The 55,368-nt window shown below is 37.8% G+C and overlaps 2 protein-coding genes across 2 annotated transcripts; both read right to left on the bottom strand.

Annotated features, from left to right (window-relative positions):
- Window positions 1–2,170: 2,170 nt before the first annotated feature.
- Window positions 2,171–26,051, bottom strand: LOC127441688 (protein wntless homolog). Its single transcript, XM_051699350.1, has 12 exons — window positions 25,762–26,051; window positions 22,817–23,092; window positions 16,469–16,593; window positions 16,047–16,208; window positions 15,634–15,770; window positions 12,360–12,528; window positions 12,070–12,167; window positions 11,849–11,912; window positions 9,687–9,830; window positions 9,185–9,268; window positions 7,777–7,930; window positions 2,171–5,356 (listed from the first exon to the last, which is right to left on the bottom strand). The coding sequence occupies exons 1-12, from the start codon at window positions 25,865–25,867 to the stop codon at window positions 5,247–5,249; spliced, it is 1,629 nt and encodes a 542-aa protein (XP_051555310.1). The 5' UTR covers window positions 25,868–26,051; the 3' UTR covers window positions 2,171–5,246.
- A 5,451-nt stretch (window positions 26,052–31,502) lies between these two features.
- LOC127441682 (scinderin-like) lies at window positions 31,503–48,422 on the bottom strand. Its single transcript, XM_051699338.1, has 17 exons — window positions 48,284–48,422; window positions 46,515–46,709; window positions 42,789–42,943; window positions 41,903–42,064; window positions 41,350–41,499; window positions 40,861–40,950; window positions 40,382–40,514; window positions 39,790–39,878; window positions 38,392–38,607; window positions 37,967–38,100; window positions 37,668–37,758; window positions 34,519–34,689; window positions 34,252–34,426; window positions 34,047–34,162; window positions 33,782–33,859; window positions 33,615–33,675; window positions 31,503–32,156 (listed from the first exon to the last, which is right to left on the bottom strand). Exons 2-17 carry the CDS (start codon window positions 46,693–46,695, stop codon window positions 31,996–31,998), a joined length of 2,163 nt encoding a protein of 720 aa, XP_051555298.1. The 5' UTR covers window positions 46,696–46,709; window positions 48,284–48,422; the 3' UTR covers window positions 31,503–31,995.
- Between the last annotated feature and the right edge of the window lie 6,946 nt (window positions 48,423–55,368).

Genomic DNA, 55,368 nt, shown 5'->3' with positions numbered 1-55,368 from the left:
CAATAATGTATTCTTATGAATTAGAGTCAAATCAAGATATAAATACATACCACAGGATAATGTTTTCAATTAAAGTTCAATTATATTTTTCAACTGCATACATTAAAGGAATTGTTCATTCAAAAATGAAAATTATCTCACAATCTACTCACCCTCAATGTGATTTATTTTTATTTATTTTTTTTTTACATATTTTTAGAAAAATATCTCAATATTTTTCACATTTTGTTATGTTGCAGCCTTATGCTAAAATGCTTTAAATATTATTTCTTTCACATCAATTTACACTCTATACCCCAAAATGACAAAGCAAAAACAGATTTTTTATAACTTTGCAAATTTCTTAAAAATAAATCACTGAAATATCACATTGACATAAGTATTCAGACCCTTTGCTAAGACACTTGAAATTTAGTTCAGGTGCATCACATTTCTCATGATCATCTTTGAGATGTATCTACACTTTGATTGGAGTACACCTGTGGCAAATTCAATTGATTGGACATGATTTGGAAAGGCACACACCTGTCTATATAAAGTCTCACAGCTGAAAATGCATATCAGAGCAAAAACCAAGCCATGAGGTCAATGGAACTGCCTGCAGAGCTCAGAGACTGGATTGTTTTGAGGCACAGATCTGGGGAAGGCTACAAAAAAAAAAATTTGGCTGCACTGAAGGTTCCCAAGAGCACAGTGGCCTACATAATTCTTAAATGGAAGAAGTTTGGAACAACCAGGACTCCAACTTCCACCGATCTGGGCTTTATGGCACAGTTGCCAGACAGAAGCCTCTCCTCAGTGCAAGACACATAAAAGCACCTAAAGGACTCTCAGACTGTGAGAAACAAGATTCTCTGGTCTGACAAAATGAAGATTGAACTGTTTGGCCTCAATTCCAAGCATCATGTCTGGAGAAAACCAGGCACTGCTCATCACTTGTGCAATACCATCCCAACGGTGAAGCATGGTGGTGGTAGCAACATGCTGTGGGGGTGTTTTTCAGCAGCAGGGACTGGTCAGGGTTGAAGGAAAGCTGAACGCAGCAAAATACAGAGATATCCTTAATGAAAACCTAGTCCAGAGCACTCAGGACCTCAGACTGGGCCAAAGGTTCACCTTCCAACTGGACAATGACCCTAAACACACAGCCAAGACAATGCAAGAGTGGTTAGGGACAACTCTGTGAATGTCCTTAAGTGGCCCAGCCAGAGCCCGGACTTGAACCCAATCAAACATCTCTGGAGAGACCTGAAAATGGCTGTCCACCAATGGTCCCTATCAAACCTGACAGAGTTTGAGAGGATCTGTAGAGAAGAATGGCAGAAAATCCCCAAATCCATGTGTGCAAAGCTTGTCGCATCATACCCAAAAATACTTGAGGCTGTAATCGCTGCCAAAGGTGCTTTAACTAAGTAATGAGTTTAGGGTCTGAATACATATGTCAATGTGATATTTCAGTTTTTTCTTTTTTAAAATTTGCAAAGTTATAAAAAATCTGGTTTTTGCTTTCTAATTATGGAGTATGGAGTGTAAGTTGATGTGAAAATTTTTTATTTAAAGCATTTTAGCATAAGTCTGCAACATAACGTGAAAAAAAAATTAAAGTGTCTGAATACTTGATGAATGCACTTTAAGTCCTTTTTACTATAAATGTCCAATTTCACCAGCCCTCATAAGCGCCTTCTCTCCTAAGAGCTGTTCTTCTTTTGTTTTTTGGCAATCCGTATTCTTCATGCATATCAGCAACTACTGGGAGGGGAGGTGAAGTCATAGTAAAAAAAAGGACTTCAATATTGGTGTTTCTCACCCACACCTATCATATCACTTCTGAAGACATGGATTAAACCACTGGAATTTTATGAATTAATTTTATGCTGCCTTTATGTGCTTTTTGGACCTTCTAAGTTTTGGTCACCATTCACTTGCATTGTAAAGACCTACAGAGCTGAGATATCCTTCTAAAAATCTTAATTTGTGTTCAGCAGAAGAAAGTCAAACATCTGGGATGGCATGAGGATGAGTGAACTATTCCTTTAAGCGAGACACAAATTATAGTGATCAAACAATTGTTTTATATGTATTTTCCTTCTCCATCTAAGGTTTTATTATTTCCCAATTTACCTCTACTGCACCAAAACCCCACAGTCCCATTCAAGTGTTTCACCAAACACACAGATCTAAAAGTTTTTTATTACTTTAAATTAGCATAAAAAGCATGAAAAAAACAAGACCCTAGATTTCCACATGTGATACAATTGTACAGATTTGAAAAACTAGAAAAGATACAGTGATACAGTACAGTTGCTAATGCTTTTGTACAGATGAAAATAAGCACTTTATAAAAAATATACCTCTACTTTGTAACAAAGAACATAGTGTTTGCCATTCAGACCATAAGGACCCTAATCTCAACTGTCATTTATGTCATCCCACACCTTGATCAGAGAATCCTTTAAACTCAAGTCATTTGATTTACAGGTTCCTTGGGGGTGTTTACATTTGGTAAGGAGAGTTTAAGGAAGTCAGTTGAGGAAGGATCAACCGACAGAAACATACATACCTAAACGCTGTTAACAAAAGACTTTGTTCTTCCAGTTTTGTAATTGCATTATAAAATACCCTCAAACAAGAAAGGGAAAAGCTACAAAATACACTAAACGGACACAGTTACTTATTGCTGTATCATTTTAAAAAAATGGACCTTGTTTCCCTTTCCTCACTGTTTTTAGAAGTATTTCGTATTGGTCCTTTGAAACACTAGTGTCTTTGCCAAACCACAGTGGAAGGTAAACTTCATAATTTCTCCCAGCACCCACAAGATGGTGTGCAACTCTAGCTTTCTACAGCTCTGCACAACCAGTTGCTCTTACAACCCCAATTCTGAAAAAGTTGGGACAATATGAAAAATGCTAATAAAAACAAAAAGGACTACAACTAAACATTATAAGATGTTTTACCATGTATTTTTCATTTTTTAAATTTTTTTATGTAATTTCAAATCAGATGATTACAACACGCTCCAGAAAAGTTGGGACATTTGATTGTTTACCACTGTGAAACATCACCATTTCTCCTAATAAAACTTATTAAGCATTTAGGCACTGAAGATAAGATTAAGTTTCAAAAGTGGAATTTTCCCCCATTCATCCATTATGTTGGTCTTTAGCTGCACAGTTGTACAGGGTCTTTGTTGCCATTTTGTGCGCTTTATAATGCACCACACATTCTCAATTGGAGATGGTCAGGACTGCAGGCAGGCCAATCTAGCACATGCACTCTCTCATTATTCAGCCAGTATGTGGTTTGAAGCTGTCCTGTTGAAAATTCCGGGACGTCACTGGAAAAGACGGTGCTGGATGGCAGTATATATTGCTCAAAAATTTGTACATATCTGTCTGCATTAATGGTGCCCTCACAGATGTGCGAGTTACCCATGCCATGGGCACTGACACACCCCTGGTCCATACAGACACTGGCTTTTGGACTTGACGTTGATAACAGCTTGGATGGTCCTTTTCTTTGGCCTGGAGAACACGATGGCTGTGTTTTTCAAAAACTATTTGAGATGTGGACTTCTCGGACCAAAAAACACAGTTCCACTGTTCTACTTTTCATCTAAGATGAGACTTAGACCAGAGAAGTCGGCAGCACTTCTGAACAGTGTTGATGTAGGGTTTCTGCTTTGCATAGTAAAGTCTTAACTTGCATCTGTGGATGCAGCGGTGAATGGTGTTGACTAACAAAGGTTACTAAAGTAATCCCAAGCCCATGCTCATGATATCCATTACAGATGAATGATGTTTTTAAGACAGTGATGTCTGAGGGATCAGAGATCACACTCATTCAGAAATGGTTTTCGTCTTGCCCTTTGTGCACCGAGATTTGTCAAGATTCCTTGAATCTTTTAACTATACTTTTAACTTCAGTCAACTTTAACTACTGTTGGCAAATTGACAAGTCTTGAACGATCCTTGCTCTTGAAGGACTAGGCTGTTTTTGGAGGCTCCTTATACAGTATACAGTACTATGACACAATTGCATCACCTGTTTAACATCTCCTGTTTCACACTGCCTTGTTATTTCAATTTGTCAAATTGTTATTAGTCTTAAATTGCCTGTCTCAACTTTTCTGGAGCGTGTTGCAATCATCTGATTTAAAATGACTGTACATTAAAAAAAAATAAAAAATCATATTATGTGTTGTTGTGGTGCTTTCAATGTAGCAAAGGGTGAATATAATTTACATTATATTCATTTATACATTTATAACTTTTTGATTTATTAGCATTTTTCATACAGTCCCAACTTTTTCGGAATTGGGGTTGTACATTGAACCTCAGTCGAACAGAAAATGTAACAAGTTTACATCACTAATCAAACTGTGAAAAGGGGGCTTAAAGGGATCGTTCACCCAAAAATAAATATTCTCATTTACTCACCCTCATGCCATCCCAGATGTGTATGAATTTCTTTTGCTGAACACAAAGATTTTTAGAAGAATATTTCAGCTCTGTAGCTCCATACAATGCAAGTAAATGGTGACCAAAAATTTGAAGCTCAACAAAGGCAGCATTTAATGTATCTATTAGACTCCAGTGGTTTAATTACTGGTTAAATTATCAAATGTATTTATAAGCGATATGAGAGACAGATCAATATTTAAGTCCATTTTTACTATAAATTCTCCAACCTGCCCAGTAGATGGCAATATGCACAAAGAATGTGAATCACCTAAAATAAAAGAGGAACTCTTAGGAGGGAAGAGTGCTTAGCAGGGCTGTTTGAAAGTGGAGATTTAAAGTAAAAAAAAAAAAAGACTTTTTTTCAATCAGTATTGAACTGTTTCTCACCCACACCTTTCATATCACTTCAGAAGACATGGATTAAACCAATTGAGCCTTTTTGATTAATTTAATCCTGCCTTTATATACTTTTTGAACTTCAAAGTTTTGGTCACCATTCACTTGCATTGAATGGACAAACAGAGCTGAGATGTTCTTCTAAAAATCTTTTGTGTATGTGTTCAGCAGAAGAAAGAAAGTCTTACACATCTGGGATGGTATAAGGGTGAGAAAATTATGAGAGAATTTTCATTTTTGGGTGAACTATTCCTTTAACATTTGTGAGGTAATGTTTGAAATGAAGGAGACCACACAGGGCACCAAAAAGTGTATCGTTTGAACTTTTGAGACTCGGAGGCATTTAGGAAGTCTTGCTTTTTGTTGGGTTCTTGATTGAGGGGATAGTTACTCTTGAGCTTCTTTGCCAGTCATTTTGTAGATCTCTGTAGGTCCGTCCACATGTGTGATGGTGGTGGTCAGCTGGATGTCCTCACCACTGTTTCCACCTTGATCACCTAGATTAAGTAGAGGAGAGAAATTGATATCAGGAATTCAACAGCACTCAAACACTAACAGGTAATTTGGGTAGGAACAGAATGAAACAGACTTGAAGTTTCCTAGATGGTTGTACAGAGTAAAAAACAGCATCTAGTTAAACAAAGAATCTAGTTTAACAAACAAGAAAATTGCCAAAATTGTATAAAACTGAGAACTACATCCAGATTCACCATGAATTTGCAATCATGTCAAGAATAGAAAACTAGGTTCAGATTTATATCAAGTTCATTTTAACATTTCCTCCAGTCGGCTACATAAAACCAATGCATCCAATATGTTAAGATCAAAGAGAAATTCATATTAAATTGGAGACATAAGTAAGACAAAAGGAAGAAAGCACCTGGTTACCATTTCTAATCCACTCCCAATATTTGCTATCATGTTCCACGGTAATTTTGATCTTTTTATCTATCATTAAACAAATGTCTTGATTTAGTAAAATGAGTTTTACCTATTGTGTGTCTACAACTACTGGTGAGTCAAACAATACTCTTCAATATTCAATCAGCTTCATTCAATATTCTGGTTCTTCATTCTATATGTTAGCGTAAACTAAAAATTGTGAAAGAGTATATATCTGTTTTAATGCACAGAACATTTATCTATTCTGAACCAAACATCTAATTAATAAAACAAAACAAATACAGTATGTTCAGCTCAATAAATCTCAATAATACAATTTAGGATACAGTACATGGGTATCACCATTGTCAGTTATTAAACAGTATAAAACTTATACGTTTATTATGTTGTCTGGAAAACGTCACTCTTCTGGAGCCAATCCAATCACACAGAGAGCTAAAGGTAACACTGTTAACCACTTGGAGCCAAGCGCCTTCATGCATCAAAACTCTTTGTCTTCCATAAAACAAAATGGTCTAAGTACAAGAAGAACAGGAGTAATGTTTGAAGATCCAGCTCTGGAATGACCAGTCTAATAACACGGAGTGCCATTTGGGGACAGGAAAAAAGTAAATACAGTTTCATGGATGACGTCAAGAGATAGATGGTTTTCATTATACAAGCCCTAGTAGGAAACCTGGTCCACATTAGAGACACCCACTACTGCCAAACAGGCCCATTTCCTTAAAGAAAACAACCCCCACAAGCCCCACACTTTCCTGGCATCAAGACCTCCTGTCTGAACTGAAGTCAGCTTGTCTTTAAAACAAACGGAACACCACGACACTAAAATATGTTGCCAATTGAATGTCTTTTGTATATTTGCAGTACTGCAGGTACCAATTTTTTTCATGCTACAGACATAAATCAGTATTCAGGAAATTGGTTTGTAAAAGACAAACTTTTAAAAAAACACATTCCAAGAGTGTTTCAGACAAAAATGTATGATTTAATTTGTGCAAAGATGCTTGTTTGGATACAGCACAATAAAAACTGAGTGGATTTGGATGTGCCTCAAAATGTAGTCTTAGTTTGTCTAAACATAATGCCAACATAGGCAGTGCTGTATTGGGGCAACATTTACAGAAATGCATCAAATGCAGATGCCTGTGCACATTTGGCATCGTGGATGTATTGCAAAGTCTGTGTTCGATAGACTCCACTTTTGCCACTTTCACCATTCATTTTACCATTAATTTAGTTCTAAATTAAAAGACAATTTTACCCTTTATCTAAATTGTTTCTTATGCTTTAACTGTCAGCAAAAGGTAAATGTAAATGAATTCATAACTTGTACAGAGTAATTACACATAAACCAAAACAAACAAAAAAACTATTATTTGGCATGGGCAATATTGGAATACAAATCATTTTGGAACATTATTGGCAAACGCATCTTCATTTTATCAAGTAAAATAGACTATGGACACCCACAAAAATAAAAAAGACATTTTTTTTAAATGATTGTCTCATATTTTGTCTATTTTGATAAATAATTTCTCGAGACAATCTTTTGTTGATGCAATACTTTAAAGAATTTTATTAGCATTTGGTCTCCCATAGCAAAATAATGAATAATAAAAGAATTTATCATTAGAATTATATTATTTATTATGGAATAAAGTAAATTAATCATGAGTAAGCCATCAGAAATATATTATGCACAAGGTGAGTACTCTGGAGTTAGCATGCAAGTAGAAAAAAATGGGTGTTTGATCAGCTTGAATGTTATATGTCTACAGATATAACCATTTGTGTTTCATTATTATTTTTCAGCTACAACAACCATGATGAGTGCTTATACTGTAATCCTCTCTGTTAAGGTAACAGTAACAACATGTATTAAATGAACAATTAGGCAAACTGAAAGAGTATCCAAGATGTCAGTATTTTAGTGGCAGTGCATGTGAAGGTGTCGATTAGAATATATTTGATAATTTTTTGACTTTACATACAGTCTCTCCAGGAGTCTTACCGCTTGACTGCTCATCCCCATAGCGTTTGTGAGACGGCGCATAGAGAAACATGAGGGCAAACACATACAGGTTCCACATGCCGTAAATGCCAGTGAAGAAAGCACTGTTCACTTGAACTGTGTACCCGCCCCAGTGCCAGTGGCCCTCATTCACCTATCAACATTAAAACACACATGCACAACAAATTAGCAAACACCATCATCTGAACGCATACATTTAATCAGTTTATTACCTCTCATGGCAAAAACAATTCTTTCAATTCCCATAAAAATTACACATGCTTGTCAAAGAGGAAAGAGAAAGCTAGTAATTAATACTATAATATACATCTACACTCACCGGCCACTTTATTAGGCACACCTGTACATCTACATATTCTTGTGATTATCTAATCAGCCAATAGTGTGGCAGCAGTGTAATGTATAAAATCAAGCAGATATGGGGCAAGAGCTTCAGTTAATGTTCACAGAAACCATCAGAATGGGGAAAAATATGATCTCAGTGATTTGGACCATGGCATGATTGTTGGTGCCAGGTGGGCTGGTTTGAGTATTTCTGTAACTGCTGATCTCCTGGGATTTTCACGCACAACAGTCTCTAGAATTTACCCGAATGGTGCCTAAAACAAACAAAATCCAGCGAGCGGCAGTTCTGTGGGCGAAAACGGCTTGTTAATGACAGGTCAGAGGCGAATGGCCAGACTGGTTCAAGCTGACAGGAAGGTGACAGTAACCAAAATAACCACACGTTACAACAGTGCTACGCAGAAATGGCTGCAGATGGTAGGCCCACTGCAGCCTCAGTTTTCTGTTCTTAGCTGACAGAAGTGGAACCCGATGTGGTCTTCTATTGTTGTAGCCCATCCGCCTCAAGGTTTGACATGTTGTGCATTCTGAGATGCTATTCTGCTCACTACAATTGTACAGAGCGGTTATCTGAGTTACCGTAGCCTTTCTGTCAGCTTGAACCGGTCTGGCCATTCTCTGTTGACCTCTCTCATCAACAAGGCATTTCTGTCCACAAGACTGCCACTCACTGGATGTTTTTTTTTTGTTCCATTCAGAGTAAACTCTAGAGACTGTTGTGTGTGAAAATCCCAGGAGATCAGCAGTTACAGAAATACTCAAACCAGCCCATCTGGCACCAACAATCATGCTACAGTCTAAATCACTGAGATCACATTTTTTCCCCATTCTGATGATGTGAACATTAATTGAAGCTCCTGACCCATATCTGCATGATTTTATACATTACACTGCTGCCACATGATTGGCTGATTAGATAATTGCATGAATAAGTAGATGTACAGGTGTACCTAATAAAGTGGCTGGTGAGTGTATACCTATAATGAAATATTATCAGTGTAACAAAAAAAAAGAAACAGATTTAGAGGAAAGCAATCTATACCTGACTTATGATGAAGAAAATGACAGTCATGGCAGCACATGCCAGCGTGATCAACATCAGGAATTTAAAGCGGAAGATCAGGCCCTAAATGAGAGAGAATAAACATACAAGAAAAAAAAAATCATAGTATGCTTTTAAGACATTCACGAGAAATTCAAGAAACAGAAATTAAAAACAGTACAATAAAATGCAAAGAAACATGTTAATATTGAGAAAGAAAACTGTAAAGACAATATTAAAAGACCCAAGATGTGAAAAGGCTAAAGCTAAATTAATTGAGATTTTTTAAGAACATTATTTTCATCAGCAGTCAGTTTACAATCATTAGCTCTTTTTTTAATTGCTGTTAGAGAAATTTGGTCTGATTTGACAACAAACCTAATTCTAATTCTTTTTTTCGAACCGTTTGAATCTTGAACCAAAAAGCAGAGTAGTAAATATACATATGAACATGATAACGGTCTCTAGGTTGTTCTTTCTGGGTACATTTTTTACACATTACCTCATAATGCAGTCGACGAGCCTTCGTCATAGCAGGCAAAGACGACCTTTTCCCGCTTACATTTCTGAACACTTGGAAGACCATGAAGCAAAGAAACAGGAAGTAGAGACATGCACAGATTCCTGCTACAATGATGAAGGCCATCTGCATCAACCTCCGTCAAGGTGACAACTTTTAACACAATGCAAACTACTACACTACAGCATGAAGCAATGCAGAAGAGCAGAAGTTATTTTTTCAGAAATCAACATACAGTATGCAAGCATGGTTGAAACATCTCCATGCATATGAGCATTTGGTCAAGCAGCCTTTACAAGTACTGACCTGTGCAAACACTTTAAAGCAAAGTATACAAGGCACACAAGGCAGTAAGAAAAGCAAATAATACAAATAAAAATGTTATATCCATCACTGTAACAGAGGACTGAAACTAGATAGGTAAAGTTTGTTGAAACAAACTTTGTTGGCTTGACAAAGCCCTGCCTGAAAGTTTTAAAAAGGTTAATAACAAAATGCAAGAGCAAGAAAGAGAGATAGAGTAACTTAAAGGTGCTGCAAGTGATTTTAACCATTCTGGAACTTCCAACACACTAGCCATTAAATTAACCACGCCCCCTATATGGATTTGTTTACATTTGAATTTTTTAACAGTTGGAGTTTAAATATGTTTGGCATATTTGAACATTCCATCAATGTAAGTCTATAGGGTTTTTCTGAGTTCTGAACGTCCCTTGTGCAAAAAATATAAGTCCGATCAGTTAGAAAAGTCTACCGGAACTGGAGTCAGAACAGTCTGAAAGTCTGTGCTAAGTATGGTGGATGTAGCCTGAAAGCACTAAGAACAGTTACAATTGATAATTTTGGTCTTGGTTGAGGGATTTTGGAAAAACCCTATGAGGTGCAACCCAAACCACACACTTCTGCACTATTCTACATAATTTTGTAGAGGAAGTATTGCGAGTAGTATGTTAATACTGAAAGGGCAACAAAAAAAAAAAAAGTATACTATAAGCAGAGAATATTTAGCAGATACAGGCCACTTCTATTAAAGTGAATGGGAGAAATTGGAATGTCCAACCATGGAGCTCTAGTGCCAAACGGATGAAGAAAAGAAGTCCCGCCTTACAGGTAAAAGAGCCAATCACCTTTTAGGTTTTAGAACAAACATCGCCTTGTTGATACATAATTTATGGAGTGGTGGTGGCATAGTGGATTAAAGCACTGAACTGGTAAGCAGAAGGTTGTTGGTTCGATCCCTGCAGCCACCACCATTGTGTCCTTGAGCAAGGCACTTAGCTCCAGGGGGATTGTCCCTGTAATAAGGGCACTGTAAGTTGCTTTGTATAAAAGCATCTGCCAAATGCATAAATGTAAATAATTTAGGGTTCAGCCATATGCTTGAGGCAACATTTAAATAAATGTCCAAATTAAATACTCTGGACACTCTTGTCCAAGTCACGTGCAAATGTGAGATAATGGGGTGTGACTTAACTTCTCCGGTTAGCTTGATAGAAAGGCTTTGCAATGGTAAAATAGGGCCAAGGACTTCCTGTGTCAAAACAGAGTGTGGAATCTTGTATACTTAGTGCACTCAGTGCTCGTGGCTTGCCATACATAGCGGAAGGGACAGAGTTACCTGCCTGCATTGCTAGTCTGACAAAACAATAGTAAAATATGGAGAATGTAGAAACTAGGGAAACTTCAGTGTAGACAGTGCCTTATAAATGTAAGTTAAATGCTTTGCCATCCCCCCACGCTGTCTGAATATGTACATTGTTTGAGACAGAAGTGTTGAACTGAGGTGCTAAAGCTAGCGGCAACCTATTGCATGCTTCTTAAACATCACTTCCATCCGCTGTTAAACAGCGAATGCTTCCGTGTATTAAAAGAAAATGCTGAGTGTTTTATTTGGGACAATAATACACTTTCAAAATTCATACACTGCATGGCTGAGTGCATAGTATATTTGGTAAACGCATAGTGTATAGTGTGTCATTTGGGACACAGCTCATGTCTGTATAATAACAGTATGCTGGCTTTGTCAAGCCAACATAATAAGTAAAGATTTGACCACCAACTGCCATTCTGAAGATCTCTCCTTTATTTAAGAAACACCAACAAAACTCATTCTACACCAGCAGCCCACATTTTCAAAAGGATACAGCCAGCTCTGTCCCGACATCTGATGCCCAGATACTGTAGAAAGGATTCTTGAGCTGCACTCCTCTATAGCGGAAAGAAAAAGTTATGTTCATTAAAAAGAACCCAGCAGCACAGCTACTAATTAAATGAAAAAGGACTGGAGAGCAGGACTGATGGCAAAGATGGGAAATAAGGACTTTTACTTCACACCAACACTGTAGGTAGCTTGACATTGGCTCACCTCTCACACATATCAAAGATGAAGAGGCAGAATGAGCCAAAAACAATGGGTCCAACCTGTTTCCAGTACACAGAGAAACGGTTTCTCTCCGTCTGGTCCTTCAGAAGAAAAAACAACAAAATAAAGCAAATTAAAATTGTTCTAAAGCCATTGCTTAAATAATTTACATTACAACATTTCAAACCAAAATAAATTACCAATATTCATCTATTTTCACATTGTGGTAAGAAAGTCAAAATAGAAACAATGTAGGCCCTCAGAACATTTTCAAAAATGAAAGTGACTTGTACCATGAGATGTTCACCACAGAAGATGATCCAGAAGGAAAGCAGCATGGCATAGAAGATGCCCTGACGGATATCACCAAACAAAAGCATCCAAGTCCAGTCAAACCCTACTGAGAACCATTCCACTGGAATATTGATGAAGGTCATAGAGATTCCTAGAGCAAAGATAATCCTGAAAGAGCACAAAACCAGAGACATGATTTTCTCATCCTCAATATTATAATTCTTATTTCATAATTGCAAAATTCTAAGGCTTTTAGATCACTTTAACAATATACATCTGTGAAGAGATATAACCAAAACATTTAAAAAATGGTCAGTCAGATTTGGTTCTATGCTGTTCTTTGTTCACTTGAGTTCAAAAGCATGCTAGCACAAGCTAAAAGGCTAATTGGAGAGATTGAGCGGGGCGTGGAATCAGACTTCAAAGCATGAATCGCATTCCAGCTGACTGAGCGCCTCTGCATGTTCAACAACAGGCTAGATTGAGACCAAATTGTGTTGGAATGCAGGGAATGCCCCGTGAGTTCAACTGCAGCGGGGGTACGAAGGTGTGTGTGCATGCTCTACTGACATGAAACATTTTTCTGGCATCATTCCAACAATAAGAAAGCCAATGGGAAGCCCCTGTTACATGTTCTTGGGCTTCTTTCTGAGATATAAAAAAGTTTCCAATTTTCATCTTGATGCTCCAGTGGAAAAGTATGCAAGTCAGCTCAGCAAAGCATTTACATCATGAAAAAAATAATCATCCTGCCTGCAAATCACACAGCGTATGACTAGTTGAGAGCTTCCTGTCTTCTGGGACCGCTAGTTCCAAGCTGAAATGTGGGATGGATGGTGGAAGTGTTGTTTCATTTGTAAAGAAGTGAAGAATATAATAAAAATACAAAAAAAAAAAAAAAAAAAAAATTAAAAAGCAAAATGAAATGATTATAAAAAGATGTTTTTGGAAAATATAGATTTTTATGAATAGATTATTTGAGTCAAGGGCCTAAAAATGTGTCACATCAAACATTGTTTACAAGGCACTGCAGTTTGTGTAGTGTTGTAAAAGTAGTTGGCATTTTGTATTTTGTATTTTTTTAATTATTATTTAAAACTTTGCTGCTAACACGCCCTGCACGTTTGTAAATATTTAAAATAAATTATGACCAAGTTCTGTGAGACAAAGTATGAAGTATATATATTTCTGATTTTTTTTTTCAATGTATCATGTGCCATAATTGTATTGCGATTAATCACAGAAAACTGTGCAATTCATTAAAAAAAATGTAATCGATTCACAACCCTAATATATACAGTTGTGCTCAAAAGTTTTAATATCCTGGCAGAAATTGTGAAATTTTGGTATTGATTTTGAAAATATGACTGATCATGCAAAAAAAAAAAAGTCTTTTATTTAAGGATAGTGATCATATGAAGCCATTTATTATCACATAGTTGTTTGGCTCCTTTTTAAATCATAATGATAACAGAAATCACCCAAATGGCCCTGATCAAAAGTTTACATTCCCTTGAATGTTTGGCCTTGTTACAGACACACAAGGTGACACACACAGGTTTAAATGGCAATTAAAGGTTAATTTCCCACACGTGTGGGTTTTAAAATTGTAATTAGTGTCTGTGTATAAATAGTCAATGAGATTGTTAGCTCTCACGTGGATGCACTGAGCAGGCTAGATACTGAGCCATGAGGAGCAGAAAAGAATAAACCTGCGTAACAAGGTAATGGAACTTTATAAAGATGGAAAAGGATATAAAAAGATATCCAAAGCCTTGAAAATGCCAGTCAGTACTGTTCAATCACTTAAGAAGTGGAAAATTCAGGGATCTCTTGATACCAAGCCAAGGTCAGGTAAACAAAGAAAGATTTCAGCCACAACTGCCAGAAGAATTGTTCGGGATACAAAGAAAAACTCACAGGTAACCTCAGGAGAAATACAGGCTACTCTGGAAAAAGACAGTGTGGTTGTTTCAAGGAGCACAATATGATGATACTTGAACAAAAATGAGCTGCATGGTCGAGTTGCCAGAAAGAAGCCCAACAACACCTTGACACACCTCACAGCTTCTGGCACACTGTAATTTGGAGTGACGAGACCAAAATAGAGCTTTATGGTCACAACCATAAGCGCTATGTATGGAGAGGGGTCAACAAGGCCTATAGTGAAAAGAATACCATCCCCACTGTGAAGCATGGTGGTGGCTCACTGATGTTTTGGGGGTGTGTGAGCTCTAAAGGCATGGGGAATCTTGTGAAAATTGATGGCAAAATGAATGCAGCATGTTATCAGAAAATATTGGCAGACAATTTGCATTCTTCCGCACGAAAGCTGCACATGGGACGCTCTTGGACTTTCCAGCACGACAATGACCCTAAGCACAAGTTGACCCTCCAGTGGTTACAGCAGAAAAAGGTGAAGGTTCTGGAGTGGCCATGACCAGTCAGTCTCCTGACCTTTATATCATCGAGCAACTCTGGGGAGATCTCAAACGTGCGGTTCATGTAAGACGACCAAAGACTTTGCATGACCTGGAGGCATTTTGCCAAGATGAATGGGCAGCTATACCACCTGCAAGAATTTGGGGCCTCATAGACAACTATTACAAAAGTCTGCACGCTGTCATTGATGCTAAAGTGGGCAATACACAGTATTAAGAACTAAGGGTATGCAGACTTTTGAACAGGGGTCAAAAATGTGTTGCCATGTTTTGTTTTATGATTGTGCCATTCTGTTATAACCTACAGTTGAATATGAATCCCATAAGAAATAAAAGAAATGTGTTTTGCCTGCTCACTCATTTTTTCTTTAAAAATGGTTCATATATTTCCAATTCTCCAGGGGTATGCAAACTTTTGAGCACAACTGTATACTGTGTGTGCACACATATATATATATATATATATATATATATATAGTTTTAAGAATATGTAGATATTTTTACTAAAAAACATGACAAAAATGCTAATTAAGGCATTAGTTTTTTTGCAGTGTAACAACTCCTTAGCAACCACCCACAACATTCTTCCTACGTGGCAGCAAATTTTACACATGCAAGCACCGCCCACATTTTCTTCAGAGATGTAAAAATCTAGTTTAATGTTATTGTTTGCATGACACATCGTTATCCGTCATGCTAGAAACTTCGTTCCTATGTGGCTAACGTTTCCTCATTCCATTGACCAATAAACCAATAAAACCAGGCAAACATTCCAGTCATGCATTGTCTACTCATGTTTAATTTAACCAACAAATAAGGAAGTGGCACTTACTTTTCCAGCAGGACTGGTGGTCTGGTCATTTGGGTGATTCTCTTCCAGTACCAGATCATGATGATGAGGATGCTGGGAGTGAGGAATGTCTTCATGGCAAACCAAACCTTTGTGAAGCCACCATTTTGATGAATGCTCTGGAAAGTCACAAATGGAGAGGAACATTACAATGACAAACGTTTTAATAACACCTAATGGATAGCTATGATTATTTGCGGAACGTTAAATAAGAGGAGTAACCTAAACAACAGCGAAGACTAAGAAGTGATGCAGTCAAGATGCCTTCAGCCCAGTGACATTTGTATAACAATTGCCCTGTCTAGAAATGTGTGCCAATTGCCAAGACTGGGTCAGAGAAACCAATTACGAGAGGCTTTTATCAAAACCACATTCCTTACAGTTTGAAGACTCACCACAAGTCTGATGTCTTTGATTTCACCAATCCCGATGTTGACTTTTTTGCGTTCGTTGACAGGTAGTCTGATGTTGAGAAGATAGTACTTATGGGCCACACTGCCAACCTCCATAAACGGCAACAGGTCACAATCATAGTAGCGCCCCTCATTTTCAAATGTCTGGGAACCAAATAGTTTAAGTTATTAAGTAAATTAAATAAGTAAGCATTTAGTAAATGCCGTGTCATTTATTTTTCACCGTTTCAGCCAAAGATTGGGTTGACATTTTCTAAAAGGTTAAATTTAAAGAATTAGTCATTAAAAACACATATTTATTAACCACTAATCTTAGTATTGTCATGTGACACAGAGAATAATTCTTTAAGTAATGGGTGAGTATGGAGCTGGCATAGGTCTGAAATGTGTGACTCTGTGTTTACCTTTGTTGTGGTGAAATTGCAGCTCAGTTTGCGATGTTCTATGGAATGGGCCATCTCAATCCACTCACTCAAAGTGTCATTTCTGTAGGCCAGGCCAACGTCCATGGTGACCAAAGCTCCATCCTCTACACATAGACACACATACATATGCTGTACAATAACCAGTACCAGGTGCTGATTTATAGTGTAATCATATCCAAATAATCAATATAAACAGATCCTATTTAGAACACTGAAATAAAAGAAACCCTGATTCTATCTTAAGACCTTCCCATTGGGTAATAGAAATTAATACCAACTGACTGAAGAACAGCAGTGGACTTGAGAATGCCAAACACAAACATGTGCAATGACTGATTCATGACAGCCCATACCATTCTCATGAATAACCCTTGTCATCGCAGTGTGGCTAAAAGTAGCACTAGGTAAACTCTAAATCATTCAATCTATGGACACCCTTTTTAAATCAAGCATAACCTCACTCAAAGTAGCCAAAGGCATTCACACTATCAGGTTACATGATCAAAATGCATACTCGCACAAAAAACTTTCCAAGAAGTATTTTCAAAATGTCTAAGACCCCATGAAATGACAAGTGCAGCTTTATTTCCTGTGTTGACGTATTTCCTATTGATACATGACGTTTTGGCAGGACATATTGTCCTGCCTTTTTTTAATAATACTAAAAAATAAAATCAATAAAAGGAGAGCAACAATCTGGTTTATGGAAGTAAAAATCCCATTAGTTTTCTCCATGGACGAAATTATTTTTACAATAACTTATAATTACCATGACCTACCATGAGCTCTGAGGTTGTTAATCAATGGTATATGCTTCTATTGAAGCCATCAATCCACACTGATTCAACTTAAAGTGTGTTTAGTAGTGCCATTCCTGGTAAAGAACTACACTACTCATGATCCTGAAGTGAAAGATTTAAGAATCGTGGCAAACAAATCACGCCAAAGAGCTCTGTAGCAAGCGCCCACTGCCATGATGCATTGAGGACGACGTTATCAAGTTGGTTTCCCTACACGCAAAATCTACTTACAAATTCAAAACTACTACTGAATATTTTGAAATTAATTATCGTGACTGGCCAAGTCACAGCCATGAACCATGAAATGCTACTTGCCAGTCAGTTGCAGGTAGTATCATGCGGAGGGTCTAGATGGCATTTATTTGGACAAAAACCTATGTAGTGCAAGATGAGTCATCAATATTTTTGATCCTATTTCTCTGCAAGAGAAAATCTGTAAATCTTAAATGCATATATCTATAATATTATAATATACTAAACATATAGATGACCTCAAAGCCAGCAACTAAAAGCCACAAAACTCCAATTTTGATTATATTGGCTTTAAACGGCCATGTTTCAATTCGTTTTAGCTTTGGGAGAGCAGGAGGTAGCTGGGAAAGGGGCCCGTGGTTTAGATCGTTTTGCACCGCCTTGTGTGTTCCACTTCACCTCTCTAAAGAGATCTTTGTTGTGTTATGAAACAAGCTGGAGAGCACTAAAGAGAATTCCTGGACATGGAGGGCTGAACTTTATGGGGGGAGGGGCCACAGGATAAGAGGGAGAAAGAGCGGCAGACATTATTAGTGCTGTCCTCTCTCCTCCAGTGTGTCTGCCGTGGCCCCCACCTTCAACTGGCTGTGCCAAAGAGCTCTGAATGTCAGCTTAGCACACACAAACATTCCGCCCGGGCGCAGCGCACATCACCCTGGAGACTAAGCCATTTCAACAGCTGTGTTATTGCTGGAGACAGGCCAAACTGTGCTGCTCAGGCCAGAGAGACATTGAAAGAGAGAACCAACGGCACTCCATTGAATTTAGAGCAGAGGCACTGGTGAGCCTGGTAATAGTCATATGATCCATCAGAATAGCCTGAACTTTCACCATGTTACAGACTTATCCAGGTATTCTGTATGAACATGCTCCTTTTGTCTAAAACGCTGTGGCGGAAATCTCCGTTCACATGTCTTAATTTGGTTATTCCAGTTGAGTCCCATCTTCTGCAGATCATTTGCTGTAAAGGGGTTCAATACAAATAAGCTGAATCGACAGCATTTGTGGCTTAATGTTGATTACCTCAAATTTATTTTGACTCCTCCCCCCCTTCTTTAAAAAAGCAAAAATCTGGGTTACAGTGAGGCACTTACAATGGAAGTGAATGTGGCAAATTTTTGGAGGGATTAAAGGCAGAAAAGTGAAGCTTATATTTTAATAAAAGCGCTACATTAATTACATTAACTCTAAAACGTATGTATTTTTTGAGCTGTAAAGTTGTTTAAATTGTAATTTTTAGTCAATTTACATTATCGTGGCGAAAATTGGCTATAACTTTACACAGAAAAGGGTAGTAAGTGATTTTATCATACTAAAATTACGTTGACACGCATAGGGATTACATCGTGGCTAAATTTTTTTAAAAGTGAGTATTTTATTGTACAAAAATTGGCCCCCATTCAGTTCCATTGTAAATACCTCACCGTAACCCAGATTTTTGCTCTTTCTTTTTAAAGGAGGGACAAGTCCTGATTAATTTTTGTGGTCATCAATGTTATGCCACAAATGCTGTCCATTGAGCTTAACTTGTATTGAACCCGAAATTTTCCTTTAAACTGAAAATTCCGTCATCATCTTCTCACTCATGTCACTCAAAACTAGGTCTATCAACAGGACTGATAAACTAAATTCCAATTTTTCACATAAATATTACCAAAAAAATTAAAAGTCGAATTAAATTCCAATTTTAAAGACACCAGATTTTTCACCAGATGTTCTGTTAAGTCCACAACAAATACAGCACCATCACACAGTTTTCCATTTGTTTTTCTGTGTAAACATGCACTAGACAGAAGTCTTTGACCATTGCGCCGTGTGTTATTCAGAATCTTGTGCAGAAGCAGTGATTTTTAGATACTGTGTCAAGTTAAAAGAAGCTTGAACCTTTAAAAATGCGTCTCGAGACCCCTGCATTCTGTTCAACTGTATTTGCTGTGCTGCATTTAGCCTTTTATTAAGCACAAGAATGTGACTGATCCGAACACCCTGTCTACACCGAATGCGAGCAGCGTGTCGTGCCCATCGCAACGACAATAAACAGGTGTCACGTTCCATTTTGCACTGCGCGCGGTGGCGCTATTTCATAAATTAAACCAATTTAACGTTCTTGTCGATGCATGCAGTGTAGACAGCCTCAAGCGGTTGCATTTTTTCCTTAAATTCCACAAATATTCAAATTTCATATTTTAATTTGACAGCCTTACTCGAAACCTGGATTTTCATTCATAAATATTTACAGTAATCCTATATACACCGATCAGCCACAACATTAAAACCACCTGCCTAATATTGTGTAGCTTCCACTCCTGCCACCTCAAAAACAATTCAAATAAATAAAATAATTAATTTGAAAAAAAATACGTAGTAGCATCAGAAATGTTTTTTTTTTTACTTTAAGACTGACGAAGATCATTTTATTCAAAACAAGATTCTGGATTTCTATCATCTGCATTAGAATCAAGTCACAATGCAAAACTACAATAAGGCAGACAAATTTTATTTATATTATATGATATCCTTGGTATCGCATCAAAACATCTGCTGTCATAAACATCTTGTCAGTTATAATTAAAAGCACAAGTCAATTTAAATATCTTTTTAAGCAAAGTCAAAAACAATGACAACTCCAAAAAAGACAAGAAAAGCTATATAAGCTCTATAAAAGCTTTATAACAAACTATGTTTATGAAATGTATTTACTCTCAATCCTCATGTATTTATCTATGTAACAGCTATAATTTAGTAGTAGTAGTAGTAAAAGTGCCTCCAAGTAGGGTATCCGTTTTTTAAATGACTTGCTTTCCAAATGCTACAGAAATTGACTATGGGTAAGAACTGAGCTCGTGATGGGTAAATATTGAGTGCCAGATGAATCTCAGCCATGACCTTATTATAAGAGTCTGTTGACACTCTGTGAGGTTTTACTCAGAGAGCAAGATGCACAGAGAGAGAAACAACTGGCAGAAGATCACAGACTTCTGGTAATTATCTACCATCTGGCTGAGGACTATCCATTTCCAATGATCCACATTCAGTTACAAAACTTTCAGTACTTGAAAACTGTTGAATACACCATTAATAATGCAAATGTCTCTGGTAAATCAGTTTATAATGCATTTAATGTGACAAGGCTCAATCAAACACATGTTGTTTTAACTGGAAAGCGTGTTCCTCTTGCTTTTTGTTTCTGCACAAGCACGTGCTTTAGGGTGGGGAAGATTACAGCAGGACCCTGGTACCTTTCACACAAGCAGTTAATGTGTTAAGGAATCAAAAAGACTCCTCCTACGTTTCTCAAGACATGAATAGCCAGCTTAGGCGCTCCTGCTGCTAGGAGGAGCCAACGTTCCGATCACTTTCCCAGACTGCTCTATAGCGCAACAGTGGCTCTTCATTAGTGGCCAGTGTTATCCGCCTAATCCTTACTTTGAAAGAGAAGACTTGGACTAGTGCCAGAGCCCCACCCTCCCACAGCCAGATGATTTCAAATGGCAACAGTGATATGCAGGTCCACATGGCTGGAATTCTTCAGGTTTATATGAAGAAAGTAATTTAGCTGGACAAAGCAAAAGAAAATAAAGGGTAAACCTGATTTAAGAGTAGAATGCTACTGGAAAGTAACACAGTCCACTAAGCTTAAAACGCACAAGAGCTGTAGAGCATTACTAGTGCCCACCCACTTTTTCAGCCATCTTTGTTCCAGCAGTATTTTGCGCAAAAAACGTATAGGCATTTTATAAAGTTCTTCATAAATGAGTTTTAAGCCATGAACCAAACTAACCAGCTCCAAGAGTTTTTTTTATCAGTATTTTAAAACAGTATTTGAAAATTTGAAAAAAATACATTATTTATATATATAAATCTCGATTTAAAGCTGTTATTATAAGTATAAAAACAATATATTTTAAGTTTGTTGTAAAATATTCAAATAAACAATTAGTTGAGATTCTAGGGAGACTGACTAGTTTGGGTCATTCACAAGTGCATCATGGCAACATGACCATACGGGAAGTTTCCGAGCGTTCCGGTATCCTAGCATCAGCCACATTATGCTGACTCACCGACAAGCACCATCTTCTATTAGACATTATTGCGTCGGCTCCAGTGTGCTTACCTCCCCTTGTGGCGCGACTAGTATAGGACACCCAGGTTCAGAACCCGTGTTGAAACCAGGAAGTAGAAGCCTTCACATAATCACTAATGAGCATAATTCTGAGGTTGAATTTTCCACTCTAACATTATATTTTACTCCTCTGAAGGTTAGGTTTGGGGTGTGCCGTTAAAAAAATATGCATTTCTCATGACTGTAATACATCCTGTACAGCTGATAACAACTTGCTTCACAACTCGCTTTTGGCGCCCCTCCGTGGAACTTACACCCGGAAAATGGAGCTCACACGTGCCCATACGCCCAACAACACTTCCCACTTTGGCCACTGGAGGCAGTGTTTCGAATTACAGTAAGCATAGACCAATTTTAGCTAAAGAAAAGTCAACCTACTGTTTCCAATTCACTGCAAGATCAGTCTGATCATAGAGTGGGCGGTCACTGCTGAGCTCTTTAACAGCGCTTTGTTTGCTGCAGTTTTGTTTGGTGGATCTTTCTCTTTAGGATCGTGGGCAGTGTAGTTATTCAGCACAAATTCTGCAATTCAGTGCAGAGTGGTGGATTCAACAGAAGCATATACTTTAGGATTGATTAACAACATCTGAGCTCACAGAAGGTCTGTCTTTAAAGGTTTATTAGTTATTGTTAAAAATCAATTCCCCAAATGGAAAAAATGAATGCATTTTCAACTTCCGGAACCAGACTGTTCCACTTTATTACACCTTCCATCTTTAAATGCTGATTGAAACAAACTGAAATGGCAATGAAACCAGATGGCAGTATTGCATTCCTTGTTATTATCCTCCAATTGTCTGCGTCAAAGCCTTGAGCAGCTCCCCCCTACCTGCATGGTGACTAAGTCCTTAATGAGATCCCTCAGGCTCCAGCCACAACAGAGTGAAAACAGAGCATCCATCATTGTTAGTCCTCTCACAGCATGTGAGAAATCCAATCTACTTTTGAGTGAAAAGAATAGGAAATTCCTCTGAGTGGTCATGCGTTCCCTCCTACACTCTCAGGACAACAGCAACTCTATCTCCTGTGCTTATAGCCATATAGTGATCCCATATTTGTTTTTGTTTTTTATTACCATAACTACTAAATGGACTGAAGAAACAGATGGAGGTTTGGGTAGGACTAAAACAATAACTCAATTCCATTACTCACCAATTTGGTTTTGCATTTTGAAGGCAATGTCAAGCTGGAGGATAACCAGCATGAACTGGAACCAGGGACTCATCTCTCGGTTAGGTAAAGGAATGTGGACTGCAAATACAATGTTATTGGCCTCAATTCTTTTGGCCATGGCCTCATCAAAGTCCCGGATCTTGATGCACTGGTTGGGGCCCCAAGGCATGAACCACTTGGAGCCCTGATGGTGGGTCTTCATGGTGTCCACACACTTAGTGGCCAGGTAGTGGACTGCTGTGGTGGGGCTTGGAGCTGCAGAGACAGATTTGATATTCAGTCTAAGAACAATCTGAGAATAATCAGTCTAAGAACTAATAACTTGAGGTATTAGTTTACATATTTAACATGTTACTGGACAAGCAGGAGATAAAAAGCAAAATACATCACTGCATTTTCATGGAAATAGGAGGAAACCCTATTCTGTGTCCAAGAAAAACTTTACACAGAGCCAAAATGAAAGTTTAAAAACTTTATGAAATGCCAAGCAGGAAATTTGTTCAAACACATTGGGCTTCGGTTATGAAACAAAGAGAACAATTTTCAGTGTAAATTATTTGTAAAACCATTCTTACATAAATTGTCACATTCAGTTCAATTAAATTCAAGAAAGGTTTTACCAGAAATTTACAAAAAAATTAGTTCGCTCACATTTCATGAATATCGGTTTGTGTACATAGTGAATAACAAAGGCCTTCAAAATGAATAAGACTCGTAAATTGACTCTCTGTTACACCCTTACTATGAGGAGGTCATTAGCATGAGAAAGTAAGGACATCCTTCATTTGCTATTCAGGAGGCTGGAATTGGTAGTTTGTTAAGTAGGAGTTAATAGAACCCTTCTTTTGTCAGTGAGGACATCTAAAGTTTGTAAATGACCAGGAAGTGAGAGATAATGATCATGCCTGGAGACTGCAATGCCAAAATGTAGTCAAAAAGGCGTTCTATTATGGTCTGTTCTCACACAAAACTGATTGGATAGCATCAGAAGACTTGGATTAAACCACTGGAGTTGTATGGGTTGCTTTTAGAAGAAGAAGAAGAAGAATCAGCTTTATTGCCAAGTATGCTTACACATACAAGGAATTTGTCTTGGTGACAGGAGCTTCCAGTGCACAACAATACAAAAACAATACAAAAACAGCAGCAAGACATAGATAATAATAAAAAAATAGTTATACACACACACGTGTATGTTATATGTTTTTCAAAGCTTCAAATCTCTGATCACCATTCACTTGCATTCTGGACCTACAGAGCTGAAATATTCTTCTAAAAATCTTAATTTGTGTTCTGCAGGAGAAAGCCGTTCACATCTTGGATGGCATAACGGTGAGTAAATCATGAGAGAATTTTCATTTTTGGGTGAACTATTCCTTTAATTGCTTGTCCGTTTTGTGAGGTACAACCCTCTTCCCATGAATCCCACAAAAATACGAAGTAAACCAAATTAGCAATACCAAACCTCTCAGAGTTCAATTATTCTTTGACCCACAATCCAGGGGAACAAACACTCTTCAAATCTCCACCAAAAAATAATCAACCCCAGCCCTTTCGGCCCAGTGACCTCACGCCGGGTTTAAGATGTCCAAAAACAGGGGGAGCAGCGAGCCTTTCTACTCAATTACCCAGGCTGCCACCAACCACCGAACAAACACAAAGGAATCCCGCCTCATTAAATCAATCTCAGGCAAGAATGGCCGAAACAAGCTACTTTATTACCAGTCATCCCATATTCTGGAGGAGATCAAGAAATGATTCCCTTCCTGCAAAATCATGAGAACCCAACAAGCATCAAGCTGCTTTGCTTACACATATACAGTATATACTACATAACATACACTGATAGAATAGTCTTCTTTCAAAATGAACAAGCTGAATACTCAACCCATCAGAGAGTGGTAAATATCAGATGGCTATTGTCAAAGAGGGCAAAAAACAACACTAATCGGGGTATGTATTTCAGAATGGGGGGATATGGAGGAAGGGAGGGAAGGAGAGAAGTATGAGCTGGAGGAGCCTGTGGGCACAAGAGAAAAATTGAGAGGGAAGGCTGGTTCACAGGAGAGGGGGTGGGCATGTTGTCTGTTCAGATGTAAGATCAAAGAAGAAAAGTTCTAGAGATGCACCTCATTTAACCCTTTGTTGGCTGATGTGAAGAGCCTGTTTTCACAGTAGAATATTGGACTGGAACAAGATTATCAAGCTAACTGACTAGTGCTTTTACTGAAATGAGCAAACAAAGTTTATAATAAACTACATAAGTTGCACAGCCATTTAAAAGTTTCTTAAAAGTAGGTTAGTAAATAAATAAGTGCATAAATACATGGTAGGTTGTTTCACAATATTAGAATGGACAAAGATTTGCTTGTGTTGTGCACGCGATTCACAAACAATCACAGCGCTAGTATGTGACTGCTGCTGTTTAAACGATAGCCTACCGGCCGACAAATAAACTCTTTCGTGGTCAAATTCAGGTTCAAGTGGGTTTTAAAAAGCTTTGACTCTTTCTCTGTCTCATAACGACATGGCAAGATCAGGGACTCGGGACAAACCAAAGGCACGAGCAAAGAAAAATCTCGGTTGCGCCCATTTGATCGGCTCTAAAACTTACAAATACAGGCGAAAGCAGCAGCACAAAACTGCAGTCGACGCAGTGAAAGTAAGCGCCCATCTTCGACACTGCTGTAACAAAGCAATTCCGCAACTTTTCACTCCATTCCAGAACGATCTCTGCTTATGTGTTAAGTAAAACTCTCTCTCTCTCTCTCTCTCTCTCTCTCTCTCTCTCTCTCTCTTTTTTTATTTATTTTATTTTATTTTGCTGAAAGCTTAGTATCACACACCAGAACCAATGGCAACATATTCCGCGACCAAAGCATTAAGTGCAAAACAAATCTAGGCGAATTTGTAAAACTACTCACCAATCAGTCCACCAACCATAAAGGAAAACGCCTGGAATAAAAGCAGAATTACTCCCACGATCACCAACTTTTTGGTGCTCATGTTCTCAATAATTGCTCCAGCCATTGTGAAAGTGTCTCTTCTGGCACTGCGATATGACTAAAATGGAAAATAACGAAAGTCACGGCATCCAGGTGGACAATGCGCTGTCCGAGATTGAGAGCGCGACACAGGCTGTGTCTCAACCCCTACAGAACTGTCTGTGTGGCGCTCTTCATAGGGAACCACAGGGATCTCATGACCCACCCTGCATCCTTCACTCAGCTCGAGAAGAGTGCACGTGACGTCACCGAGGGCTAATATTGCAGGTTTGCAGCCAGAGAATAGCCATTTCTACAAAACATAAAGGGATAATTCACCCAAAAATGAAAATTCTCTCATCATTTACTCCCCCTCATGCCATCACAGATGTGTAAGACTTTCAAAGATTTTTAGAAAACGTTTTCAGTTCTGTAGGTCCTCACATTTGCGATCCTTTTGTACTATAAATTCTCCTGCCTGCCCAGTAGGTAGCAACATGCACTAAGAACGCGAGTGGCCAAAAACAAAAGAAGAAAAATGTGGATGTGGGAGTGGCAAATTATAGTGAAAAAGGACTTAAATATTGATCTGTTTCTCATCCATGAATCTCATATCACTTCAAAGGACATGGATTACTTTTATGCTGCCTTTATGTGCTTTTGGACCTTCTGGTCACCATTCACTTGTATTGTATGGACCTACAGAGCTGAAATATTCTTCTGAAAATCTTCATTTGTGTTCTGCAGAAGAAAGAAAGTCATACACATCTGGGATGGCCTGAGGGTGAGTAAATGATGAAAGAATTTTCCTTTTTGGGTGTACTATCCCTTTAAAGCTATTCATTGGTCACATGCAAATCAGCAATGGTGGATTTGCTGTTATCAAAATGTTGCACTTTCCAGAGCTATTTATAACATTTGCTCACTTTTTGAATCGAAAATACGGCCTATAGTTTCTCTTTTATATTTTTCCACATTCACTGATGTTTTGTAGGGTGTCAGCTGACAAAATAGAACCTGTCATTAAACCAGTGGCTTAGGTTTTGTGTGAACATTGGGGGAACATGTCCTCCTGTCACCCCACCACTGAAATTTAATCTCCTTTGAATGTATGCCTGCAATAAACAGCCTATTATAGGCTTTTCAGCTAAATTTAAAATGTTTAACAAATATGAAGAACAAAAAAATTATAATGAAAAGGACACAAATGGAAAAGGTAATATACAAAAATATGCAACAAATGTTGTAGTTTAAGAACTGTATAAATGTGACATTTAAAACGCATGTGACAGCCTGCCCTGATAATAATGTGACTACAACATGCCCCGACCTGAGTTTCATGAAAAATACAGTTGTCCTTAGAACACATTTAAACCTTTTAGTAAAAAATTTGCCCTCACAATTATAGTTGACCCTTGCTTTAATGTATGCCAGTGTGGTTTGCTTATGTTCACTTGTTTACCCAGGAGCTATAACAGAAATATGATGGTAAGGTAGAAAGCACAAACATTATTCTATTTTAACAGGGTTTAAACTACCGTAAGTGTTTGAATTTGGACCAACATACAAATCCCCTGCTAGAGAAAATACACATGTGTGCAATTGGACTTTTAACTGTAAATCCCAAAGTTACTGAAATATAGCTCTTGTGACAAACTGCTTGTGTGCAAACTAGCCACTATTCTGGGGCAACTATACAGACATGACCTATAGACTATTTAATGGCTTTTCAGAAGAAGAACAAAATTAATGAAATAGTAAAAATGTGCAAGAGAACATACAAAAATATATCAAATAATTGTTTGGCCAAAAAATTGAACTGTATAAAATGACATTTAAAAATAAATATTGCAATCATTCTGGACCTGTTTAGTGTTCAGTTTACAACTAGCAACTAGAAATGTGTACTTTTTCTCTTCTTCAGAAAAAAAATGATGATGAAACATGTCCAACCATGGCAGGCTCTTGAGTGTGTGGCTAAATTTATACTATTCTCTATTAATTTTTCAGATTGTGCTGCAGGCAGTTGAGGACTGTGAATCTGAGGGGCTCCTCAGCTGCAATCCAAAATGCTTCATTTAAGCCTTGTGTTCCTGTTAGGTTTGGAAATGTTCAAACCCAAGCCAACATTTTTCACAATCACAATATTATACGGGTGTAAGTTGAGTTATTTCAGATTGTTGCCTAAGAAGTTTTAGATTCATCAGCCTCATCAGATGACAGCATTTGATAACGACAAACATATACCATTTGATACAAGATACAGTTTCAGATCGAAAACAGGCATTAGACAAATATCCAAAAATCAATCTCAGCTCAGTTCAACATCTTATTAACATTAGGGTTGATCACAATGTCCCACACAGGATGAGGATGCCTATATAACAATAATCAACATTCACTAAATTGACCCACCTGATTCCATTAGATAAGGCCTGTGTGGCAACGATTCATATGTGCTCTCCATTTGATCAGATCACTACTGTTCTGTGATCAAAGATTTGGACACATTTCCATGTAGTAAAATTTTTTTTTAAATGCAAATAATTTGTGGCCAACAATATTCAAGGTTAGAATGAAGATGCGTTACATTACAGTAAAAATGCTTTGGTGGTTCCTAAATTAGATTAATAAAGCAGTACTTGTTTTGTTTTTTTCATAATTTTCTCTATACAGCATACAATCTAACCAAGATGACTTGCTGTACTGAATAAGAAGCACTGCTGTTATTTTCTAGCTCTGTCTAGCACCAGCTCTGTGCTTTTTAGTCTCAGTGGGAAAAATCAGGAGCTATGTAGAGTTAAACCATGTATCATCTCCCCTGGTAGGGACAGGCTGCTACATGAACACATTTTCAAGGAGCGAAAGCTGTAGATCTCAAGAGGATGAAAAAGGATGGATGGATGGAGAAATATCAGTCATCATAAGCATATAACTTGGTTGCAGAAAAGAAAGAAGAAAGTATCCAGTAAAAATATACAATAAAAGATATACTTTAGGAACCATTTGGGGTTCCTCAGATACCACACTGGCAGAACCCTCTGGAGGTATCCTTTATGGAGTCTTAGCCTATTTACTTCAGGCTATCTAAAAATGTTTTTTTTTATTTTTTTAATTAAAGTGCCTTGATACATTTCCCTAATTATGGTGTTCCTGGCAGAACCACTGACAGTTTTTTGGAGTTCTTGCAGGAACTAATTGAAAGTTTCTGAGAGGTCTGAAAGGGTGTCTAGAGGTTCTTGAAATGGTGGGGAATGTGAGGAACCCCATATAGTGTCTCAAGAATCTTTTAATATTTACAGTTACACAAGAAACTCAAGAGAAGTATCAAAAACTACTACAAGCAAGGCACAACTTCTGCCAGCTGCAAGCAGTGAAATACAATAAACATAATTGTATTACTGTATTAACTCAATCACATTTCTTTGCATCCTCCTTTCCCATCACATTTAAGCAGTCTCGGGTAACTTTACTGCTCAAAAAAACCTACTATCATACTATTCCTGTTAAAAAAAATAATAATAAAAATTTTTTTTCTTGATATATAGATCCTCACTGAACCCAATTGTTAAGGCACACAGCTTCTCCTTCTGCTATGCAGAAAATACACTCTCTTCCTGTTGAGACAGCCTGACCACCCCATCACCTCAACTTGTTTCTCAATGGGATTCTGTGTCATGATATCTGCCCTTTAAATTGTCAACTAGCTCCATTAAATACCCATAGCCTCCATGTTCCTAATCTTAGCCTCAGATGGCATGCTCCCAGACTGGCCACTGTCCATCAGACTGTCCGATATAGTCAAAAGACTAATATTCCATCTAAAGGTGTATTTACACTTTACAAAATTCTGTGTAAAGAAGTAAAAGACAGACCAAATTAGGCCTGCTCTGACCTGCCTCAGCCCCTTGTATCAATGTAGCATTAGAGTAGCCTTAAACCTTCTTGATGTTATTATACAACATATATATTATAATTTAGTTACATATTTAAAAGTATAACTTCATTTTTTCATTCGCTTCCTGTTTCTGATTTCATAATTTTATATTTAAAACGTTAATCTGATGAGGCCAATTAATGTGGATGTGAATGTGGCCAATATTTGAATTTTAAAATACTCACTGTTTCATAAGTATAGCCACAAGACAATAAACAATATGCATGTAAACATGATTTTAGTGTTATAAATTTGCTTACTAACCTTTTCTGTGTAAAGTTATAGCTAATTTTACAACTTTGTTACCATGACGATGTTATGCAAACAAATCCTAAAACTACTGTAAAAATGACAATTGAAACAACTTTACAGCTCAAATAACACGAGTTTTAACAGAAGAATTAATGCAAGTGCTTTTATAAAATTATAAGCTTCACATTTCTGTTTAAGCCCTCCAAAAATTGGCCCCATTCACTTCCATTGTAAGTGCCTCACTGTAACCTTGATTTCTGCTTATTTTTTAAAGAAAAGGAGGGACCGAAACAGCAAGTGCTCACAATTAACTGTATTTAGAAAAATTAATAAAACCTGAAATTTGGTCAAATACAAGCTATTTTCATGGAACTACACCACTTCATGTTGCTAAAAAACAAAAACAAAATGAAACATGCCCTTTGATCCTGAAAGAAACCTCTTCATCACACATTTTTTTGCCTAATTGCCCATTGTGGATGTCACATTCTGTGATTGAAGATCTTTTTAACAACTATGTATAATTACTACATTTACTGTACATGCACAGCTAATCCAGATACAAGGAAATATTATTAGAGGTAAAAACATTGCTCAGTTGTTTCCAAGTCTTCACTGAATTATTGTAAGATATGATGTATTCATACAGATTTGATGCTGTGGGGTTTTGACTGAGAAGCAGATCTGTAATTAAAATTATACTGAACTGTTAATTAACTGCATGTTATGATTTCTATGCTTATAAATCCACCACACAATAAAACAATTAATTGCTTATTTTCACAAGTGGCTTATTTTGGGCGTGTTTTTCCTGACCAACTTTTTGGAAAGGAATCTGTGGAACTTCTGGACCATAAAAATACAGTTTTTGCTCAGAACGAACCAAAATAAAAAACATTTCGTTTTTAGTCCCTGACCAGGATGTCCGTTTACATACCAAGTTTGTGAAAATTTCTGTGCCATTATTTAAATTAGCTCACACTTGGTGTAGTACACCAGCAATTTTTTGTGGTATCATTGATTTAAGGTATACCCATCCCCATAAATCACATAAAAAAGCAGTCTGTAGGTTATTGTTTTACATGTCATTCAGACAGACCCTTGCTTTTGGAGTGGGTGGTTCTTGGTCAGAATAACACACAATGTGGACCAGACTTAATGCCGATAGTGTACACAATGTTCAGTCATTGTGATCCAAATTTTTATAATTGTTGAGAAGACTAAAAGCATAATCAAAGAAAATGATAGCATTTTGTGTTAAATCAATCATTCATAGTATTATTTTTTATAAATGTAGAAATTATGACCCGTCACCTTTATGACATTTTACTTTATGACAATGGATACAGAAACAAATGTCCATAAAGAGTGAAAAATGTAGACCTAGAAGTGTTTTCCTCTTTCAGAGATTATTGTATAAAAACATAGAAGAGACCCCAAAGTGATCACACAGGGTTAAAAATGAGGATATTAAAAAAAAATCAGACTCCGATTCATCTTCTCAAAATCCTGATTTATTAAAGCTCAACATAAAACAAAATTACATTTGAAAATATGTAAATTCTTTGTATAAAAATTCATTTGCCCACTAAAAGATGTTCCCTTATAGACATAAAGAAGTCACAATGGCAGTGTGCCAACCCGAAATAAATAGTCAATAGACTGTCAACTAAATAACAAGGGTTAAATATGGCAACTCTTTATAAAATGAGAGCCTGTTCTGTAATTGTTATTTTAAAAGTGCTTAATGTCGGGATTTTCCTTCCACTATGGCAGCTGGTTTTGGTCTAGACTGAACACGGCTAAACAACTTCAATAAAAATCAATTTCATTGGACAAGGTTCAATAAATATCTGGACCTGAGACTATGAAATCTGTCAATGTTTTAAGTGAGATGGGTATTTCAATAAATTGTTTGTATTGTAGAAAAATCTGCAGGAATGTGAGACGCTTATAAACAAAAAGAGGAGGGAGCAGATCTGCATTTAAAAGCGAGCTCGGATACTCTCCAGAGCGTCAGTGTCCCACATATGTGGGTCCCAAGCCTGGAACCAGCCTATGAAGGTCGGGGGCTCAGCCCCCTGCTTTATGATTGTGATAGGCAACCCATGACGTCCAGAAGGATCAGAGTCCACATAGTCCTTAGCTGCACAGAGAGAACATGTTGAGTTAAGGCTGAAACTTGTAAGCGGATTATTTGACTGGTTCTGCTCAGGGAGAGAGTATACCGAAATATACTCTACGCAAGTATGTGAACGTGTACGCATCTAGCTATGCAAGCTTGTGTCAGACAGACTGCAATTCATACACAACGCAAGTATGTTACCACAAGGGGCGCTACAGCGGACATTGTTGTGAACTTGTTGCTTCAATGTTAGGTTTTCTCTTTCAAGTCAACCACTGTCATGGGAGAGCAACAGTTTGAAGAGAATATTGATGAGAAATAAGCTAAAGTCAAAGTATTTATTACAACTTAAATGGATAGTTAACCCCAAATTGAAAATTCTCTCATGATTTACTCACCCTCGTGACATCTCAGATGTGTATGACTTTCTTTCTTCTGCAGAACACAAATGAAGATTTTTAGAAGAATATCTCAGCTCTGTAGGTCCTCACAATGCAAGTGAATGGGTGCCAACATTTTGAAGCTCCAAAAAGCACATAAAGGCAGCATAAAAGTAATCCATATGACTCCAGTGGTTAAATTCAAATGTTCAGAAGTGGTATGATAGGTTTGGTTGAGAAACAGATCAATATTTAAGTAATTTTTTTGTCATAAATTCTCCTCCCTTCCCAGCTGGGGCGATATGCACGAAGAATGTGAATCACCAAAAACAGAAGGAGAAAGTGAAGGAAAAAGGACATAATTATTGATCTGTTTCTCACCCACTCCTATCATATCGCTTCAAAAGACATGGATTTAACCACTGGGGTCGTCTGGAGTACTTTTATGTTGCTCTTATGTGGATTTTGTATCTTCAAAAATGTTGGCACCCATTCACTTGCATTGTATGGACCTACAGAGCTGAGATATTCTTCTAAAAATCTTTGTTTGTATTCAGCAGATGAAAAAGTCATACACATCTGAGATGGCATGAGGATGAGTAAATGAGAGAATTTTCCTTTTTGGGTAAACTAATCCTTTAAATTATAACACATCCAGTAACTCTATCGCCCCCTTAAGTACTGAGGTTTGATACCACCATGGTAACACAAGAATGCACGTTAGTATGTTTATCCGTACCACGCATTGGCTCACACTCATATTTGCAATCATGTACTTGCGTAAAGTATGTTTCTGGCCAACGACTCTGTATAATCACAAAATATGTTCATTTTTTCAGGGTCATTCTTAACCATGGGTAAACATAATACTGGGTTATTTTGTTCCATGTTTCACAATGTTCATACTTTTACCCTGGGTTAGTAGTAAATCTTTTTTCAAACTGTGCATTTCTAAAGTCTGGGATAACTACCACATTTGCATATTTACAATGTTAATAACATGGATTGGACAATTACAGCATGAAACCTGTTGTCTATAAAGACATTAACCCAGGGTTAAGCAAAGTGTGAAAAGTCCAAAAGTAAACTGGCCACTCACCTATTTTTGGTGACTCAGTCTTCTCTACCTCATTTGCTTCTTTACCAATCCAAAGGAAAATCTAGAAATAGAGTTTATTTATTTAGGATTGTAGCTATCCACTATACATGCAGTAGTAGCAGACACAGTCCAAACTATATTCATGTGGACTACATATGTCAACTCACCTGATCCCAGGTGTCAAGCAACATGACATCATCAGTAGCCAAATCTGACTGAGTGAAGTCTCCAGGGACCTCCTCAACCTGAGAGAGAAAAAGAGAGAGAGGCACTGGTAAAGACAGAATCAATGAACCCATGACTTCATGATCCACACAAAACTGCAGCTAGGAGAACTGATGCATCGAAATTCGGCTGATTTGATGTTTTGGCTCTTCATTTGATTCTATAGTTATCCATCCTCCAATCTGTCTGTTTCTGTAACTGATTTACCATTAGTCTGCCTGTCTTGTTGGAGCAGCCAAACAGGCGTGGTGGTTTGACCATATTTTGCAGATTTGAAGATGTCTGGTACCCCTTCTTCCCTCCCAGAGCTGACCAGAAACCAGCTAAAGAGATAGCCAAGCAAGAGAGAAGTTAAGGCTGGTTGTCACATCTGATTTATGATGATGTCCCTCAAAACACAGAAGACTCTCACCTGGTTCTTTACCCTCGGCCACATCAGTGGAACTTCCTCCCAGGACACTCACCACATACTTGGCAGCGACCATTTCTTCATCGCTGGCACCTACACCTTTCCAGACAAACAAAGAATCTGGCGACTTCAGCACAAAGACATCATTGGTGTTTAAGTTGGATGCAGAGGGGTCAACCTACAATGGTAGATGCAAAATGCATTGATTATGAGATACAGTACATTACACTATATGTATGATGGTGGAACAGTGGGATGGGTGTGACTGACCTCTACAGCACGAGAAGTTCGAGATGAGCTCTGACGGATGTGGAAGAGGCGCGTGCTCCCCGGTGTAGTGTGGCCATCCTTGCGGGACGTTCCTCCACTATGGATAATCATGGGTTTGCCCTTGAACAGACTCATCAGGTGGGGGGGCTCCTTACCCTGTGTCACTCGCACCTGAGCAGGGGAAAACATTCAGATTTTTGTCCATTAAACAATGTTCCATGCAGGGACTAAAAACGCTACAAGGAACAAAAACGCAAACTGAAAACGAACGAAAGATTTTGCAGAACGTAACCGAAAATGGGAACAAATTGATTTTCAATTGTTCCGGAGTGAAAACTTTATTTTTAAATGCTGGTAGCCAGTTATAACTGGTTCATTTCGTTCTGATAATTTTTCATGAAGCCAAGGGCCAAAGGGTTTATCACAAAAAAATTTTGAATGCCCAATTTCCTTAGTTTCTAGGTTACTCACCTCAATCCGGGTGGCGGAGGACAAGTCTCAGTTGCCTCCACTTCTGAGACTGTCAATCCGCGCATCTCATCACGTGGCTTGCTGTGCATGACACCGCAGAGACTCCCAGCATGTGGCTGCTCATGCTACTCTCTGTGATCCACGCAGAACTTACCACGCACCCCATTGAGAGCGAGAACCACTTAATCATGACCACGAGGAGGTTACACCATGTGACTCAACCCTCCCTAGCAACCGGGCCAATTTGGTTGCTTAGGAGACCTGGCTGGAGTCATTCAGCACACCCTGGATTCGAACTCGCGACTCCAGGGGTGGTAGTCAGCGTCAATACTCGCTGAGCTACCCAGGCCCCCCACAATACATTTTTGGAATAACACCACTTCGTGTTGCCTGAAAAAATTAAACATGTGCTTTGATCCTGAAGAAAACCACTTCATCACACATTTTTTTGCCTAATTGCCCATTGTGGATGTCACATTCTGTGATTGAAGATCTTTTTAACAACTATGTATAATTACTACATTTACTGTACATGCACAACTAATCCAGATACAAGGAAAATATTATTAGAGGTAAAAACATTGCTCAGTTGTTTCCAAGTCTTCTCTGAATTATTTTAAGATATGATGTATTCATACAGATTTGATGCTGTTGGGTTTTGACTCAGAAGCAGATCTGTAATTAAAATTATACTTAACTGTTAATTAACTGTTTGCTTGTTATGATTTCTATGCTGATAAATCCACCACACAGGAAAAAATATAATGGCTTATTTTAATTTATTTTGGTGAGGCAAGTGGCTTATTTTGGGCTTGTTTTTCCAGATGAGGTTTCTCTTGCGAGATTTGGCAACACTACAATTGGTATTTCACCCACTCATTAGCGCAGAGTACTGTCATTTTAAAAAGAACATTATAAACTGTTCTTTTATTTTGTTTTAACCGGTAACATTTTGGAAAGGAGACTGCGGAACTTCTGAACCGGAACGAAAAAATTATGTTTTTGCGCAGAATGAAAATTAAAAACATTCTGTTTTTAGTAACTGGTTCCATGAGACTCTGACTTATAAAACTTACAACAAACCAACTTAGGCAACAACATTAAAGTGACAGTTCACCCAAAAATGAAAATCATTTACTCACCCTCATGCCATCCCAGATGTGTATGACTTTCTTTCTTCTGCTGAACACAAATTTTTTTTTTTTTAGGAGAATATTTCAGCTCTGTAGGTTCTCACAATGCAAGTAATAGTGGCCAGAACTTTGAAGCTCCAAAAAACACATAAAAGGAGCATAAAAGTAGTCCAAACAACTCCAGAGGTTACATCCATATCTTCAGAAGTGATATGATATGGTGTGGGTGAGAAACAGATCAATATTTGAGTCCTTTTTTACTAGAAATTCTCTTCCCTGCCCAGTAAGTGGTGATATGCACGAAGAATGCAAATCACCAAAAACAAAAGAAGAACGTGAAAGTGAAAGTGGAAACTGATAGTAAAAAAATTACTTAAATATTTATCTGTTTCTCACCCACACCTATCATATAACTTCTGAAGACATGGATTAAACCACTGGAGTCATATGGATTACATTTAAGCAGCCTTTATTTACTTTTTGGAGCTTCAAAGTTTTGGTCACCATTCACTTGCATTGTATGGACCTACAGAGCTGAGATATTCTTCTAAAAATCTTTGTGTTCTGCAGAAGAAAGAAAATCATACACATGTGGGATGGAATGATGAGAGTAAATGATGACAGAATTTCATTTTTGGATGAACTATTCCTTTAAAAATGCACTCAGTGATATTCTGTTTATGATGTGCTGACAACTTTCGGCGAAAATGCAGCAACATGGCAAAACAGAAGGTCTCAGTTACAGATGTCATTGTAAAAATGTGCAATTTGCAGTCTGCCATGGCAAATTTATTCTGCGAGTGAAACCATTCATTTACAAGGGATTAGTGCGATAAAGTAAGTAATATTCATCTGGTCCTGTGATCTCAACATGGCAAATTAAGCAGCTTTTCTCGAAGACTGATATGACAAGGGTGATATCTCTGATATCTCGATCTCATATAAGTGTTTTTTTAAACATATTTTCAAAAATACTATTCTATTACTATTTCTTTCTGTTTAAATGTTTTGCAATTACCCAATAATAAAAAAAATAAAAAATGTAAGAGTGTTCCCTTAACGAATGCTGAACAATAGACATCTTCTGATCAAAACTGCCCTCTGGTGGTTATCAAAAACCCAGGTCATTTTAAAGTAGGATTCAATAGGCTTGCTAAATTTTGGGTCATAAATCGAGTCTGAGGTACTTGATTCAGTTGAGTAATTTTTTGTCAGCAAATCAGTGAATGCTTGTTAAATTTGCTGATAATATGCAAGCTCACATGGAATCTGCAGACAAGTTTGCCATTTTCTGCACTGATTTTTTTAGGAAGTCTGCAGAATTCTGTGGAATGGATTTATACTATACTATAAGATGATGGTGCCATCTTAAATAGTTTGTTGGGGTTATACAGCCATGTTAATGGCCATGTTCTGTCATTACTTTAGCCAAAAACTGTACTACATTAGTGATATGAACATACGGACATATTTTTTTGGTGCTTTAGGGACTAAAACTCTTCAGAATTCTGTTTACTTTAAACTCTAAAAGAGAATTAATCTCACCTGAACTGGAGCTCCTCCCATGGAGTCATCCAGTTTGACAGTAAGGAAGGCAGAAGCTGCCAGCTCATCCTGAGTGCTCTTCAGCCCCTGCCTGTAACACAATGTTACATGCATGCAATATAATGATATCAGCATCACTTTCCATATTTACCCATGTAAAATTTAAACAGAGACGCAAACAGTATTCACATGTTTGGTTATAACACTTCATTGTGTAAAGTATGTGTCTAGCAAGTAATTGGCATGTTGCACTGTGCTTGTACTATACCATTTAATACTATAACATGTTATAGACTGACCAGGTGTAGATGATATGCTGTTCCCTGCTTCCCTGTCTGTAACTGTAGAGGATCAGGTAACAGTCTCCTCCAAAGAACTGACCATAGGTTGAGGGATCCACTGGAACACGGTCCCCTCCCTCCACACGCCAGATCTGTTTAAGACAAACATGAGTGTTAATGACTAATTAAAAACTATTTCTAGAAAGAAAGAAAAAAATCCTTTGGGTTTCTAGGCCCTTTTTGGCACAGTTTCATATATTCTAACCCTTACCTTAACTCTATAAGATACTTAGTTTCTCATTATTATCACATTCAGAATCACTTTTTTTTTGGCCAGGTCATTTGTTAATTGGTATAGATCAAAATTACTGTAGACTCAATTGTGCTTGTCAACTCTTTGAATGTAACTGTGAGAGAGTTGAATGACCCAAACTGGGTTTTACCTGGACATTTCCAGAACCATCATCAACCATGTTGTGCTGAGCTGCCATGGCTTTGTTACCATGCAGGGTGGAGGCATCGAAAGGAATCTGCTCTACATGGGCAATTCTGCCTATGGTGTAGACCTTGGTAGGCCCAGTGGTTTGGTCCTTGTCCTTCCAGTCAGAGAAAAACTGCTTGAACAGTGTAGTCTCGCCCCCTGCAGGCAGCACCTGGATCTACAGCGGCAAGCAGCACAACTGCAGTAAATATGTGAGTATTTCTTCACAAGTAAAAGCATGCAAAAATAGAGTAAACGTTTTTTTGTTTATTTACTATAAGATATCATGTGCAATCGGCAGTATTTTACAAATCAATATTCAGAGAACTCACTAAATATCCATTTGTGATTCAATATGTAAATGTGTGAATTACAATGTAATGCATTGTTTATAAATGCAGATTTTAACGTGTAAATCCATAAAAAATATTAATATGTTAAATGTGATGCAAAACTCAATTACATGAATGAAAGAACTGACTATAATAACAGGGGCCATATTCTTTCAGAGCCAATATATAAGGGATGGTTCACCCAAAAATTTTAATTATCTCATCATTTACTTACCCTCATGTCATCCCATTCTTTCTTCTGCTGAACACAAATGAAGATATTTGGAAGAAAATATCAGCTCTGTAGGTCCATACAATGCAAGTGAATGGTGACTAGAACTTTGAAGCTTCAAAAAGCACATAAAGGCAGCATACAGGTAATTCATACGACTACAGTGGTTAAATCCATGTCTTCTGAAGCGATCCAATCGGTTTTGGGTGAGAACAGACCAAAATGTAATTCCCTTTTCACTATAAGTCTTGACAGCAGTCTCCTTGGCCATCATGATTTCAAGCTCGATTACACTTCCTATAGCGTCATCTAGTGCTCTGCGCATGGTCAAGCACTAGGAAGTGTAATTGAAACTGCAATGGCAAGAGTTACGGTGAAAAAAGTGTTACATTTGATCTGTTCTCACCCACACCTATTATATTGCTTCAAAAGACATGGATTAAACCATCAAAGTTTTATGGATTACTTTTATGCTGCCTTTATGTGATATTTGGACCTTTATAGTTCTAGTCACCATTCACTTGCATTGTAAGGAACTACAGAGCTAAGATCTTTATCTAAAAATCTTCGTTTGTGTTCAGCAGAAGAAAGAAATTCATACACATCTGGGATGGCATAAGGGTGAGTAAATCATGAGAACATTTTAATTTTTGGGAGAACTATTCCTTTAATGTTGTTGCCAAGTTGGTTTGTTGTAGGTCTTTTAAGTCTCATGGAACCAGGGACTAAAAACAAAATGTTTTTAATTTTGGTTCATGTCAATATTAAGCGTGTGATCAAAATGTGTCTACTGTACCTGTGTTTTGCTGGTGTAGTTCTTCTCTTTGATGAACTGCTCTGCTGTTTTCATTGCCGCTTTGCGTTCAGCTGTGTTCGCATTCGGTCCTGTTGGAAAGCAGAGACACAGGCAGAATGAAGCTCTTTCATCTTTATGAATATTTTGTTGTACATTAAAACAAAGTGCCCCTGGTGATTTGAGCTGCATGCCAGCATTGTGGAAAAAATATATGAAGATGGTATCAGTGTGACAGTTCTATAACAAGATATATCAAATACAGGAGATTTCTGAGTCACAAATCTGAGTCAACGTGAAACTGCATTTGCAGCCCATTTTACTTCTGTAATATAAGGCATTTCAGAGTGAAACAGGATAAAGACAAAAGTAGGATGGGACATGTTTTAAGCCATCAGAAATTGATTGGATAGTGAAAATTGGGCGTGTCAAACCAAAATGGAGAGAATGGTGAGAAATGCCAGAACTGTAACACCTCTTTTGAAAAGTATTTTTATTTGGGATTTTTGCAGTAACTTTTATTACATCAGATGTATTATGCACAGTAACACCAGGGATGTGTAACGACTGTATACAGAAACACATTTAGACACACCTTTCCATACAAACACATTCTTATCGATGCCATTGTCCAGGATGTAGCAGTCATCAGGAGAGAGCATCTCCTGTTTGAACGGGCTGGTCTGGGCCACGACAGATGTTTTCATGGAGCCAGAGACATCTGAGATCTACAATAAAAATACAGTAAAATACTGTAGGACAACAATCAGACTTATTTAAATTAATTAAAAAAAAAAAAAAAGAAATTTATAAAGGTATTAAAATGTTGAAAAACTAAGATCATGAGAAACAGTGTTTTGTCCTTGTGTGAATGATGTACAAAGCAATACATTAGGCTTCACAGCTGTCAGTCTTTATCTTTATTAAAATAGTGCACATTAATAATTAAAATGGTAAATATATTATGAACTGTAATGGGTTAGAATATAATGACACAATGTGTTGCACTAATCATTGCTCTATTTGTTTTCTTGGCTCATAAGTGTAATAATGTGCAGATAAGAGTTTTATTACCATGTACAGTGCTCCCTTCTTCCTGTTGGAAGTTTCCACTTCCTCATCATCTGGAGTTGCAGGGGCGATGTTGGATTTGGGCCCAAGAGCCTATGAGATGACACACAGGATTAAAGCCATATGGACACAGTGGTGCTTTATTTCTAACATTTATCTGATGCCAAGTAGACCACACATCTTAGCCCTGGGCTGAATGACCTACAGCAGACTGAATAATTGGCATGCAAAACTCTTCCTCTCTCATTAAACACTTGATGGAAGCATTCACATTAGCAGAACAACACAAAAGCCAGAGGCAGAAAAGAAACAAGCAAGCCATTGTGCCAAGTTTTGCATCAGGTCTGGCAATATCTGACCAACGAGAACTTTAATATATCAGTACTCTCATTAACAGATGGGCAAACAGCATCCAATAATAATAATAATACAATTATAACACTGCATTTGATTTAAGAAGTTGCATTTCTTAAAAATGAAATTAAATCTCACATCAATCAGAGCCTGTGGTTCTGCCCCCTCCTCCACCATCTGCAATTTGGCCCTGCCATTCCTCTCATTGTCCCGAATATCGATGGCCAACTGAGAGGCCCTCAGGCGCTCAAAACGATTGCAGTCACTGCCACACCACTGATAAATGTCCTGATCAAAAATGACAAAAATAGTTGTGTTGTTTTTTTTAATGAATGTGACAAAAATATGTTACAATCCAACACATGCCACTACTAGTACAAGTAAGGGATAAAGTACAGTCAGCCGGTCATTCACGCAAATTAAATCCTGACAGGGTGATCAGGGCCACTGATATATTTGACGCCAGAATGCTGCAATAAACCAATCAGATTCAAGTATTTCAGAGAGCTGTGAAACTAAAGGACATATTCAATAGGTACTGAATATGTATTACAATAACTTCAGACAGTATGTTACAGTTCCACAGAAGACAGATTAAACAATATTATTAGTAATGTTTCTTGACGCGGAGTACAGGCTTATTTGAATGTACGCATTTTTCCTCATTTTAATCAGATTTAGACGTCTATACCTTCCCCAGGTCTATGATAAAGCAGTCTCCTTTGTTGAAGCTGGCCCAGGACATTTCCACCTCAGTGGCTCTGATGGCCCTCCTGCCCTTGATGTGCAGCAGACGCTTCACATCGACGTCATTGGTCAACACGTGATGAAAGCCAGACGCAACCCCACCTTGCTATGAAGACATGAAGGATTGCAATGAAGAACTGCTTAAAACTTGATTATGAAGCCATCAAACATACAAAAGGTGCTACACTATACTATCCTACAAAGGCAAAACACAGTAACTACAACACTGGGACTGAGCAAAATGGCTAAAGTTTTTCAATTGTTAGCCAAATGTGTTGTACATACACATGGTAATGCACAGATTAAACATGAATCTGAGCATAGTTAAAGATCATACAACAAACAAAAACATAAGTGCTGATACATATGTAATGGTCTATAAGAATGGAATCTAAAAACTCCAAAAATGTATTTATTAAACGATGGGGTATTCTGGGTGAAGTTTCATGGATACTGTGTCATCATATCCACCAACAACATATAAAAATGTCTTAAAATTACTATTTTGCTTTGGTTGAGCACATACATGGCACTTTCTCTTAAATGAAGGGAAACACAGCTTTAGGATTAGCAAGGAACTAAATGTCATCCATTCAGCAGAGTGCTTTTCAAAAAGCCAAGCAAGCTTTCTGAGTTAATCAAATTGCTTAATGTCATGGAAAGGAAGCACCATGACTGAGCGCAATGGGTGTCTTCATAACGGACTCTGCCCATTGTTCTAATTAAGGTAAACCAGCCGGAAAGCCACTTTTCCATTCTCACTGCTAGTTAATGATAAACATTCTGAGAAGTGCCACCAACATTAAAGTAATGTGCTGTAGGACGTTCACCTTATACTTGATGCCAGACTTAAAGTATCCCAGGAAAGTGAGTGACTCGTTATTTTGGACCTCACGGAACTGAACTGGACCACCCCCCAGGAAGTCATCCAGTTGTGTGGCAAAGATAGCCGCTGCGCCGCTTTCATCCTGAGAACACTCATTCCCTGAAAGAGAGGTTAAAGAGCTATAAAGGGAGCATTAGTAAAAATCAACATACAAGAGACAATGAAAACATACTGCTTGTCCATGACAGAGGTAGACCAATAATCAGTTTGATGGATATTTTTCTACAGTACTTAAAATAGTTATCGGTTCTTCAATATTGGGTCTGCCATTAAGTGCCACCATTTAGAGGTTTTCTCAAGGACAACACCAATTGTGACCATTAAGATTGCATATCAACTTTAATAGCATAAATTATTTTATACAACATTAAGTTCCAAGCCTTGAATATGATTGGACGAGCAGCATTCACTAGGATGCTTCTCTGACTTTTCATATAGTGGTGGGGATTTTGATTAATCATTCATTTTGATTTAATTCACTGATTCGTTCAATGACCATTTCTTGATATTACATATTAACTCCAGTAGGTGGCAACAAATGTGCATCTTTTATGTCATGAGTGCATCATTCAATCATTGACTTCACCACCGAAACAATGGAAGTAAATGAGAACGATTTGTTCACTCAAAAGATTTGTTGAAAAACACTGATTTGTTGAGTGAGTGCAGGTAACAGAGTTGATTACTTCGTTTCTTTTGGAAATATTTCCACCAGTACACAAGTAATGCATAAACAAACGGTCCATTTTTTGTCTACAATTACATAAATTACATTACAAAAGTTAAAAAATGGGCAAGGAGGAGGCGGGAACCGGCTGAACAGTAAACAAAGTTAAAACAAACACAGACACACATGCAACGTGGCTGTGTGCGTCGCTCTCTCTCGAACTGTCGTCTCAGGCTCCCCTTTATCTTGCTCTCCCGCGGATCAGCTGATTCAGCGCCGGCCATGCAGTCTCAAGGTCCGGCCACACCCTCCTCCTCGTCACAGTAATATTATTCTTGTTGAAGTTATTTAAAATGATGTATAAACATGATTTAAGCAACATCACACAAGTAAGAGTGCTGTTGTTCTGTATCTTAGCACGACTGTGATTACCTGCGGCACTCCATTAAATTTTCTTATTATTATTACAATATTATTAATGCATTTTATGCTTTTTATTGTGCAATGATTAGGCTATTTCTTAATGTGTCTAAAAGAAGGCAAGAATTGTCTCGGTATATCAGTTATCAGAAATTTAAACCGATAAATAATTTGCATCGGCTGATACATTTATTTTGATCGACCTCTAGTTAGAGGCTTCTGTCAATGAAAGAAAATGCACTACAACTTACTGGAACACTCAAACAGAGCTTGTTTGCCAAGCAGCATAGCAGCGAATGGTTTATGGTAAAATAAGAACCACAAAGAAACCCAAGAGGGGCCACATGGAGCACATTAAAAGTTTTTCCACTCCTTGTCCTTATATAAACCTTTTCTTCTCACACACTACTGCTCCAGTCAAATCTCTGAGAACTACTATGTTTAGGAGCATGTTTGCAGGCATTAAGAGAAGGTTTAAACCATTGGGTGGGACAAAATGCAGAGGCACATTGATCAGTCTTTTGAATAAAAAAAAATAAAAAAAGTAAAAAGTAAAAGCTCACTCTAGTCTGTGAAAGTACACCCTAAGTGACTACCCTTCTGAGTAATGCCATGTGTACTTGGCCTGAAAATTTCTCCTCAGGGGAAGGAGGGATGCTCTAAAGTAATTAGCGGAAAGTAAAAATACAAGCCAGTGCACTTTCAGAGTATTCATAATGCTTTCAATGTCTGCCTCAGTGGGTTGATTGTGGAAGTCCCTGAGTCAGCATTTTACACACAAAATGACTATGGGTTTTAGTTTATAACACAAACTGCAAGAGAAATGTAGGGAAACTGGCAGCACTCATAGCACTGTTATACAGCCTCTTTTATAGCTGTAATGTTGTAAAGTCAGTTTGTTAATGCAACCTAAAGGATTTAGGTTTAGGTTTATGGTGCATGTTACTGACAGAAAAAATGAAAAACATTTATTTGTCCAGGTCTTGATAAACAGTACAGCCAGTTACACAATGTATATTTCTCAACAGCTTAAAGTGATAATTCACCCCAAAAATGAAAATTATTTTATCATTTACACAACTTTATGACATCCCGGATGTGTGTGACTTTCTTTCTTCAGCAGAATACAAAGAAGATTTTTAGAAAAATATCTCAGCTCTGTAGGTCCATACAATGCAAGTGAATGGTGACCAGAACTTTGAATCTCCAAAAATCACATAAAGGAAACACAGAAGTAATCCATATATTCAGAAGCGATATAATAGGTGTGAGTGAGAAACAGATCAATATTTAAGTCCTTTTTTACTCAAATCTCCACTGAAAGTGAAAGTGGAGATTTAGAGTAAAAAAGGACTTAAATTTTGTTCTGTTTCTCACTCACACCTATTATATCCCTTCTGAAGATATGGATTTAACCACTGGAGTCACATGGATTACTTCTATGTTTCCTTTATGTGATTTTTGGAGATTCAAAGTTCTGGTCACCATTCACTTGCATTGTATGGACCAACATAGCAGAGATATTTTTCTAAAAATCTTTGTTTGTGTTCTGCTGAAGAAAGAAAGTCATACACATCAGGGATGGCATGAGGGTTAGTAAATGAGAGAATTTTCATTTTTGGGTGAACTATCCCTTTAACACGGCACGCCAGCACCCCTCATATGGGAAAAGCAACATTAAAAGTCAACATGGAACCCATTTTATTACCGTAATGTGGACCTGGTCTCTTAGAATCACGTTACTTTACCTTTTTGTAAAACATTTTTAAAGTGTCTCGTTGTACATATCACAGCAGTTTCCTGGTCAAATAAAGACTTCTTTTACGACTATTACTTCCATCCACACAAATCACGTGTGAAAACTCCAGATTATCCATTTATAAACGCTTAATTTTCACCCTGTTCCTCTCGCAATGCTATATTATGACATCCAAACATTTTTACTATAGTGTTAGTGTATGACTTGTAAGGTGATACATATTAACGTTTGAATAATTAAAAAATAACCAATATTTACAAACTTGTTTGAACGCGAGTAAATTGTGCGGTAACTCATCTGATAGAGCACTAAACTTGCAATTCAAAGGACCAGAGTATGAGTCCTGAAGAACACGTAAGTCAACACATTGAGAAAAAAGTCACAGAAGCACCACAAAATGATATTGTTGCTTCAGCAATTACATTTTTCATGTAACATGCTTTTCATGACACTATCGGTTAAATTAAGGTTTAAGGTTTAGGGTAGGGAGATTGGATTTGAATCATTGGCAAGGAGACTGGCATATGAATCGCTTTTAGCACCACTCAGTGGACTTTTCACATTGGAACTGCCACGACTTGTGTAAGAAACCAGGTAATATAATTTTGCAAAATGTTGCCACAGTCAAGTAATTTTCATGAGATCAGGCTGGTAAACTGACATATTTGAAATTGAAAGTTTTTGAAAAGTGGTCGTTCCATACCAGAATTAAAAAATACATAAGCGACATTTAACTCTGAGTAAATACACCACTGAAGGCAGAAATGTGGCGTGTAGTATCATGCTGCCTCGAGTCTAACCTGACCACAAAGTGTGTCACTTACCTAGCCACATGTGGATATAGTAAGAAGGTGCAGTGGTGGTGTACAGCAGAATGTAGGCATCACCCGTATAGAAGTTGCCTTGGAGATTTTTAGGGACTGGCTTGAGGTCCATGTTCTCAATGCGCCATACCTGCAGTCCAGGTGCTTTCCCAGCAGTCTCAAACTCCTTATGGGACACCATAGTGGCTGGAGAAGCTGCAGAAGGTTAAAGGTTTGGATGCTTTTGTATAGTCTTTCATGTTGAAGTGTTTCATAATTGGAGAAGAGAAACAGATCATTGTATCTGTTCCTCTTTTCCTCAAAATTACTGAGGAAGTTCTTGGATAAACAGAGCCTGACAACTATATGCTGAAGATGTATTGAGTCTAACTTTTCTGACATATTTGATTTTATAATCACTGATTCCCATAAAACACACAATCTGTCACAGTGAGGTGACTATCACTGTAATGGTCAACTATCTGCACCTCTTATTCAGCTGCAGTAATTTGGATGCAAATGTAATGCAACAAGAGGAAGCTTAATACATCATGCCTCCATGCTTGTGTGATGAGGTAGATAAGATTATGTTGAAGGTTCTTTCTGAGCCTATGAAAAGAGGATCTTTGTCATCACAGTGTTGACTCACACACAGCTGATAAGGAAGAGAAAACACATGATCAAAGTGATTAACTTGGCCTAGACCTACCTGAATTCAGCCAGCGAGACATTTTTGAATAGTCAACATTATCGTTCTTAAGTGTATTTGTAAATAGAGTAGGCTATATTAGCTCTGAGTAATGAAAAACCTGTCTGAGAATTTAATGAGGGACATTTTGATAATCCTGCGACATTTGGTCCATAATGATTGCGTGATGAAACTACCAGAACTTGTACAAACATAATAAATACAAGATATATTCTGCATCCATCACAGTCATATTCATGGCAAGCAGCAGTGCTTATACTAGTACATCAAATAATAGGTGCCGCTCATCTACAGCTCATTTCTCTCTCCATTAGAAACAGTGAAATAGTTCAGAACATGACTTTGAAGCATTTTATTTTTTTCAGTCAGAATCCACAATACATGCAAATGTAGCTATGTTTACATATTTCCAGCAGCAAATGTAAATGACTCTCTGAATGACATTAATAGACCTCCTCAGTACATTATCAGATAGATCTTTGTTTCAGTTATCAGTTGTTCACTATGCAATAAGCTCTTCCATTAAATGATACTCCAAATATGTATTATTATGTGTGCTCTTGTGACTTCAGAACATTGAAACTTGGGGAAATAGAAAGCAACGTTCAATACGTAAATAAATAAATAAACAGTGCAAAAGGGAAAATTAACTACTAATATCCCTAGTAAATACAGATATTTTCAATTTTGCCAGAATAAACAATTATAGACTATTAGTTAAAATGCATCTATATAATAAACAGCTGTATATGCATGATCAAGTGTTCACTTCAGCGCCAGGAGCGAAAGAGTTGGACTTTGCCTCATAAAGGCAGAACATGTATGCAAGTAACGTGAACTGCTTACACATCTGGGTAGCAAATATTTTGGAAACTGGGAGTTACTCCAAATGTATCCGTGCTCCAGATTACTGCCAGACGCAGAGTAACAATCACATAGTGCCACAGCAGGTATTATACATATTGTTGCAAAACAAGAGAGTAAAATTTAATATCATCCATTTAGTCTTCTGTATGCAGCCAATGGATTTATGATTGTTATGAGTATAGAATATAACAGAATGATAAAAGAAACACCTTACGAGATTGTCGTAGATGGAGATCAAGCTGTCAGTGCACGAGAAAAGGCGACGTGTTAGACAAAGTGTAGAATTTCTTTAGCGAAGCCACGATTAAACTGTTTGAGGGAGTGTTCTGGACAGCTGGGCGTAAATGAATAAACGAGTGAGCTTTCATCGCATACTGTCTTTGTCTCAAAACCTGGTGAGCTATCTACCAAGACAGCATTTTAGGGCGTGATTTGAGGGGATTTGGAACGCGCCTGTGCCCATAAATGTTGTTCAGAAGGCTCACTTGGTTTTAAGACGCAGCCTACTACAATACATTTTAGAGCCACTAAACTGCCTTGATGTTATTCCAAAAGCTGTTTTTATCGGGTTCGATTGTAAAATCATTCTAGTCATTACTATTCAACACTGTGATTTACTAAAATTGTATTTCCTACAAATATGGGATTAAATATACAAGATTTTCCATTGCAAATAAGCAAATACGTATACAATTAAAAAACATAAAAATAATAATAATAATAAATATTTTATATATATATATATATATATACACACACAGTGCATCTGGAAAGTATTCACAGCGCTTCACTTTTTCCACATTTTGTTATGTTACAGCCTTATTCCAAAATGGATTAAATTCATTATTTTCCTCAAAATTCTACAAACAATACCCCATAATGATAACATGAAAGAAGTTTGTTTGAAATCTTTGCAAATTTATTAAAAAATCACGTACATAAGTATTCACAGCCTTTGCCATGACACTCAAAATTGAGCTCGGGTGCATCCTGTTTCCACTGATCATCCTTGAGATGTTTCTACAACTTTATTGGAGTCCACCTGTGGTAAATTCAGTTGATTGGACATGATTTGGAAAGGCACACACCTGTCTATATAAGGTCCCACAGTTAACAGTGAATGTCAGAGCACAAACCAAGCCATGAAGTCCAAGGAATTGTCTGGAGACCTCCGAGACAGGATTGTATCGAGGCACAGACCTGGGGAAGGGTACAGAAAAATTTCTGCAGCATTGAAGGTCCCAGTGAGCACAGTGACCTCCATCATCCGTAAATGGAAGAAGTTTGGAACCACCAGGACTCTTCCTAGAGCTGGTCGCCTGGCCATGAGCGATCGGGGGAGAAGAGCCTTAGTCAGGGAGGTGACCAAGAACCCGATGGTCACTCTGACAGAGCTCCAGCATTTCTCTGTGGAGAGAGGAGAACCTTCCAGAAGAACAACCATCTCTGCAGCACTCCACCAATCAGGCCTGTATGGTAGAGTGGCCAGACGGAAGCCACTCCTCAGTAAAAGGCACATGACAGCCTGCCTGGAGTTTGCCAAAAGGCACCTGAAGGACTCTCAGACCATGAGAAACAAAGACTGAACTCTTTGGCCTGAATGGCAAGCGTCATGTCTGGAGGAAACCAGGCACCGCTCATCACCTGGCCAATGTACAGAGACATCCTTGATGAAAACCTGCTCCAGAGCACTCTGGACCTCAGACTGGGGCGACGATTCATCTTCCAACAGAACAACGACCCTAAGCACACAGCCAAGATAACAAAGGAGTGGCTCAACTCTGTGAATGTCCTTGAGTGGCCCAGCCAGAGCCCAGACTTGAACCCAATTGAACATCTCTGGAGAGATCTGAAAATGGCTGTGCACCGACGCTCGCCATCCAACCTGATGGAGCTTGAGAGGTCCTGCAAAGAAGAATGGGAGAAACTGCCCAAAAATAGGTGTGCCAAGCTTGTAGCATCATACTCAAAAAGACTTGAGGCTGTAATTGGTGCCAAAGGTGCTTCAACAAAGTATTGAGCAAAGGCTGTGAATACTTATGTACACGTGATTTTTTTTTTTTTTTTTTTTTTCGTTTTTTATTTTTAATAAATTTGCAAAGATTTCAAAAAACTTTTCACGTTGTCATTATGGGGTATTGTTTGTAGAATTGAGGAAAATAATGAATTTAATCCATTTTGGAATAAGGCTGTAACATACCAAAATGTGGAAAAAGTGAAGCGCTGTGAATACTTTCCAGATGCACTGTGTGTATATATATACAAATGTACACATTTTATTTGTATTTATCAGAAGCAATAAAAACCAGCGATTCTAGAAGTGGAACAACAATTTTAAAGGGATAGTTCACCTAAAAATGAAAATTCTCTCATCATTTACTCACCCTCATGCCATCCTGGATATGTATAACTTTCGTTCTTCTGCAGAACACAAATGAAGATTTTTAGAAGAATATCTCAGCTCTGTAGGTCCATACAATGCAAGTGAATGGTGACCGGAACTCAAAAGGTCCAAAAGTTATCCATACGACTCCAGTGGTTAAATCCATGTCTTCAGAAGCGATACGATAGATGTGGGTGAGAAACAGATCAATATTTAAGTACTTTTTGTTTCTATAAATAAACACTTTCACTTCCACATTCAGCCACCTACGGGTTGGGGCTGGTCAAAGGTGGAGATTTATAGTAAAAAGGACTTAAATATTGATCTGTTTCTCACTCTCACCTATCATATCACTTCTGTCTTCGGAGATGTATATATGTGCTATCTGGGTGGGCACTCCTGCTCGAGACGCTGAAAAAAAAAACCAGACGCAACGCAGAGGTCAAAACACGTCTGTCTATATGTAGGCCAATTATTTATAGAGTGCAAGGACAGCAAAAGGAAATTAAATGTAAAAGCTATTTTCCAACAGTTATGCATAGAAATAAAATTGAAAAACATTGTGGACAGACAGAAAAATACATTCTAAACAGTCACTAATTCCTTTTCTTTTTGCCCTTCATGCTACAAATAAGACATTTCACACAGTCCCAGATGATTTCATAAGTCAAGTTCTTCAAAGAAACAACCAAAGTGTTACAAGTATATGTTTGCCTAATAGAGCAACAGGAAAGCAATAACCACACTGAGTAACTGCAGAGAGCCAAAGATAAATACTGTCAGCATACTCAAACATAGGCAAACATAAACACATTTTTGAGCCTCTAATTTTCAGTCTGAGAATGCACTGCTGGGCTCAATAAAGTGTCCCCTAGTAGCTACAAGGCACTTGCAAAATGGCAGACCAAAATGTTGTACTGTAACGTAAAACAAGAATCAGATGCTGCTTTAGTGGTTGGCCAATGACTGAAAGGGTAGGGATTCTTGAGACTTCATCTCCCCCATTGCCATGTGCTGGCAATTAACTTGAAATGACATTGGAAGAATAAAGCAGAGACTATTTAGCAGAGATGGGCCACTTCTATTAAAATGAATGGGAGAAATTGGAATGCCCAACCAAAGAGCTCTTTTGATACAGACATCACCTGTCAATCAACTCAAAAACACGCATGCGCATCAGCTATAAAAGCTGGGAAAATTGAATTTTTTTAGCATATGTGATGTAAAGAAGCACAATGTTTGATACCAGTTTTGTAAGATTTTACTGCTGATTTAAAATATGCTCTTTGATCATAATCTTGACCAACAGTTTTTGAGATTTCATTGTTCCCCCATTCATGTAGATAGGAGCTGCACTGGCATGACTGGAAATAGCCTCCCAGGAGCATTTCAAAGATGGCCGACAGTGGATTGACTTACTAGAAAGGCTTTGGTATAAACTCTCTGAGAAGAGCTGAACATTACATTAAGGATGGATGTAATCACATTGGATACAACTTTATTGTGTTTTCTGAAGAATAAACCATTTTGAACAGGATGCTTCATTGATTTCCATTCAAAGTTATCTAATTTGCTACTGCTTTACAGGCTCATATTTACAATTTTTTAAAGTAATGCTTGCATCTCCAAGACCCTGTGACAGTTGTAGGCTGGTGTAAATTAAACTCAGACATGTTTTTACTTGCAGCTGAACATTAAGTTCTATTTTTGTGAACAAATCATTGGCCAAAAAAGAAAAGAAAAAAGTTGTTTACATCCATCCACAAAATGAAATTCTTTCCAAGGTTGACCATTGGCTGTGGTGACAAAGTATGAAAAGTGCACCATTACAATTCACAAAATGAGATGTTTGCTTTATTTCTTTCTTGTTTAGAACTCCCTCGATAACATTTACGAGAGCAGTATACACAGACAGCACACGAACATCTCCGAAATGTGTTTTAGATCCTTTTATCTGGAAAGCATAACATTCTAATTTACATCTGCTAAACATTTTAAAAAGATCAGATTTTCAAACATTCTAAATCATTCATGTCTATAAACATCTGAAAAGAAACGTCTTATTCCAGATGTAAACACACATCATATAGACATCTGTGTGATGTACGTGTGCTGTCAGGGTAACTATCATTATGAACCATCTGCATGAAGAAGTGATGCCTATGTAAGCTTAAGTTAGAGCCAAACTGTCAAGTTAGATAATCAACAGCCTCCTCAGACAGACTGACTGTTGTGAGCAGGGCTCCCCTAACAACAATGGATTAAACTCAAATGCAGAAATTGTTAACCTCTCAGCCTATGACAGTATGAGTAAAACCCACAATCATACAAGTGAATGAATCTGTTAAATCAGAAGGCACAAGATATAGTAGGCTTCATAGGAAGCATATGATGTGGCCCAGAAATAAAGTGAGAGGCAATAAAAATGGTTCATGTTAGTGTGAGTTTAAGATTAAGAACTGTGGTCAATCCCCTCTCTTATTTCAAGCAATTTGATAGCATAGCGAAGTCTTTCATTTGGAGTGGTAAGCACCCCAGACTACATTTCAATAAGTTACATAGGCCGATTGACAAAGGTGGGCTAGGGCTACCCAAGATTTTGTTTTATTATTATGCATTCGGTCTCAGACATTTGGCTCATTGGTTGCTTCCACCTGAAAGAGCCCCTCCCTGGTTCTGCATTGAACAAGAACTCCTTGCCCCTATTTTGCCATTGCAAAGCCTTTCCATCAAACTAACCAGAGAAGTTAAATCACACCCCATTATTTCACATTTACACTCAGTATGGACAAAAGTGTCCAGAGTGTTTAATTCAGATATTTATCTAAATGTTGCCTCCCAAACTATGCATTAATAAGTCCCCTTTTTGTTGGTCAGAGTGGATTGCGAGGAGGGGTTAATTCACTCGGTGATTTTTACGAGAGCGGTGTGATGAGATCATTTGAAAATCTGGTTCAATATTTTGGGATCCCCAGATCTCAGTTTTTTAGGTATCTTCAGTTACGCCATTTGCTCTGTACTATTTTTGGGAGTAGCATACACCCCCCTAAAGCAGCAGATACTCTAGGAGTGGTGATTTCTGCTTTTGGAAAGGGCCACGAGGCATCAGTGTATTACTCCTTATTAATTCAGAGTCTGGGGGACGGAGACTCTCAAGAGATTATGGGAGAAAGATTTAAACCTGGAATTGGAGGAGAGAGAATGGGCTAGGATTTTAAAAAACATAAAAACTGCATCGAGAGATGCAAGGGTGCACCTTATACAATTCAAGATTTTACATCGGTTCTATTGGACCCCCTCTAAATTGTATAGGCTTGGTCTTAAAGACACACCCACCTGTTGGCGATGCCAATCAGAGGAAGGAGACATGGCCCATGTTTTTTGGTGGTGCGCTGAGATTCAGGAATTTTGGTTGAAGGTAGAGTTTTGTGTTTGACGTGTTGGTCTGTGTTTTGGGTGATGGGGTGGTCATCGACATAGGTGATAAATACATAAACAATTGGATCCTCACTAGTGCGATGATAGGCAGGCAGATTGTTTTAAAGGGTTGGAAGTTGGTGGGAGCACCCTCAATTCGGGAGTGGTGCGAAGAGATGGGAAGAGTGGCAGCCTTCGAAGAGGTATCATGTAGAAGGCTGGGGATATGGGATTCTTTTATTGGGATGTGTGTGTGTGTGTATATGTTTATGTATGTATGTATGTGTATGTGTGTATGTATTTTATATATATATATATATATATATATATATATATATATATATATATATATATATATTATTTTATTCTCTGTAAATGTGTGTACTTATTTAAGACCACTGGGATGTTCGTTTGGGGTGGGGTAGTAGTGGGTGTTAATGTCGATTCACTGTATATATGTTTTGTTTTTCTTTCTTTTGAAAATTAATAAAATGTTAAATCACAAAAAAAAAGAACTGTGGTCAATTGCCAAACAAAGAGAGGAAATCACCCAAGACCTTCAAATGGTTTCCATGGTTGCAACTGGGGACTTCTGCATTATAAAGGTTAGATTAACAAGAGCAAGAGGCTGCCATAAGGAGATTTCAAACACATTGACAGAGAGAAGAAAATATGCTCTCGCCTTATAAGGCTGAGTTACTTGGAACAAGAAAGACAAAGCTATGGGGCCTGTTATTGCAACTGAAATGCAATAACTTTTCAAGTCTGGCATTTGAGTAACATATTTGGCAGCCCTAGTTAAAAAAACTAAATAAGGCAGAAAGGATGTGGCCTAGTGGTTAGCGTATAGTCTTTTGTCTCTTGACATGTTGAGCTCACACACACTTGTTGGAAATATTGGTTTAATTTAGGTCCATGTCATGTTCTAGTTCCATTCTCTCTTGAACATCCAAGGGTGAGGAAGTGTACAAGAAGATAAAGCACAACAGAGCACAGCTTTAAATGGACAGTAAACTGTTCTACATCCCTTTTCTGATATCTGATGTAGATCTGATATCTGATTATGGCTCACCACTTACGTACACTTATTTTCACACCTAAATCGAGGTTACAGTGAGGCACTTATAATAAAAGTAAATGGGGCCAATTTCTGGAGGGTTAAAAGTCAGAAATGTGAAGCTTATCATTTTCTAGAAGCACATACATTAATTCATCTGCTAAAAGGCATGTATTATTGAGCTGTAAAGTTGTTTAAATCGGGGCCTTGGTAGCTCAGCGAGTATTAACGCTGACTACCACCCCTGGAGTCACGAGTTCGAATCCAGGGCGTGCTGAGAGACTCCAGCCAAGTCTCCTAAGCAACCAAATAGGCCCGGTTGCTAGGGAGGGTAGAGTCACATGGGGTAACCTCCTCGTGGTCACGATTAGTGGTTCTCGCTCTCAATGGGGCGCGTGGTGAGTTGTGGATTGCGGAGAGTGGCATGAGCCTCCACATGCTG

The sequence above is a fragment of the Myxocyprinus asiaticus genome, chromosome 5 (assembly GCF_019703515.2).
Source record: "Myxocyprinus asiaticus isolate MX2 ecotype Aquarium Trade chromosome 5, UBuf_Myxa_2, whole genome shotgun sequence".
Taxonomy (NCBI): domain Eukaryota; kingdom Metazoa; phylum Chordata; class Actinopteri; order Cypriniformes; family Catostomidae; genus Myxocyprinus; species Myxocyprinus asiaticus.
This window is presented reverse-complemented; position numbering and strand designations above follow the sequence as displayed.

Excerpts from the sequence above, each read along its gene's own strand:
- LOC127441682 (XM_051699338.1), bottom strand. The coding sequence starts at position 46,695 with ATGGTGTCCCATAAGGAGTTTGAGACTGCTGGGAAAGCACCTGGACTG. Across the intron at positions 38,101-38,391 it reads ATGGTTCTGGAAATGTCCAG|ATCTGGCGTGTGGAGGGAGG; the intron begins GTAAAACCCAGT and ends TGTCTTAAACAG. Across the intron at positions 33,676-33,781 it reads TGCTTGACACCTGGGATCAG|ATTTTCCTTTGGATTGGTAA; the intron begins GTGAGTTGACAT and ends CTCTATTTCTAG.
- LOC127441688 (XM_051699350.1), bottom strand. The coding sequence starts at position 25,867 with ATGGCTGGAGCAATTATTGAGAACATGAGCACCAAAAAGTTGGTGATC. Across the intron at positions 12,529-15,633 it reads CCACCAGTCCTGCTGGAAAA|GATTATCTTTGCTCTAGGAA; the intron begins GTAAGTGCCACT and ends GTGCTCTTTCAG. Across the intron at positions 9,831-11,848 it reads ATGTCGGGACAGAGCTGGCT|ATGGCCTTCATCATTGTAGC; the intron begins GTATCCTTTTGA and ends AGGTTGATGCAG.